Source organism: Gastrolobium bilobum, unplaced genomic scaffold (assembly GCF_033153095.1).
Source record: "Gastrolobium bilobum isolate Gb01-03AN ecotype WA unplaced genomic scaffold, APGP_CSIRO_Gbil_v1 utg8685, whole genome shotgun sequence".
NCBI classification, from domain to species: Eukaryota; Viridiplantae; Streptophyta; class Magnoliopsida; order Fabales; family Fabaceae; genus Gastrolobium; species Gastrolobium bilobum.
This window is the reverse complement of record NW_026898457.1, coordinates 1,845-73,933: the sequence shown is the minus strand read 5'-3', so window position 1 is coordinate 73,933 and position 72,089 is coordinate 1,845. Positions and strand designations below refer to the sequence as shown.

The following is a 72,089-nucleotide window of genomic DNA, read 5'->3' as shown; positions in this document are numbered from 1 at the left end:
CCCCTACTATTCCTAAGAGGCTCAGAATTCCATTACTGCTAGGTAACTCATCTATAAATAAAAGGGTTAAGTCATTAAGATACACATATTTCTAACTCTTTCTCTTAGCTGTCACTATATACACATCTCGTGCCTTGGTTATGTCGTCTACTATAGTGCACAATAATTCATTGATCTTTAAGGTGTCTCTTTCATAAATACCTGAAAGAAGACATACAAATCCTATAGAAATATACGACATAGAGATGTCACCAAGACAAAACAAAACTAATAATATATATATTGTTTTATAGATATTAGACCTATGAAGTAATACTAATTTTAACCAATAATTGGCACATGTCAACGCAACGCAATCATATAAAATCACTCACAAATCGACGAGCATACACCGCAACTGAATAATTATGGCTCTATGAGGTAAAAACGATTTTTTTTTTCCGGAGACAATGGAAAGAATAAAAAAGGAATTATGATAACATATAATTACAGACAAGTTTAGACTATAAAGACGAGGTTTAATTGTGTAACTAATATTGATTTTATGGCTCCACTAGTGTGTGTGACACGGTTGAGTTAATTTGACAACTACAAGACAACAAACAAGGGGGAGGTAGTGCGTGGACAGAGAGATGCTACGTTTCATGTTGAACACCCTTTTCTTCTTTCTTTTCATTATTGCTTTCCGCTGTGTTTTTGTGTTTGTGTTTTTATTGTTGGATGGGATATGAATTAAGAGTGAAACCAAACCGAGTGACAAAACAATATTCGACGCGTTAGAATGTTGTGTCCCATTGACGGCAATACTAATACTCTCCATCATTCATTCCTTTCAAATTATCAATCCGAGAATGCGACTTCCACTTTGAAATTTGAGGCATGCCCGCCAACTCCTCCTCGTATAATGAAATATTTATACAAAAATATAATGAAATTAATAATTTTTTCTTGTATTTAAGGAATATATATATATATATATATAATTTGATTTAAAAGTATACTATGTTTTTAATTCATTTTAATTTATTAATTATAAATTGTATCTTTATTTATTAAACTTAACATAATATAATTTAAATGTATTTTTTTCTAAAAATTATTTGTGTCGTTTATATGTAATAATAGTCTCTTATTATTTAATAACTGTTGTGAAAAAATAGCGGCGAATAAATAGAATCAATTAAAAAAATTACAAGACAAAAAAGAAATAATTATAAAACAAAAAGAGCAAAGGAGAAGAAACCACAAATTATATTATATTATTCAGTGTGTGTCAAAATACAAGCCATACTACTTTTATATATAAATGGAGGTGAAAGAAGAATACAAACTCTTAATTTTCTATTCTCTTTATATTCTACTATTACAATACACTTAATCTTCCATAAAATATAATAATATCTATTTATAACAATAACAAGAGAGAAACAAAATTGAATTAGATCAAATATGAATTTATATTCGGATAGGTAAAATTATTTTTTCAACCGCTCGACATTTAGCAATGATAAATGTATGATTATGATTCCATACATTTAATATTTTTACCTTTTGTATATTTATAATTTTTCATATTTAATATTATCATATATATATATATATATATATAATAAATAATTAACTGTTAAACGTTAAGTGGCTGAAAAAATGTAAAGCACGATTAAAGTTATTAATAATTCATTTATATTTACCCTATTTCGTTAGATGTTGATGAATGCAATTGGGAGTATGTGAGGTACAATTAACGAGATGGCAATGTAGGCACCGCAAAGGGAGATGAAGTCTAAAGGTATGGACCAATCTATATAGGTAGAGGGCATGCGCACGGTGAGCACAGTAGGTTCCACTGTCTCTCTGGCAGTGCCCGAATCACAAGCAAACCCTTGACGTTTGTGGATGGCAGTAGACTAGTACATCTCGTGTTATAATATCCCACTGACTTCTTCACGGAATAAATTTTAAATTGCGTGTCTCCTAATGAATGGTCATCGATAGTAAAAAGGAAATTAAGGAAATTACACTGTTATATTACATGAGATTATTCTCTCATTATATTCTCATATAAAAAAATATCTTTTTTAAAAAAATCTACGACGTTATTTTATTTTTCTCTCAACATAAGAAAATTTGTCTTCTACTATATGAGAAAAATAATCTTCTGTGATTAATGTTTCTTATATTATAAAAAAAAAAAAAAATTATTTCCTACACATATATAAAAGTTATGAGATTTATATTTTTTTTATTATCTCTTCTTCTTATATTGATCCATAAGAGCTCCGTCATTTTTATGTATGTATAAAAAATAAATTTATTAACTAATTTTATTATTGAAATATGTAAAGTTTTTTCAATCACCAAGCACTTTAATTGGTGGGGGTTATTATGTTAATCTAAGTCCCGAATTTGAACCACATATATACAGTTGTGTCAAAAATTTAGTAAATATTTTTTTTTTATCTTTGTAAATTAATAAATATTGAATATTTGATGGATATCGAACTCTGACTTTTTTTCCTTGTATTTCCCACTAAATTACCCTCGGATAAATATGAAATTACTTTACCTAGCTACACAAAAAATAAAAGTTTGCCGGTACATGCATAATGCGCAGGAAAGTCATTGAAAAGCAATAAAAGGAATCCACTGGACTCTAACTGGGTTCAGACAAGGTCTACCTCAGGCCCAATAAATAATGGATGACGTTGTATTTATTCTTAAAAAAGTAAATTATTGATTTTAAAAATAAACTCGTTTTATAAGTTACTAATTAATATAATAGTCATGGCCCATGGGACAGACCCAATAAATTATGGGATTTGCATTTGTCGTTTAATATGACACAACAAACTTTCTTAGACATACAATATTTTATGGGACTTACACTTTTTGAAGAAAAAAGAAAAAAAAAAAAGAAATTACGGCACGCAAAATGAATCTGTATAACATTACACAATCACTTTTCCTACAACATAACTGTTATAAAACCCATAAATTATTGACAACATATGGCAGAAGAAACATGTCATTGAGGGCATGTTTGGTGCATAGTATAGGATAAGGTCTGATTGTATAAGGCCTGATTGTATAAGACCTGATTAAATTTTAATACTATCCAGCGTTTGGCACGACATTGTATAAGATAATGTATTGTATAAAATAATATTATTCAGTGTTTGGTAATACATTGTATAATACTGTACAGGATAAAAATAAGTATTTTTGACAAAAATACCATTTCATGAAGAATTTATATAATTTTTACAAATATGTCATATGATATAATTTTTATAAAAACCTATTGATGAGTATGTCCAAAAAAAATTGTAAAAATAAAAACTTAATGAGAAAAAAAAGATAAAAAAATATATGTATATAATAACTTTCAACAAATTAAAACATAAAAATGCATAACTTTAAGGTACGATTTAAATTTAAATGCAAAAGATAAAAAAAAGACCACATATAGACTTAATGAGCAACCCAATCATTGTACATTTCATTAGTCAATGCATCTCTCCAAGCACTCCATGCTTCACTTGTATCAATGGTGTGAATGGTGTCTATGCTATCATGTAGCTCTTCGTCCACCTCCTCATCAATAGACATGTTACCTAGCTCTATCTCTAAAGGATCTATATCCATTTCCCTCCTGATCAAATTGTGTAGTAAGCAACAAGCAATAATAATTCGGTTATGAGTTTTAACGGGGTAAAAACTTGGACTTCGAAGAATTGCCCAACGCATCTTCAGTAACCCAAATGTCCTTTCTATGACATTTCTAGCTTGAGCATGTCGCTTATTGAAAACTTCTTGAGGAGTTGTCGGAACATGTCCATGTCTCCACTCGCTTAAATGGTACCTTGTCCCCCTATAAGGGACAAGAAACCCATCCCCATTAGTGTATCCAGCATCAACCAAATAGTAGTATCCTATTTAATAAAACAAGTAAGGTCCATTATATATTTTCTTATTTAATAGAATAAGTAAGGTTCAATATACCATATATTGTGATAAAATGACTAACACGTTCTTACCCGTTGGAACCTTAAGGCCGTTTCTCCTATTAATTGCATCGCGCAATACCCTAGCATCTGAAGCTGAACCCTCCCAACCCGGCAACACATACACAAATTTCATGTCTCGTGAGCACACTCCTAACACATTTGTGGCAATTTCACCTTTTCGACTTCTATATCTTGGCTTGCCAGCCTCAGGAACATTAACAGTAATATAAGTTCCATCTAAAGCTCCAAGACAACCCGTAATAGATAAGTAAACAACCTTTAACAATTTAATTCATGTGAAATAAGTACAAACAATGCAAAATTGAAAAATAATATAATTCATACCTTAAACCATTTCCACCTATCGTCAGTGCAATTCTCAGAAACTGGATCTGGTAGCTTCAATAAAATTTCTTGCAACCTCATCACAGACTTTAAAACTAAATTGAAGTATCTGCTAACAGTTTCTCCCGACCGTTGGAATTTAAACTTGATGACACGATTTTTAGCATGGTGAGCTAATATGTGTAAAAACATAGCTACTTGTTCTTCTATTGATACTAACCCATCTTCCTTTAGCTTACCCTCAACACGTACAAGAAAACATAATACTCGAAATGTGTAAGTATTCATTCAGAGTTGTTCTACACAAGCAACATCATCATTTATTAGCCTCCTTATGAATGCTACCCTTGATTATTCCCTTATCCTTGATATAGCTCGTTGCCTTAGTGATAATCTCTCACGTCGTCTTTGAATTGCGCAACACATACGTAGATAAGACACAATATATACAATCACTAACTCCAAAAAAGCTTGTTCCATCATCAACCATATTGACATGATATTTAGGAGCTCAGTCGTATCATTAAGCCATCCATTTGGGTCATTTAGCCATCCATTTGGATCAAACCTTTCATTAGGATCCATATAATTCAAATCACAAAAAAGACAAGTTTATCTTTTTCTAAGCTACTTCCCCTGCACAAAAAGAAAGAACAGTAAATAAACAAGATACCATTGTGAGGCAAGTAGTGATAAAAATGGAAGTTTTTCTGAAAAACATAAATCTTAATCACAAAAAACTTGTATAAAAATGAAAGATATATTTAATGCAAGTAGTGATATATGAGGAAATTGAATGTGGTTTAGGAGACTAATTTGCAATTGTTGGGGTTTACACTAGTCGGCTTTCATGATTTGGGATTCACATGACCTTCACGCTTTATTTAGTTTGCTTAAAGGAACATGCCTAATTGCTTACAAATATGTTTTGTGGCATCTCATCAATCATCTCATGAGTAAAAATCAGTAAATGGAACTACTCATGTTCTTTGCTCTGCTTCAATATGATGGATGACCTCAATTGACAAGCATATAATTACTAGTCAATATTATTAAATAGATATAACACACACCACTTACAAAATCTAACAATGATTGCCTTTTTTTTCTCTGAACAAGCATATGACCTGATCTTGGTATCCATTAGTACTATAAACTAAACTCACACTATGAAGACCCATGAGATTAAAAAAAATAAAAAAATGCTAGGCTCAAAAGAAACAGGATTCATGGAGCATCTACTTGTTCAGCACCATAAAATAGAGTAGTTCATATAGCATAATAGAACCAACCCTGCCATATATCTTAAGAAAGTGTTAGGTCTGATATGCTTTCTCTTTGATAAAAAAAAAAAAGCATGAACTTGGAAGCTTTTGGGAAATACATCATAGTGCAGACCTATTATTGTTAATATAAGAAGAACATGTTTGATTGAACCATTGATTTACTCAATGTCAATAGATATATAAAACGCTGCTAAGGAGCATTTTTTGGTATCTACCAACTTCCCAATTATTTTTATTTGCAAGATAAGATCAAAATAAAAATGGAAAAGCAAGGAACTATCAAAAGAATAAATATTAACCAGTACCCAGTCAGAGTATACTATCTATTTGGAAAAATTAAGATATTTCCTAACCTTGTAATTGTCCCATCCACATCTAATATCACAATACAAGTGTTCCATTTCCCACAAATATTTTCGAACAGCAACCTGAATTTACATGCTTTTATATTCTTTCATTCTTTGAGCAAAAAAACGAGAGGCAAACGCACATACAATTGAAAAATAATTTAAATTAATCCCAAATAGCGCAAATGAAGCATTTACGTTATGTAACACCCCGTATATATCTGGTAGTGTTATCATTACATCATATTAAGCGGTGCTAAATTAAAAATGAAGAATATTCTTTTTCTTTTCAATTATGACATCATTATCAATTACCATCTTGATTACTTAATCAATTTCATAAAATAACGCCTGTATGTAAATTGCAATAAGATATCTACTAAAATACCTCAATATATAAATAAAGTGTGTATCTAAATCACGGCATTACATCTCGTAATCCGGACAATATCCTGATACATTATCACAACTCCCAAAAGACTCAAGACGAAACAATACTATGTGTCATGGACAATCCCCATGCTCACCAAATAAACAGCATAAACAACAATTCTTAACATAAAACTCCATAAACATGAACTGAAGCTATAAGCATATAAGCAGCATGCAAATCCAGCATCCAACATGTCAACATAAATAACAGCAAATCTAACTTAGCTCCGGCCTCCTGCCGCCTGAGGTCTCAACATTACCTGATCCTGAAATAAGCATTCCCCAAACGTGGGGTGAGATCTCTAAACAAGAAATCTCAGTAAGACATGGGGTCTTCAAGGATCTTCCACCCCAAGCTCACTTACATGTGCAATATAAGTTCTAAAAGCATTTATATCATTATCAGTTCCAAAACTATGTAGTGCAACATATATCTATAGCATGTGTGTAATCACTATTCTACTGGTCAGAGAAATGTAAGAATACGTCTATCTCCTACATGTAGTACAAGGAACACCGCTTGCACCTCACCCACAGCCTCACCGTATTGTATGTTCTACATACTCAGGCTTACCGTATAGGTGGAACACCTCCATGCATATCAACAAGGCACTAACATACAAAAGCTCAACAGCATTTCCAAAACATCAAAAGCATGTGACACAGCATGCATATACCATACCCCCATGGGACATGGTGGAACCACAACATAGCTAAACCGAGAACACGAAATCTTAACTTGCAAGCTCACTATCCAATGCCAAGAGTCCTCACAGCTCAAGTCCAACACACAGCAGATCGCAATCTGATTAGGACCAGTAAGTGTATCAACATACAATACAAAAACATTAACATAAAGACTATGTTCTCCTTAACGATTTACGTCTTAAGGCTTCCAACAAAGCCACAAGCCCTTAATCACATGATTCTGACTTAGTTCATTAATTACAGAAGTTCAACTTCATCAATCTAGGGTCCACAAACCCCCAATAGCCTACTGTACACACAACACAACTACTGTTCTTCGAATTCCCCGAATATCCGGATATTCCTTGGGTATATATCCGGATATGCAATATCCGGATATCTCACTGACCATATCCGAATATACAATATCCGGATATCCAGATTCCCATATCCGGATATCCAATATCCGGATGTCCAAGTCCCATATCCGGATATCACATATCCGGATATTTCTCGGGCAGATATCCGGATATTTCACGACAAAATGCAAAAACTGCATTTCATGAAGATATCCTTCCAAGGTTGGGTTTTTACTGATTCTAGACACTTAAACATGCATTTCTATGTGTGTTTGACATTACCCAACGTAAAGTTATCATCTTTTAACCTTTACATGCATCAAAGTTCTATTTTTTAAGCAAAAGAACTCAAGTTCAAGGTTCAACCACTTACCCTTAGCACCAAAATAGAAAGGGTTATGCTCTAGGAGCTCTCAAGGCCACTCCAAGGTTCTGACTAGGACATAAAACGAAAATGGAGCAACAAGGTGGGATCTTTTCTTCACAAGGTAGCTTCTTGGAGCATCAAACACCAAGAAAATGAACCCCTTCACCCCCAACTCAGAACACAGCCCTTAAACACAACCAACACAGAAGCAAAACTCAGAACTATGACCTCCACTCAACCCCAAAGATGACTCTCACACACACCCAAGTGTTTCCCCAAGAGAAAGTGTGAAGAAATCAAAGAAAATGTATGAACTTGGCCTCACAAGGAGAAGAGAACCTCCAAGAACAGAGTATCAGCTGACCAGCCCCTTAGCAACCACGTAGGAGTTCTGTTTTCTAGGGCATTGTGCCCTTAAAGATAGTATATATAGTCATTACTCACTTAAACACACAGTATAAGCTTCAATTGCTATGCTTAGCATTTTAATCCCAAACTTTGGATTCTTAACCTACTCAATTTTACAAGAATTTTCCTATTTTTATTATATTTTTCTGAGCACCTTTCCGGTACGCGCTTTTCATAGCCAGTATCAGATTCTGGCACCAGTTCTCAATATTTGGACTTGAAACTCGTTTTACAAGTCCTATATATTATTCTAGTAATTATCATGCCCTTACATTAATTTTCCGGGATACTTTCTCGGTACACATTTATATCGACTAGCAGAACCGGTATCTGCACTTTTCTTCCGAAAAGCAACTTTCAGCATTCTTAACCACTTACTACATTTATTAAGCCTCATAAATAATTATTAGGGTCAATTATGGAACCATTTCCTATTTTTGCCTAATTAATTAATTAAATACCTTATTTAACGATGCTGGTTCTTACATTATGCAATCCCAATCACGAAAATTAGGATTATTACATGTTTCAGGTACATCAACAAACACAAACATCAAATTGTTCCATTCCGAATTCAAAGAAAAATAATGAGAAATTACCTCCTCTATTTGCAGAACTATAACTACTGCAAGTGAGGGCTTAACTTGGCGTTGCTTCTCTCTATTTCCAGATTCTCTCTCTTGTCCGCCTCGTCCCCGCCGAGCTTCTTAAATACGTCAATCGCAAGGTCGTCGAGTTCGTCACTGAGTTGGACTACTACGTCCCCACCAAAGTAAAAAAGGTCTCCTCCCAGGCCTGGACCAGTTGCTTCTGTTCCCTCAGGTGGCCAACGTCATCTTGCCGAGAAAGGATAGAGAAGAAAAGGGATGAAGCAGAAATGGGGTAGAAAGGGAAGAATGGGATTTACTTAATACATCATTTTTTTTATCAGGGCTAATCCCACACCCCTAGCCCTGATTAAATTATACATCATTTTGATGTATTAAAAAACTCTGATGTATAAGCTTATACTATACTATGTCACACCAAACAATTGAAAGTGTTATAATGTATAGTATAAGCTTATACTATCAGATCTTATACAGTGTACCAAACATGCCCTGATTGTTGGTGGAGTGAGGGGTGCTAACTTCTAAGAACTAATTGGAGACAGTGCAATGGTTTTCTTTTCCTGTCCATTTTCTTTCTCAGTGCAATGATTTTCGTCTCTGAATTTGTAGTCGTGGAAAACGGGTCATGTTAAAATTTATATGATCAGATTACGGAAAAGTTTTATATTTATTTCTTTTTTATTAATAATAACTAGACCTCATCTATTTAATATAGGGAAAACTTCAAAAAAAACCTCTTATAAGTTCCTTTAGAATCACTTACCCCCCTCCTCAAAAATTTTAATCATTTACACCCCTACTTAAAACTTTTTTATCACTTACCCCCTAACTTGATTTTCCATCCAAATTAAAGTTAACAGTGTTAATTTAAAAAAAAAGAAGGCAAAACTACCCTTAAAGAAAATTAACACACAACATTGTACCTTACTGCTGCAATAGATAGTCATTAAGGAGTAGATCCCTAATCTTTTGACGCTCCACCGCCCCTGCTTCTGATTAGCCGCTTATATAATTCGGGTTCTGAGAGAAACACACAGCAATCAAAGATTTGGACTGGTAAATCTCCATTCTATCTGAGTATTTGGAGTATTTGGACTGATATATATACCATTTGCGAGTTTTTGATTCTGCGAATTATGTGAAATTTTGAATCTGCGAGTTCTGCGAAATATATATATATATATATATATATATATAGACGTTGTTACGAGTTCTTGAATCAGCGTGTGTGTGTATATATATATTGAATCAGCGTATATATATATATATATATATATATATATATATATATATACCATTTACCAACGAGTTCTTGAATTTGAATCAGCGATATAACGAGTTCTTGAATTTGAATCAGCGAATAGACAATTGTTGTCCAGTTTTTTTTTTTTAGATTAATATGCTTGAAAGGAGATTTTGTTGAAGCTTGTTGTTATTTTTCCAGATTTTTTGGAAACCCATTTTTTTTGCTGTCCAGACATGTTATCTTATGGATAATATTTAATGAAATTGGTCCTTTAATTGATTTTTTTGCTGTCTATTTTTTTTACTTGCTGAAAATATTTACACCTTTGGTCCTTTAATTAATATATGGAAGCATTGAAAATTGGTTCATCTTTGACAAACGAAACGTGAAACATATAGTGGGGCTGAAAAAAAAATTACAAGATAACAAAAAAATCCACGTTACTTGAATGGTAGTTTTCAGTAGATCATTAACGATAGTTTGTTATCTCTTGCTAGCAATAAGGTGTCGAGGGGTTAATTCTTTTTTTTTAAGGGTAGTGTTGGTATTTTTTTAAAAGACTAACACCGTTAACTTTAATTTGGATGGAAAATCAAGTTAGGGGGGTAAGTGATAAAAAAGTTTTAAGTAGGAGTGTAAATGATTAAAATTTTTGGGGAGGAGGGTAAGTGATTCTGAAGAAATTTATAGGGAGTTTTTTTGAAGTTTTTCCTTTAATATATGTGAAGAAAAAAATAAATATAAAAATTTTACATATAAAATTTATATAAGAGGATTCACTCCTCTAATTTGTATCATTGCTTCCAAATTCTCGCATACTATTGTCATTTGTCAAAGTCATTGTTTCATTCATTCAAAACCATATATTGCATCCAAAATTTCGTAAGTACTCTTTAGCGAGGTCGACATTGATCAATGTGTAACCTTTTTAAAAAAATTGCCGGAATAACATAGGGGTCAAAAAGCCACAGTTCCTAATGTGCTTACAGTTATAGTTTTAACGTCATGCAACAGAATAAGACAAACTCATTATTAGTGGTAGCAAGAATAGACTGCCATATAGCAGAATAAGTCAATTTATTTTCGAAAAGTGATAGGCCCAAGCTGAGGAAAACGGTTGGAGCTCTTTCCTGGGCCAAAGACTTTATTACTAATATGTAGCTGGGCCAATGTATAGTAAACCCAATGTAATTATATTTGATTGTGTAGATTGTTGTAGAGATTGCTAATAGGTGATGTGGCCTGGGTTAGTCACTGATATAGGTAGTTCCCTATACTCAGAAAGGGTATCAGATAAATATGAAATCAATTGTTCTCTTTGTTCTCTCTCTGTTTCCTTTCTTTCCTGTTCTTCTTGATTGAAAATTTCAAAATTATGATTCGCGTCCCTTTCATAAAGTCATAATTTTAAACTCAGCTATTCGAATAAGATATTTTTTTTTTAATTTTATATAACTTTTTAATATTTACGCACTAAAAGAGTTATTTTTTAGTATTGAAAAATGAAAATAAGAATAGGAAATAAATAATGTCATTCATAGAAATAAAATATATCAAATAGGGCACAGAGAAGCACACAAAAATAAAATATGTTAAATGGGACATAGAGAAGCATTTTTTGGGAAAAAAAATATTTTGATCAAATCCCGTTGAAAATTTGTCAGCACGTTGATTTCAAAAAGTTATATGGCATAAAAAAATATGTAATTCAAACACATGAGTCAAAAGTTATGGCATTCTGAAGTTTTACGTTAAAATTTTTAAAATTTTGTGTCACTTGTCACTAAACAATAAGCCACTAAACTCATAGCCACTTATGGCGACCTTGATGGTTTCAAAAAACGTGTCACATGACAAATCATATTAGTTACAACTGTCACCGAATATAAAGTCGTGGCATTTTGATAAGTTGTGGGTTAGTCGCTGATATAGGTAGTTCCCTACACTCAGAAAGGGTATCAGATAAATATGAAATCAATTGTTTTCTTTGTTCTCTCTCTGTTTCCTTTCTTTCCTGTTCTTCTTGATTGAAAATTTCAAAATTATGATTCGCGTCCCTTTCATAAAGTCATAATTTTAAACTCAGCTATTCGAATAAGATATTTATTTTTTAATTTTATATAACTTTTTAATATTTACGCACTAAAAGAGTTATTTTTTAGTATTGAAAAATGAAAATAAGAATAGGAAATAAATAATGTCATTCATAGAAATAAAATATATTAAATAGGGCATAGAGAAGCACACAAAAATAAAATATGTTAAATAGGACATAGAGAAGCATTTTTTGGAAAAAAAAATATTTTGATCAAATCCCGTTCAAAATTTGTCAGCACGTTGATTTCAAAAAGTTATATGGCATAAAAAAATATGTAATTCTGTTATCAAAAAAAAAAAAAAATATGTAATTCAAACACATGAGTCAAAAGTTATGGCATTCTAAAGTTTTATGTTAAAATTTTTTAACGTTAATTGTCACTAAACGATAAGCCACTAAACTCATTATCACTTATGGCGACATTGATGGTTTCAAAAAATCGTGTCACATAACAAATCATATTAGTGTGGCATTTTGATAAAATTTCTAACCCTGTAATATTTAGTCAAAAAAATTTGCCAAAAAAATGGCACATTCAATGGCCCCTACTGGGGTCAGATAACTGTTGAAAACGTTGAATTTCATTTGCCGTAAGGAGAAGGAACGCTGGTGTAAATTATTTGCTTCCTCCATTAAATTTATTATCGTCAAATTTATGTTAAGTCTTACAAATTATATGGGTATTATTGATAATTAAATAGTGTAAATCTTCTATAGAAAGAAAAAAATCTTCTATAATTTTTTTCCTTTTTGTAATTTTTACCTTAAGTTATATAATTAAATACACTATACCGTAACTAAATTTATTTTATTGCAGTCTTCATTTTTATTACAATTTTTTATTCAAGAATAATTATTTTACATAGTCAAAACTACCCCTTATCTTTTTCCTCCTCTTCTATTGTCATCTGCTCCAGTGCAACCCTCCATGATTTATTGAAAAAAATCTTACTACTACCATCAAATCATCACAGATACATGCACATATTGCGGGAGGTTTGAAATAGATGCAAATAACTTAACCGGATATGGATATGGATATGGATCTGGATTGGAAAGTAAAGAGCTACTTAAAAACACTATATTTATTTGATATACAAAAAAAAAAAAAAAAAAAAAAACACTATATTTATTTTAAGATTTTCAAATTATGAAGGAATAGGAGTTTCTTGATTCACCATTTTGTTCCTATTAATAAAAATATTATTTTGTTCATCTTCTCAAATTATATACTAATTTGTCACTCTTCTTAAGTTATATACTAATTTGTCCTTCTTTGATCAAAATTTGATTGATACTTATTTGGGTTCGCTAGATAAGTTATCTGCAGTAAGTTCAAAATGACATCGTTTTAAGGTGGAAATCATGGAAATTTTGTAATTTTAATTTATTTCAGGGTTATTATAGTTTTTATAATTATAATAATTTTTTAATCTTTCAATCCCAAAACGACGTCGTTTTGAGAGTAAATGTAGATAATTTATCTGTACTAACTGCAGAAATATTTTTCTGTACTTATTTATGCAAATGTATCATTTACTCGAGTGAATCTAAGGTTTCGTCAACTAAGAATAAATTAATATATAATTTAAAAAAATAAACAAATTAATATATAATTTTGGAAGAGAGAAAAAATAATAATAAAGAATAAAATAAGGGGAAAACAATCAATTAACCTATTTCATAATCATGACAAAAATGTATTCGCTGGTTTATTTAATTTTGGGCAGAGTCTAGTTTTCTTTTTTATGGGGTTCAGGAAGTGAACTACATATATCAAGGTCTCTATTCCCTACATTGCCAACCAAATCCACTATTTTTGTTTTTTTCCATTGTAGTACTTGTGCTCCTCTTCCCCATTTTCTTAAGGTAGTAGGCTTTTGAACTATAACAAAAAATATAAATAAATAAATAACAAAAAATACTCCCCATTTTTTTTTATAATAAAATACTCCCCATTTAACCTCAACTAGACAATTCTTTATACACCCTTATATATTTATAAAGAAGCCAAATTTGAACCCGTGAATTTTACCTCTCCTCCAAACTCAAGTACGCTTTTGAACTCCATTGAAAGATAAATGATTTTAACTTTCATGCCTTGAGAGCCATATTAAGAAGTTTTGCCGCCATTCTATTTTAATTTCATTTCTCATAAAGATTTTGTGGACACTTTTATAGTTTGTTAGAGAGACATGTAAAGTTATTGATGGAACTTCACTTTCAAGCAATATTATTAAATCTAAACCTGTCATCGACTCAATTAGGATATCAGGTCATTGATTCAACCAATGGATTATTGGTTGAACTGCTTAAATTGAATTTATGTAAAAATATATAATAAATATATAAATAGAAATAATACGATAACTAAAGTAATTTGACTTATTGGTTATCATATCACTCTCCTTTCCTTATGTGCCAAGGCCAAATCCCAAGAGTGCTATTGTAGTGGAATATTTTGCCACAATTTTAAAAAAATTTCAAAAATTTGACCAAATTGCATGCATGACTGATTAATTGATTGAACCAGATCAGTTAGGAGTCCGATTTTCGGTTCAACCAATCCAACTGGCCTAGTGGGGCCAGTTTTAATAACACTATTTTCAAGCTTAAGCTTTTAGGTGGAATGATTGCTTTACATGGTATCAGTCTATCAGAGGCAAGGTGATCACGAGTTACAAATTTGATCCTCACTACTCCCACTTTTTAAGTGGAATTACATTAGCATAATGTAGAACCAAAAAATGAATTTATACAATATCCACGCTTTAAACTTAACAGAACTCTTGTGCGAAGGGACATATTAAAAAGATTTATAAAACTATCGGTGGACCTTCACTTTATAACTTAAGCTTTTTAGTTAAAATGTTTCTACTTAGTCCTCTTCTTATTTAGCAGGCAGTATATATAGTGTGTTATCCCACTTAGTTTCGAATTCAATCTCAATTCTTGAAATGACATACACTAATCTTTATGAAATAATAGACAATGACTATCCTACAATTGGTTAGCACTTTCTCTTATTGAGAGTGGATGAGATATGCTAGGGAGCAGCATATGGCATTGCAAAGAACTGTAGCAAATGTCAAGAGTTGAGGAGGAAGAAACTAGAACATGGGTGTTATTTTCTTTTGGACCATTTTTTTTTATTTTTAAATAATTATGATTTAAATGAAAAAAGAATATAATATATGATAATAAATTAATATGTAGTGTGTTCAAATGCATTAATTGGGGAAGACTGCAAAAAGAATAGTAAATCAAGGAGGCAAAACGCATGTTTTCCAAGAAAAAAGTACATTTCTATATTTTAAGTTTTGAGAGAAAATTTCAACATTTTTACATATTAATAAAAGGGAAAAACTACTCTTATGCTACATGTGATAACTTTTTCTCCTACACACCCTTTGATAACTGTGCCACATTTTTTTTTTTCAGATGGTGGAGCCCATAAATTTATCTCTATGACATGAGATAACTTATCTCCTTTAACATGAGATTAATAAAATCCTTAATAAAATCATATCCTTGTAGCTGTCGTTTGTTTGATATGTTGTGCTAATTACAAGCAAAACAACAAAACAATGAATGAAAACTACTACTTTTTATTTTTTACTGGTGAAGTGAAAAGTATTCATCAAACTCGGTTAAATCAAGGATGGGACAAAAATTAAAAATAATAAAGGATGAATTGCAGGGCATATATCTGTCACACGTGTCTGACAGATTGATCACGAAGGCATGGTGTAGCTAGGCAGCTAGCTAGCTAGCTGGTAGTAGCCACACTGGTGCATCCTCTTAATTTAAAATTTAAAATTACAAAAATATTCATGTAAAAGTATAAGAAATCATAATTATATTTAAATTCACTCCACTGAATTTCTTATTTGCCAACTCATAACATCTTAGTGTGGCAAAGTTTATACTCTTGTTTAGTTACTGGCAACGGCCCACAAAGGTAAGTGACATGACCAACAAAGGTTTAACTGTTTGCACATTTCAAAGCACGGAAGTAGACCCAAAAGGAAGAAAATTGTCAATGTATTCATTCACTAATGATAGAGTCAAGGACAATGACAATAATGATTTGTTATTTGACTATCCGGGAAACATAAGGGTTTTTTTTGTTCTTTTAAACAGCAATTTTTCTTTTTGTTGTAGAGGTAAACATATTGGTTGAACAAAAACTGATTGATAATTGTTAATACTAATAATCCTGCACAGAATACTGCAAACCTACGAGTCATGTATTCAGCTGACATTCGAAGAGGACTTTCTAGTGTATGATAACTAATATAATTTTACATTCAGGTGAATATACATGGACTGTAAACAGTGGACAAGTGCACTTATCTGTAAAATAGTACATGTGAAAAGTAGCACCAAGAGATGTAAGGCTTTTATGATGCTACAACATCTGAGATTTTTCAGCAAAATCTGAAAAATGAGCTCCATGGATCTAAATAGATTTCATTATGAAGAAATAAGTCCAAAACATAGCAACATTGAAAGACTGTCAAACAAAAACCATCATACATATTGCTCCAACTTTAAAGTGGCAGTTTAAAGCACTATTGCATTTACTGAGAGCAGAAACTAAAAACTGAAAGGAGGATATTACATGAAGCGTTAAATACACAGATCAATTCACCAAACATGAATCTTGACCTCCATCACAATTTAATTTTTGGTTTAGATGGTCAATCTTTTTAACCTGCTTTCCCATAAATATTGTCCAAGATTAAACCAGAATAGAAGAAACAGATCCAGACAATGTCAATGTATTCTCGAACATCCTTTTCCACCAAAAAATTAGGTCTCTGCTCAAAGGCCCTCAAAGAACCGCACGTGGTCTTCAAATGTCTCCCCATGTCTGATTTTGCTCACTGATCCATCATCTTCAACCTAAAATGTTTTACAAGATAATATATTATTATTTATTGATAAATCATTGATGAATTAAAATTGTGTTTCATGCAAAGTTTCCCATTGGATCGTGTTATAAGTGGCACAAAACTTAAAAAGTTAAAACTTATCTGGAATTTCACAACAGGTATAAAGCTAATAACAACAATGCAAACAAGACGTAGTTATTCAATGTTATAGGAAGTATTAATCATAGTAAGTAATATTCTTATCCTTTTATTTATTTGTCCTTTAATGTACATAAACTTAAAGGAAGGGATAAGGATCAAAAAGTGGGAAGATAACCCAGTTGCAGTTCATCTAAAGTGAAGGGTACAATTTAAAGAGTAGATTGCATTCCAACCACCATGGATAAAATAGTTAGTGAGAATCTTTATTAACCAATGAGTCAAGCACTGATGAGATTAGCAAATTCCTCTCCATACTACCCTCAACTTTAGAGAAGCTACACCAATGAGAATAGCGAAAAAAAAATTTTAAAAGAAAAAAAGTTCCATACCCAATACTCAGGAGGCCTCATCTTTAGATTGTAAGTTGATGCCATACTCATACAATAAGCACCAGCATCATGAACAACCAGACCAGTACCCTGCAAATTGAAACTCAGTTTAGGTAGTGCAATCAAGTGGGCATTGTCATCATCATACTTCTGTACAAATTAAGCAAGTATTTTATTGATGCAACTAATTAAATATTAGATCAATACATAATATTACCTTGGCTGGTGTTGGAAGTTGTCTATCTTTTCCAAGGAAATCTGCAGACTCGCAGACAGGACCGACCACATCAAAGTTTGCAATCTCGGCATTTGCTGGAGCAGGGGAAACTAGCTCTATATGCTGCAACCAAACAATGACACGTCATCCAATATTCAAGGGAAAGAAATTTCCTAAAAATAAAAAGGCACAACCAAGTGACATTTGGGTAGCATCAGACAACCATAATGATCTTGAAATATGCTGTCTTTTAGAGGTCTATCAACTCCCAAGCAGAAGGGAAAGGTACAATATTTAATTATATCGCATTTTAATTATTTAGAATACCAAACTTGACAAAATGCAGAAGCTTTCTCTCTAGATTTGGCACAGGAATGAGAAAGCGGGGCATAGATGATAGGAAGCCAATGTTGACATGACACCGCAAACATATTATGTTGGCCATATTTTCATAGTAAAATATGTTATAATAGTACATCTTATTTTAGATAAAAGCACATGCACCAAAAGGGTCTAGAATCTTTATTAATCTCCAGCATAATTCTTAGAGAAGAAGGAGGGAGCATCAACCCCAAAATTTCAATAAGAAAATACTATATGTAATACATCTGCATCAATATTGATGTATTTTATGATAAACCAAAGGAGGCCAAGAGCATTTGGATAATTACCTGGTAAGCATCATAAAGACTAGGACGTATAAGTTCAGCCATACTTCCATCAATCACAACAAAGCTTTTAGATCCATTAGTTTTGACACCCGTCACTCGGTTAACTAAGCAACAAGTGTTTGCAATGAGTGATCTCCCTGGTTCAATGATGAGATTAAGATTACGGGAAAGGACAAGCTCCCGTACCTATTCCAGCCATGAATATACAAAATATTAAGTTAGCAAGAATGCTATGAAGTATACAATAAAAGAAAAATATACCGCCTTACCAATATATATATATATACATCTTGCTTATTAGAAAGAAGGGGAGCTTGGCACAATGGCTAGTGTGATCGCCTTGTGACCTGGAGGTCGTCATGGGTTTGATTCACAATCAGTCTCGTAAATTTAAGGTAAGACTACCTACTATTGACACTTCCCTGGACCCTAGGCAGAGTGGGAGCTTTATAGTACCAGGTTGACCTTTTTATCTTGCTTATGAGAAAGCATTTTGATAAAGAGGCAGTAAAACATGTCTAATTCTGTGAAAATAACTGGCAATGCTAAGAAGCAGCAGCAGATGTTCCTCTAATTAAAATATACACAAACAAACATACACACACCTCTTCCAGTATATGTGAAAAGACAAATAAATACAAAATTGGGAACCAATATAAATAAATACCATGTGAAATCTGTGAGTAAATACGTGTATTACGAGTCACTTCGATACTGAATATGAACTACTTACTAATCACAAATAACAAGTGTTCACCCAGGACCGTATCAACCGCTAGTGACTAGTGAAAGGTCCCTTGATTGTATGGAAATTCACCAGGGACGGAAACTTCCATCCTCATTAAAAGCAGATATTTGATAAGATTGCAATTGACAACCAAAAATTCGTGCATCTCAAAAGATGACAGACATAGTCCCTCAAACACCAAATAGTATACATTCATGTAATTTGTGCAAATGTAATAGTTCTCAGACAGCTTAATTTACACGTCACAGCTTAGAAATGCTACATTTAATTATAAATATTGCAGTATTAAGAATGCCCATTTATCAGTAACTAGTGATTTCTTATTCTTGTAAGGAATTGCAAACTTAATACGTAACCATATAAAATGTGGGAAGATAAAGTGAGTTATCTGGGGTAGAGTCCTCACAGTATCAATGAGATCTCTGGGTGTAGGAAGGATGGCACCAGAATGATAATAATCTATTCCAAGTCCACCACCAATATTTAAATAATCAACTTCAAAACCCTGAGCTCGGATTTCGTCAATGTAGTTGACCATAATAATGGCAGCATCCCTGAAAATGTCCACCTGAACAAAAAAAATGATCAAGCGAGTTTTCAACATATTTAGGAAGATATTAAGAATCAACGTATAATAATGCAAATTAACAAAGGAAATTTATCCAACAAAAAAAAAGGGCCAGGTAACCATAAAAAAAACATAAGCAGGAGACAGTGGACAGGAGAAAAGAACATACCAAAGTAACAAACCAAAAAATAAAAAGTAAAAAAATCAACTTGATTAACAATAATAAAGCAATTATTGCCATGCTCAGTCCACATTTATCAGATACAAGTTGAAACAGGATAAGATGAAAGAAGAAGAAACATATAAAGATTTTATGAATATACCTTGGTAATTGTTGATCCAAGATGGCAGTGGGCCCCTACAAGCTTTAACTCATTAGGATGCTCCTTCACAGCATCTAGAAACCACTGCAGCTTCTCATTTCTTATGCCGAATTTGGAGTTCTTATTCCCAGTTGCAACATACGGATGGACCTAAGAATAATGAAGATCAAACTTTGTTAGAAATTTTCATCATAATAACTATTATATGAAAATGAAGATGAGAGCTGGAAATTTGGTGGTATTGAGTCGGGCAAACAGTGATGTTGTGTAGATAGCAGTCAGTCACAACTAGTTATAAAGTTTTGGTTACAATGAAGGTCAAGTTCTAGTCATGGTTAAAAAGGAATCTCTGCAGTAAGGGCCTAAGAGGGACTCCAATGTAAATAATGAAATAGAGGATTTTGCAATGTTAGTGGAAGAGAGATCATAAGATAATAATAGAACCTGTTTCAATCATGTTAAGACCCTTGCATGACAAGTTTAAAATTCAAAAATCCTATTAGCTAAAATGTAATTTTATTAGAAAGAGAGCATTTAATAAGTTTTTCAGGACCCTTATTTTTTTCTGTCATCACTTCAGTTGTGTATCAATTAATCATAATTGAAAAGACATTAATTATTAAACCACTCCCCGTTAAACCCGACTAGCGAGTGTGAGGTGAAGGTAATCCTTGTATGCAGCCTTACCCTTGCATAATTGCAAATAGACTGTTTCCTGGATTCGAATCCATGACCTTTCAGTCATGAAGGAGCAGCTTTACCACTGCTCCGGTTCGCCCCCTTTAATTGAAAAGACATTAATACCTCTAAAAAAATTTATTAAAGGCCGCCGCTCGTAACAAACTTTTTAACTCATGAAGAAAACTCATAAAAATATTAATATACCTGTGGATCCACATCAGGATTAATCCGAAGTAAAACATTCACCCTCTTTCCAGCAATTCTTGCAGCCGCTACAATGTTTTCTAAGTCAAATTCACTATCAATGTTGATAAAAACACCTTCTTTGGCAGCCAAGACCAAATCCTCCAAAATTTTCCCATTTCCATTAAAGATACACCTATTTTTTTTAAAAAAAGAAAAATATTACTAAGAACCAGTTACAGAGAATTGCAAAAAAATATAATTTTGAAACAAAGCTAAGCAAGTTCCAAATGATGTGTGTGTGTGTGTGTGTGTATATATATATATAGGTGCATAAAGGATCCTAAAATAACAAATAGATAGACACAGTGTAATTCAACCTTGTGGGATCAAACCCAGCACGAAGAGCCAGTCTAAGCTCATTCCCACTTACAAGCACAGCACCACAACCCAACTGCCTCAAATGCTCCAAAATCTTTAAATTATTGTTGGCCTTGATGGCATAACCAATAATAGACCTCAAACCCTCCAAGGCATCCCTATAGGCTTCAACATTTCTAGTAATCTGAGGCTTACTGTACAAATAGAAAGGCCTTTTCTCAACAGATCCCATAATTTCATGCACTTTAATGCCCTCACAGTACAGAAACCCATCTTCAGACTTGGTGAAACAGTGCTGAAAATGAGTCTTATTCTTGGAGTCATGAAGTGGGAGTTTAGCAGTGATCTTCTGGGAGAGAACGGCTCTGAGAATCCGCGGTTTAACGGTAGCTTTGAGGGGTAGAATTAGGTTTTGGGTGAAAGGGTTTTGGTTCAAAGGGTGATTAAAGGTTTTGGAAAGGGAAGGAGAATGGTAAAGGAGGTGTGAGGAAGCCATTGAAGTGGTTATGGTGTTCCTGTGAAACAAGTGAACTTATTAATCTCAATTATCTTCCATTACTGCTATAGAAAAATAAAATAAAAAATTCAAAGCATCAATATTTTCTTTTGCAGATATGTTCCTTCAGTGTGATGGAGCAAAGGAATAACATGATCAAAATAAAAGTAACAACAGACATTGTCAAAACTGAAGGTGTGCAATGAAATGTGAGAGTTTACAAACATGTGGAAATGACTAATAAAGTAAAATTGATTTGGTGCACAATAACAGATACAAATATCATCACATAATGAAACAGCAAAGGTATATGTAGTGGAAGAGACAGAGCTTACCAGGAACCACAAAACAGGAACAACTGCAAGTGTGCGCAATGGAAAGTTGCAGCTCAAAACTCTTAAAACCCTTCTGAGTTAGGTTTGTCAATTCGATTTAATTTTGTTTTTGCTTTTAATGCTTTAAATTTTGAAACATCTCTCAATGGAACATCTTCATTTGATTTTTTAGGGCAAAGGATCTATCTTATTAACCGAGATAAATTATCTCGCACGGTCTAAAATGAAGTTGTCTTGGGACAGAAATTAAGGTTAGTCTTTCTTATTATAATTTTTTAATCTTATAACCAAAAACGATATCGTTTTGAGCTCACTACAAATAACTTTATCTCCCGTAACTCTTTTTCCTTGAATTTATTCGGTGAAACATGTCTGCTGATTTGGACTAGTTATTTTTTTTATAATCAATTTATAATTAAAAAAAAATATTTGTCAACATAATTTTGTGTCATTTTTTATGAAATTATTGTTTTGGTGTATTTTTGTATTCTTTTTTTCCTTCATTTTCTTTTTTTATTAATTTTATAAAAAAATTTGTAAAATAAAAAAAATCAAAAACACACTTAAATGACATAATTTTATCAAAAATAATACAAAATTATATCATTTAAAATAATAAATACTTCATCCTTAAAATAAAATATATGGTATGATATTTTATAAAGACTCGAGCTAAACGTGGCCCATCAAATTGGACTGGACTAATTTTATAACACACCCGCATGCTAAAGCTGTATTTAACAGTGATATTTAAAAAGAAACAAACAAAAACTGAAGTAACGTTCACTGTTCAGTGTGCATTACATGCACATACCCGATTAAAAAAAAAAGAAGAAGCTAATCTATATATAATATCTCTGTCTATAATTATCATATTATTTTTACTTTTTTTGTTTGCTTTTAAGAATTTTTAAAGAAAATAATAAAAAAAACAAAAATTTAGAGTGACTTTTAGTTTGTGAAAATATTTTTTATTAATAAATACACAAAGTATCACCTTTTTATTATACTTTTGTTTTTAAGATTTTTACAAAAGGATTCGTAAGGTTTGGGTTGACCGTATAATGTTGGATCTGCTTCTTGTGGGTTGGTTGCTTAAATCCATTTATATGTGGGTGATAATATTCCCTAATTTAGGCTCTCCCTTGTTCGTCTAATAGTACTATGTCTATTAGAGCCTGGTTTGACTTGAACTAACCTTTTTGGTTAGAGGTGGGTTGTGCCACTGTTGAGGGAAACTCTTAGAGGGAAATTGTTTGAATATTAAAGTTAAATGAAGTCTCACATCAGATGCTAATAAATTAAGTAAAGACCAAAATGCGAAGATCGATAAACCTAATTAATGTCTTAAGATTTTAAATTGAGATATGATATTTGATCCCGTTAATGTAGGTTTCTCACGCCCATTTGTTGATTGGAAGATAATCTCCTCTAACAATAATAATAGTGCATATAGCTATACGAAAATATTTTCCTATCTCTATAATTTTGTCTTACAAATTTTTTAAATAAGTCTCTTAGTTTTAGGAAAAATGTTAAATGAAATATATATTTGATATCCTGAGAATATAAAAAAAAAATTAAAAAGTGAAGTTATATCATTTTGAAATTGAGTGAAAAATATTTTTATAATTTTAATTTATTCCGAGTTATATGTTATTTTGGATATTAGATAATTTTATACCGAGAGAAACATTAATATATATATATATATATATATATATATATATATATATATATATAATAAATAAGTGTTTGTCCTTTAAAATGACACCACTTGTATCATTTCACTCTCATAAAGATGTGAGACTCATACCTTTACTTTTTTTTGTCTACTCTCTCTTTTTCATGATTTATCTTACACAATTTTACCTCCTTTAAACTGACACACATTTTTCCATATATATATAGGGTTCATTTCTTTCTGCAGTCAATGTAGATAAGTTATCTACATTGAGCCCAAAACGATGTCGTTTTGGGGCAGAAATCAAAGTATTTTTAAATTATATTTTATTCTAGGATTATAATAGTCTTTCTCATTATAACTCTTTAATCTTTCAACCCAAAATGACGTCATTTTGGGAGTGAATGTAGATAACTTATCTACATTGAATGTAGAAACATTAAATCCATATATATGGCTTTATTAGTCTCCTTTCACATAGATAGTTATCTTATGTTGTAGAGAGAAAATGGGTGGGTCCCACAATTACAAGAAAAAGGGGGAAAAAAAGTAGGGTGCGAAAATCGAAGAGAGAGAGCATGAGAGAATTTATCTCATGTAAAAGGAGAGTAATATTTCTCATATATATATAAGATTTAATGTTTCTAGTATTAAAGGAGATAAATTTTATCTCTTACATATATATATATATATATATATATATATATATATATATATGAGGTAGGATCCGTTGACACTGGTGTCAAATTTGAAGTTTGACACCTCATCTGAGAGCCGTTAGATCAAAAAAGATCAATGGTGTCACATGCTTAAAAATCAGAGTCGTTGATCTTTTTTGATCTAACGGCTCTTACAAGAGGTGTCAAACTTTAAATTTAACACCGGTGTCAAAGGATCATGCCTCTCTCTCTCTCTATATATATATATATATATATATATATATATATATATATATATATATATAGTGTGTGAGACCCATATGAACTCATATAAAAATAAGAGAGAAACAAAAAACATTAGCTCCACACATTTTTATGTATATATAAAAGATAAATTAGAGAAACAATAAACCCATATATATAATAGGAAAGGTTATACTTAACAAAGTTTACCACTTCTTGTCACCAAATCTTACCATTTGATTTCTGTCAATTTAACAATTATAATTTATTAAGAATTAATAATTAATTAATAAGTGTCATTCAATAAAGGAAAAAGTTCACCAATGCCCCTATGATTTACTTCAGAATCACCTATGCCCCTATGATTTTTTTTTTATCATATATGCCCCTGTGGTTTGTAAAAGGTAAAACCATCATATCCTTTTGCTTAACACTGTTAAATATAACTTTACTCTACCAATTTTGCCCCTGAAAACATTATTTAATAAAATAAATCTTAGAATCAAAATATGTTACGTTATGTTGTCTTCCAATTTTGCATTACGGGATGGTTAGTTGTCTTCTTCTCTAAGGTATGCATAAGATGAATAAGAAAAGTTGTGCCAAAATAAAAAACAGCTAGACTTTGTTTACATTATGTTGGTTCACTTATGTTATTCTATCTAATAAAAATCAGCAAAATGGAACAGGTTCCAGTATATATTTTTTGCTGATTGAAAACCTTCAAAAATTTCCAAGATCTGAGGTGACTTATTTTTTGCTATAGGATTATATTGACACTCTTCAAAGCCTTCCTAAGATTAAACTGTTGGATTTGTTCTAAAGAAAACATGTGCGCTCTGTAGTTGTAATACCATACTTTTCATGCAGAAGTCCAATAACAGTGTCTAATAACAGTGTATGTAATTACTCAAAGGATCTTAACTATTTGTAACAATTTCAGATTGGTGTTGGGTTAATGGTATGTCAACAATCTGTTGGAATTAATGGTATACAGCCGACACTTTTGTAGCAGCCGGTAAGTAAGAAAAAATACATGCTGATTTTGAAAAAATCAGAAGAAATCTGTTTCTACTGTTATATTAATTCCTCTATAACTTGATTTGCAGGATTTTCTTCAGCAAGTACACCAAAGGAAGCCACCAAGTAAGAAGTAAGCCACCACAGGAAGTACAACTTGGTCTTTTGCCTTTTCTGTCACCAGCCACTGTTACGAGAAATAGGACAGAATTTGACATAGAATAACAACTTCCAAAGACTTGAGCAAGCAAAGAGTAAAGTTATATTTCAAACAGAACCAAAATAAAGCAAAAATTCTCACAAATGGCCAAATATAACCTGCTCAATTTAGCAAATCAATTTATATTAACTCAAAATAAGCAAGTGTACAGCATAACATGCTTCATCTATTATATTAACATTATATCAAATCCAAATAGTTGCAATCCACAAAATGTACATGAGTGCATTGTACTTTATCATATCAAAATTTATTTTCTTCTTGCTGCTCAATTTGTCAATCTATCATTTCTTGTGGACATTCATTAGGTGTTGAAGAAGTACCACTATGTTTTCCTCCTCTTGTAGCCATCTGTCAATGAAAAATACCATAAAATTAAGAACATATAAATAACAATATGAAGTAAAATAGCATACAAATAAGTGCATTACCTTCTGTCTCCTTAAAGGAGGTATGGCTATATGTTGTGCTTGTTCTCCTTTAAGTCTTGCCTTCCTTTGAGATGGTGTTTCTCCAATAACAGATGCCTTGCAATTTCGAACATTATGCCCCTCAACACCACAGTTTCCACACTTTACAGGTTTGTTTATCCTTGTTACCTTCTTATAAGGGTTTGAAGCCTCACCAGGCTGCTTTTGCCTCATCTTCTTAGGCCTACCGGGTGGTTTTTTTATGATAGGAGCAGCAATGGTTGAACGGCTAGTAGCTAAATAGTCATGTAGATCAGGAATGGGGTTGATAGAGGATGAATACACCTTTAGGTAGGTTTCCTTCGAGAAACACTTATCAACAAAGTCTTCTGGTGTCATCCTCCAATATCTAATTGCTGCAATCCCATGGACACAAGGTAATCCAGTTAATCCCCAAACCCTACAACTGCAACATTTCTCCCTAATGTCAGTAGAAAATGATTTTTCATGCCACATTACTTCAACCTTACTGTCAGAGGCAGGTATAACAATACATTCTCTTGATATATTTTTAAGACTTTCGAGTCTTTTTGGATATTGGGTGTTATTGGTCCAGAATATTGCTCCATACCAGTTTTCTTCACATGCAACCGTGACATTAGCTTCTTCCGAATCCATTCAAGCATTGAAATTATCGGCATTTCTCTAGCTTGCAAGATGTAAGCATTAAATGATTCAGATATATTATTAACCACAACATCAGTTTTGGCCTTGAAACTGAAATGGGATCGTGTCCAACATCTTGGGTCTAAACGCTTCAAATATGTATATGCTTTCCCATCATCAATTTTTTGCAGCTTCTTCATAGCAATATCAAATCCGTTCTCAGTTGTCGCAGTGGCTGCCTGCCATAGTAAGTCTTTATATTGTTTCCCCTTGAATTGCTTCTTGTAATTTTCAAACAAGTGTTTTACACAAAACCTGTGCTCAGTATTTGGCAAAAGATCTTCAAAAGTTTGAACTAAACCCTGTAAAAAAAATGACATAAATAAATCTCAAATTTATTAATATAGAAATTTAACATTAATAACAATGACAAAAAAATATTAATATTAAATATGCAAATTTCTGCAACAAAAAAATACTAGAATTACTCATTAAATATTGATTACCTTTTGCATATCTGACATGAATACCAAATTGGTAGGGTCAATGCCTTGCAATCCATCAAGAAGAGCAGTCATGAACCAAGTCCAACTATCTTTATTTTCTGCCTCTACAACTGCTATAGCAATCGGGAACATATTGTCATTTCCATCTCGTGCTATAGCACTTAATAGCTGACCTCCAAAATGCGTTTTTAGAAAACAGCCATCAAGACCAATTATTGGTCTGCAACCAGCAATGAATCCAGAAATCATTGCATGGAAACTAACATACATTCTCTGAAATCTGGGAGGCAATTCTTTAAATATCCCATCAACCATCACTTGAGGTTGTGGCTCTCTACTTAACCTAACTAAACTTCCAGGATTGGTCTTTATAATAGCCTCACCATATGCCTGTGACACTTCAAATTGATGAGCATGATCTCCATAAATTATCTTCATTGCCTTCCTTCTTGCTCTATACAACCTTTGCAACCCAATGTCATAACCCAAAATCCTATTTACTCGATTCCGCATTCCTAGTATTGACTCCTTTGGATTTTCTCTAAAATCCTCTAACAATTTTTTCCCTAAGTAATCAGAAGTAATAAGGTTATTTTTTGCTTCTCTAGGACATGTGTGGTCAGGGTTCCATGATTTAATTTGAAATGTATTTTCTCCTCCCACTGATGATGCATGCACTAGGAACTTACAATCTTTGGATACCTTACAAATAGCTCTTACCCTTGTCCTGTCAGATTTTTTGCATTTGTATTCAACCCCACGAGATATTGACCATTCTTTCAAAGCTTCTCTAAATTCATCAACATTAGCAAATTTCATGCCAACTGATAATTCAATGTTACCCTCCAATGCATTTTCTGACGTGAAATCAGCATAATTATCATAACATTCATGATCTTCATTGTCACTTGGGCCTATTGACTCTAGTTTATCACATGCAATAGGCTCCATAAATTCCTCCATATCTTCCTCATCTAATGACTCTATTGTTAGTGCATTGCAAACTGCATCAGTTGCCTCATCATCCAATATATCATTTTCAAAGTCACTTCCATCATCTTCCATGGCTTCAAAGAACTTAGTATCAACCACATATGGAAGTTAGATTCTAAATATCAAACGCTAAAAATTCAATAGGGAAAAAAGGAAAAAGGGCAGTTGAGCACCTGTGACAGTTCCACTGGATCACTTTGAGTTGTAAAGTCAAATGCTTCATCCAAAGGAGGCGATAAAAGACCTTCTTCATCCCCTATTTCTTTTCGGTCACTACAATCCAAAAGACCAATAATATGTAAGATTAATTAAAATAGTATAAACATTTGTATACTAGAATTATGGTTCCTAATAATACTTAAAAGCAAAGAAAGTTAGGTGGACCGCTTTATATACTGCATTAGTTTTATAAACATTGGAAGCTTCATGCCTTCTTATAATGTTATAACCTGCTCCTATAGATGTTCATGTTCCCACGTTACTACACCCCATTAACCCAACTATATATTGATACACAGCAGAGAAAACAGAGCAAAAAAAGATCAAAGAGAAGTCTTCCTTTCTTTCCATTTAAAAACACATTTCCAGACATGATAACATTTCTGGATAGTCTACCTGCAACAAGTCCCAATTATCTGATGTTAAAGCTCATAAAATAGGATTATTCATAATTAAGATTCTGAACAATATATGGTCTATCTTCTGAGACTCTTGATTACTTAGTCTTCACCTACCTTTTTTTTCTTCTTCTTCTTCTTTTTAAATAATGCATAGTCAAGCATATAAAAGCATTTTGTTAAGGCTTCTGTTTGGAGAATACAATGATTTTACATTTATTTTCATTTTTCAGCAGAAGCACTAAGGTTCTTTTATAACCAAAGTCCGTGACAAATAGTCAGACATTCATAAAGTCCTCCTTGCTAAAGGGTAGATGCTATTCAATTGTCAATAAATGAAATGTGTTTTTCCAGAGAGGAAAGGAATGGGCCATAGTGAGGAGAACTCATTTATTTTTCCATGTGTGGGTAAACCTAATGGCTAATTTTAGCTATCTTAAATTAATCTTTAAAATTCTAAGGTTTTGCTTCACTGTTTGAAATGATATAAAAAAAATGGTACTGTATTTAATGGCTTCATGTTCATTTTTACCCTCATGTGTCAATCTATAATACCTTCAATCGTACACTGTGACAATGTTTCCTTGAATAAATGGCCCACTGCATTAGTTTTATAATGATGCAATGTTGAATATTTGACACATGTGATTGATGAATCTATCAAACAAATTAAAATATGAAACCCGATGGTGACCCTTTTAACCATTCAAGTCAAACATTGGAAGCTTCATGCCTTCTTATAATGCTATGACCTGCTCCTATAGATGTTCATGTTCCCACGTTACTAAACCCCATTGACCCAACTATATATTGATACACATAGCAGAGAAAAAAAAAGATCAAAGAGAAGTAGTAATATCAAGAGCTGCAACTTTCTAAAATGGCAGAGATATATAAGAGAAAAAATGACAATATTTACCCAGCAAGAGCACGCCTTTTTCGTTCAAGATGGTCATCTTCTTCTGCATCCAGAGCTCTTTTGTTTGCTGGTCTCTGTATTTGCATGTCACAAATGTAAAACAGTGACAAAATCAAACGGAACAAAAGGAGACAAAAATATGGAAAACCCTATTATAATCAACAAGAAAAAGTAATATTTTTACCATAATTTCAACCTTTAACCCAATCGAATATTTGATTTGAGGAAATCCTAGAAGAAGAGGCACAGGAACTTGAACGAAATAGGAAAAGGTAGTGCAAGGGTTTCTTTTTGCACGTAGATGGGCATAAATGGAATGAAAAAATAAACTTTTAACGGTGTTAAGCAAAAGGATATGATGGTTTTATCTTTAGCAAACCACAGGGGTATATGTGATAAAAAAAAAACCATAGGGGCATAGGTGATTCTGAAGTAAACCACAGGGGCATTGGTGAACTTTTCCCTTCAATAAACTATAACAATCAGATTAACACGTTAGCCATCACTGTTCCCCCGCACTCCGGATTAGTCCATAGTCGGCTCAAAGAGTCGAAGCTCGTGGGGATACCGAAGGGAGCCAACAATCAGATTAACACGTTAGCCATCACTGTTCCCCGCACTCCGGATTAGTCCCATAGTCGGCTCAAAGAGTCGAAGCTCGTGGGGATACCGAAGAGAGCCAACTCGTCTCAAAGAGATAATTAGAGTTGGGTAACTCTGAAAAAAAAATTAACACGTTAAAATTTGGTGATAAGAAAGGATAAACTTTCGTAAATATAATCTTCGTCACGTATAATTGCTCATCCATTACTTTCGCTTGTTTCAGTTATTACTAGCTATAGACTCGCTACTTGTTTGTGTTGTGGACCATAATCACAATGAAACAACTGCATCTGTTCTCATCTCTTTTCCACTTGGGCTCTCCATTATTCATGCAAGGTGCAGTAAATGGCGTTGATGAAACTTGGATCAAAATCTGATGCATTTCGATGTGAAGGCCAAACGTGGTAAGCATTTTTTTTTTTTTTTATCAAAATCAAATCAATATATTGCTCCAATCGGTTGTGTAACTTGTGTTAGTGAATCAAAATGGATCTTATAATTCTATGATTTTTCTGGTTTGTATGCTTTTGGGGTGGCGCTAGCTCGAGTAATTAGTCATAAAGCTTTTTACTTTTTATTATATACATGTTTTTTTTTTTTTTAATCTTTTTGTTTTGATCTTTTGGGATGGTAAAGGTTTTTAATTTCATCTGCATTGTCCTATAATTTAAGTCATCTTGACTTTGGAATAAAAAATTTAGAGAATGTCCCTCCACAAAATATACAAGTTGTTACCTTAATTAATGCTGCTAAATATTTAGCATAATCAACATCTTATTTGTAATTAAAAGTGGTGAATGTCATGCTAAAAGCATATCACTACCATATTTACTTGGATAAAAAGGAAAAACACAATTGGGCCATATCAAATTTTAGGTGGAGTTGGGAAAAATGTCAATTGTTGATTGTTTTCAGGTATACAGCAGTATAACACCCCGAAAGAGAAGACTGAAAATTAATATCTAGCTGGTTGAAGGATCAAGTTGTTATGTTTCTTAAGGGCTCAATTCTAATGACATTGAAGTATGATCAAGAAGAGATATATAACATCCTAATAGTTATCTACTATGCTGTTCAGTTCTTTTGGAACTGATTTTCCTACGTAAAAACACACTTGCAAAATAAAGAACAAGCATCAAAGAACTTATATCTTTGTATAGCATACTTAACTTCTAGCTAGGAATTGTAATTTTTTATTCCTTTACTCAAGCATATACTGCTGTCCTTTTAGCTCGTTGGTCAAAATTTTTAAATATATTAATTATTTTTTATTTCAGGCTTTGTACAACCGGACTTCCAAGTGATCTTACCATTGAAGTAGGCGAAATTTCTTTTTTTCTCCACAAGGTACATGTTTGAATTGAAATTTTGTTGAAAATGAATTTTGATGCATGCACTATCCTTTTTTTTTAATAACACTCTTTGCCTTCCATGCCTTTGTGGGCCTCTATCAAATGCTGACCTCAACTATGCATTCATGCTCATGATGGACCTTAGTTTGTTTCTACATCTGTGATTTTTATGTTGCAGTTTCCATTGCTTTCTAGAAGTGGATTACTGAAGAAACTCATTGCTGACTTCTCAAACGAGGATGGATCAAGTTTTGTTTTGCAACTTCATGATGTGCCTGGTGGGGATAAAACATTTGAGCTTGTAACCAAGTTTTGCTACGGTATAAAAATAGAAGTCACAGCATTAAATGTGGTAGGTCTAAGATGTGCTGCAGAATACCTACAAATGAATGAAAATTATGGTGAAGGGAACCTAGTTACACAGACAGAGGCATTTCTCAATGAAGTTTTAAGTAATTGGTCAGATTCCATAAAAGCTCTTCAAACATGTGAGGAAGTTAAATCTCATGCAGAAGAACTCCATATTGTTTCAAGGTGCATTGATTCCTTGGCCATGAAGGCATGTTTTGACCAAAAAGTGTTCAATAGAACTGTGGCTGGAAGTGATTGCTCACAGAACCAAGCTATAGACCCTGCCTCATGGAATGGAATTTCTTCTGAGACTAAATCACCAACTCCTGGTGATGATTGGTGGTATGAGGATTTGTCTATGTTAAGCCTAGCCCTATATAAACGAGTTATTTTATCCATTGAAGCAAAAGGTATGAAACCTGAGAATGTTGCTAAGTCCCTCATATATTATATTAGAAGGTTTGTCCCCTTGATGAACAGGCAATCTAGCTTCAATGATAAAAATAATGTAAACCAAGGGACACCAGCTAATACAACTCCTGAAGCAAATCAAAGGGCATTGCTGGAAGAAATTGTAGGTTTGCTTCCTAATAAGAAGGGGGTCACACCCTCCAAGTATCTCCTTAGGTTGCTACGCACAGCCATGATATTACATGCAAGTCCATCATGCATAGAAAATTTGGAGAAAAGTATTGGATATCAACTTGACCAAGTTGAACTTGTGGATCTTCTCCTTCCAAATATGGGGTACTCGGTTGAGACCCTCTATGATGTAGACTGCATTCAGAGGATCATTGATCATTTTATGTCTATATACCTGCCTGCAACTGCATCAACTTCTCCATGTATAACTGAAGAGGGGCCATTGATAGCTGGAGCTGATGCACTGACACCTATGACTTTGGTGGCAAATTTGGTGGACACATATCTTGCTGAGGTGGCTCTTGATGTTAATTTGAAGTTGCCTAAGTTCCAGGCCCTTGCTTCTGCAATTCCTGATTATGCTAGACCACTGGATGATGGTTTATATCATGCAATAGATGTGTACCTTAAGGTAAGGTCATGTTGGAAACCTAGCTTGCCCAAGAATCTGTTTCTGTGCATTTTAGTGTGACTTTTCCAGTTAACCAGATGATGTGACAAATAGTTGTTTTAATTTTTAAAAATAGACCCAAGTTCTGAAGATTTTCATGCTTCAAGTAAAGAATTTATAATTATTTATTTCAAAGCTGTCATTGCCTTATGCACAGACAAATAGAGCAAGAAGATAATATTCTCAGCTACTTAAATGCATCTTTCAATGAACATAGAAAGAGAAAGATATAATAAGTGCTTAACAAAGTCTATTAGTGGTTGACTACCAAATAAAAAGTCTGTTAGTAGTTGAAATGAAAGAATAAATCATGAAAAGAATACTACCAACTTTTATAATTTAGTGACAAAACCTCAACGATCTCAATTTTATAATTCTAATTTAATATACATTTATGACAACTACAGGCACATCCTTGGCTCATAGATTCAGAAAGGGAGCAATTTTGTAGACTCATGAACTGCCAAAAACTCTCACTGGAAGCAAGCACACATGCAGCACAAAATGAAAGATTACCACTCAGACTAATTGTGCAGGTCCTCTTTTTTGAACAGCTTCGACTCCGCACATCAATGTCTAGCTGGTTGTTTGCCTCTGACAATCTTGAGAACTCACAAAACCGTAATGGAAATCTTGGCCTTCCAAGGAGTAATGGCAATGGTCAACTAGATCATGCACAGCAGGGTGGTGAAAACTTGAGGGAACGTGTCTCAGAGCTAGAGAAGGAATGTTCATGCATCAGGAGTGAGCTTCAGAAGTTGGCTAAGACAAAGAAAAGTTGGAGCATTTTCCCAAGATTCTTTAGGAAGAATTCCTAGTGTTGCAATCTAATAGAATCATATGCCTGCAATATAAGCACACCATCGTCCATAATGAAAGGAAAACCAAATCATTAAAATTGTTAAGGTTCACTAAAAATCATAGCTCAGGTGTGGAGATCATGTTCACTGTTCAACTACATCTTCTATTTTTCTATCAATTGAATGGAGTAGAGACTTTCGAGTTGACAATCAAATTATTGGTAGGAATAATATATTACTTGTACTGTTGGTGTATATAAATGTCTCCCGTCAGGGTGAAGTATGTTGATATAGGAGGTGTCCATAGTGGCAATGTAAAGACCAAGCACTAGTGGAGCTTCCCATGGTGCATAAAGGGGAGTGTGTGTGGAAGTGGCTAAGGTGGCTCTCCATGGTCACAGCCGTAGAGGCTGAGTGGAGAAGAAGCGGTCCTCTCCCTCAATGTGAGAGGGGGTATTTAGAGCAAGAGCCCTAGTCAACCTAGCCAGCCTAGCCTTTTCAGGCTAGGCATGCTGAACCCCTGCCCTTGTGCAGGGGCAGCTCGTGTGCATGGGGAAGAGGGGGCATCCTATGATGCCTTCTAGAAGTTGGCCTTTTAGATTGGGCCCAGTAGTGGGCCTATGCATGTGGGCTATCCAGAACAGAAGCCCCCCAGCTTGGTAGCTTTGCGAAGCAAGGGTGCCAAGATGTATGGCAGCTTAGGCCGGTTATTCGTAGTGTGTAGTGTTATAAGCAGGATATAATGTAACCGAACGATAATACGTCGGCCTTCATGAGTTGCTTATTTGTTGTCGTCGAGTATGAATTGTCTGATTGGCGATGCTTAAATACTTCAAGAAAATCTTCTATTATGGCTTGCAATTATGCTGAACTTTGTTGTCTTCGAAGATGCGTCTTGTTATTGAGGAAGGTCTTCAAATATTGTTGAAGTAGTAATAAGCTGGCGAGCCCATGTTGAATCAAGTACCCTGTAGATGATGACAACTGGAACAAGAAAGTCTTGACCGTCTGATAATAATAAAATAATGTTGACAGGATTGCAGATCCGAGCTTCGTGAGATAAATAAAGTAGTAGATGAGATTTTCCGGAGAGGATGATGTGTTCCAAAATAGAGAATCTCCATCACTTTCTATTTTGGAACACATCATCCTCTCCGGAAGATCTCATCTACTACTTTATTTATCTCACGAAGCTCGGATCTGCAATCCTGTCAACATTATTTTATTATTATCAGACGGTCAAGACTTTCTTGTTCCAGTTGTCATCATCTACAGGGTACTTGATTCAACATGGGCTCGCCAGCTTATTACTACTTCAACAATATTTGAAGACCTTCCTCAATAACAAGACGCATCTTCGATGACAACAAAGTTCAGCATAATTGCAAGCCATAATAGAAGATTCTCTTGAAGTATTTAAGCATCGCCAATCAGACAATTCATACTCGACGACAACAAATAAGCAACTCATGAAGGCCGACGTATTATCGATCGGTTACATTATATCCTGCTTCCTAAGCTGCCATACATCTTGGCACCCTTGCTTCGCAAAGCTGCCAAGCTGGGGGGCTTCTGTTCTGGATAGCCCACATGCATAGGCCCACTACTGGGCCCAATCTAAAAGGCCCACTTCTAGAAGGCATCATAGGATGCCCCCTCTTCCCCATGCACACGAGCTGCCCCTACACAAGGGCAGGGGTTCAGCATGCCTAGCCTGAAAAGGCTAAGCTGGCTAGGTTGACTAGGGCTCTTTCTCTAAATACCCCCTCTCACATTGAGGGAAAGGACCGCTTCTTCTCCACCCAGCCTCTACGGCTGTGACCATGGAGAGCCACCTTAGCCACTTCCACACACACCCCCCTTTATGCACCATGGGAAGCTCCACTAGTGCTTGGTCTTTACCATTGCCACTGTGGACACCCCCTATATCAACATACTTCACCCTCACGGGAGACATTTATGTACACCAACAGTACATTACTCAAAAAAGAAAAAGAAATCCCCCAAGAGTGATGTATTTTATTGTCATAGAGATGTTATTTGTACATCATAGTTTTGATATAATATTTGGGTTGAGATAAATTTATTTCTTACACATTGCATAAAAGTGTGTGGAGCCCATGTGGATCTATGTGAAGAGAAGAGAAAAAAAATGGATCCCACATATTTTTATATGTGTGTAAGAAATAAATTCATCTCTTATAACATGAGAAACATTAAACCAGTAATATTTATGCCACTTTAGTCTTCCTATAAAATGTCTTAAAAATAAAACTTACTTACACTCTTGTTTTTTATGTTTAATGTTTATTATGCATGTGTTCTATCTATTTTAATAAAAAATAGTCGAAATTCACTTACATTTGTATATAAAACAAAAAAAAAAACAGAAAATAACAAATTCATTAGGTAACTTGTTATCTCATAAATGTTTCGGGAATAAATGTTTTTTTTATCCTTATTTACCTTACATAATAAAAAGAACAAATTCATCTTGTTGCAACTAAATTCAGTGTTCATCTTAGTTCACAATCATTGGAATTAACGGTTGAGCTCTATCAAATGGATATATTTGGTTTTTACACTTTCAAGACATATAAGAGTCAGCAAGAAACATAACGGCGACATATGAAATAATTAGTAGGGGTGATAATTTTCAACATGATCTTTTAATACGATATGAGAAATTTATGATGAGTAAACTGATATTTAAATTCACATTGTATTCGTGTTGACAAATTCTGACATAAAATATTTATATCGTATTACGTGACATCTCGCAAGCACACATAGACCCGTATTAATATTTATTTAGGAAAAGTGTTTGTCATTTTAAAGGATGTAAAGTTGTGTTATTTTAATAAAGAGAAAGAGATAGATAAATGAGGAGAGAGAGTTGACAAAAAAAAGTAAAGGTGTGGGTCCCACCTCTTTGTAAGAGTGAAAGGATATAAGTTGTGTCATTTAAAATGATAAACATTTTTTCCTATTCATTTAGGTTGTTAGTTATGTGTTGTATCATGTGAACACGATAAATTATTCATGTTTTATCGTGTTAACTAGTATAATAAATGAGATACTTTAAGATTGATGAAGTATTTATATCGTGTCCATCCATGAAATAAGTATGTTCGTATGAAAGATTTTTGACAATAGTTTTTAGTGTTATTAAACCTGACCCGAGCGTCGACCCGGTAGGAGTACTGGGTTATTGGGTCACTACTCGGACCGATTAACCCGAATATATAAAGATATATAAAAATATATATAAATATGAATATATAAATTCAATTATATTCTCGATATCTAAAATGAATTAAATAAGGTTCATTAAATAAGTTCAAAAACATGAAGCATAAATAAATAAAAATGCATGCTATTATTATGTCAATTTAAATTGCAACTAAGAATTCCCATAAACATACTTCTCAATGACATTGAACTCATATTTTTCAAATTCAACTACATTAAAAATGACATATGTCACATTCTCTCAATCTATTATTCCGCAAATTGTTTCAGTATTGGAAGCTAAAATCTGAGGTCATTGCAGAAGATCAGTATACTAGCAAATAAAATTACAAAAAGTTTTTAAAATGGGTTCTACATTTTTTTGATAAGATGAAACAATTTTAGTTTTTTAGTTTTTTTTTTAAATGCATAACCCGACCAGGTTACTGCGTCATCGGGTCACCGATTTAGAACGGATTTGGCCGAATTTTGACCAGGTCGATGCATGACCGATCCAATGTTTGACTCGAATCGATCCAATGATTAGTTCGCCGGGTTCCGAATCGTCCCGGCCGGCTCAGGTCGGGTTTTACAAATATAGTTTTTATCTATGAGTGATTTTTTGTTCATATTAGACCTTGACTCGAAACAAATATGGTGTGTTGACGTATTTCCATTCCTAATAATTATGAGCTTATAAAAGTGAATAATTTAACCATGGGTTTTATAAAAGTTTTGTTATAAGAAAAGTGATTGTGTAATGTTATAGAGATTTGTTTTGCGTACCGTAATTTTTTTTTTTTTTTTTCAAAAAGTGTGAGCCACACAAAATGTTGTGTGTGTAAGAAAATTTATTGTGTCATGTTAAATGACAAATACAAGTCCCTTTAACCATATACGAACAAGTGATGTATTAGTCAACAAATAATCATAAAGTCAAGATGAATTATTTGAACTCGGCAAGTTAATCATCATAACACCTAACTACAATACAATATATATATCACTAGCTAAAAACTTGGTAAATAAATTTCTTAGGGTTGACAATGCTTTAGGTTATGTTATAACTTTTTTATATAAATTTAATTTTTATGTAAACATTTATAATAAGAATGCATATAGCAAATACAAAATATATATAAAAAAAGAGGAACATTATTCTCATGACCTCTTTTTGCTTACAACCTATTTGTTCACTGTTGATTTTTGTCAATTCAACAGTTATGATTTATTAGGTCATATTTATTAATTAATTATTAATTCAAATAAATTATAATTGTTGGATTAACAGAAACAAACAATGAAATAGATAGATTGTAAGAGTAACGTTCCTCGTGAAAAAAATTTACTTAATAACTTCCTATCCTAAAGAATTCGAAGGTGTTGGACTAATTCAACACAGCAGTTTACTTCACATGTGCAAAAACTATTGTCCCTTAAGGATCAACTTTATAACATCCATTACAAATCTATAATTCCTTAAGGCTGATAATCAGTCATTCAGAATTAATACGATTTTGGTTCCCACCAACCCTAAGCCTTAGTTCAAGCGATTCAGTATCAAGTTTGTGGAGGATGAAATAAGGGGCATAAATATATTGAAGGGTTATGTTTATCTCATTTTACATTAGATAAATAATTTTCCTACCCACATAAAAAAAGATTGGGTTCCACCACTCTTTTTTTTTTTCTCTCCTCTTACCTGTGAGTCTCACTTGTAATTTTATTTCTACAACATAAGATAACTACTTACTTGCAACATAAAAAAAATATTTCCCTTATTTAATAATCCAACAAATATGTCCTTGTTTCAGCATATGACACAACATCACCATTCTATTTGTCTCGTAACATACCTCATGAACGATATCTCCAGGTATGACTATTTGGCACCTTAGCCATGTCGAAAACCTATCCCCATAAAATGAAAAAAAAAAGAATTATTAAGAATATACAAAATTATTAAGTAACACAACAAATTATTAAGAATAAAAAAAAAAAAGGAAAACACTAGCACACTACCATGCCGCCAAAGTCAGCGCTTGCCCCTCCTTAAAATTTGATTACTTTATTATTATTATTATTATTATTATTATATATATATAATGATATTTATCTAATAATAATAAACTTTTAGTGCTAATAGTTAGCCCCTCCTTATAAAATATTTATAATAATTAGTTTATTTTATTATTCTTAATGTTTTTATAGTTGTATTCAACATATTATATATGTTGTCTAAGTTAGGTGAGACATGTGTATTGTGTGAGGAGAAGAAAGTCTTGACATGCATTGAATATGAGTATAATATAGTTTGAAAAGAGGGTCAAAGTGATAATTGTTTTAAAAATAAGACCAAAAGGGTCAATCAGCCTAATTTTTATTATTATATGATTTTTATATTTATCCTACTAAATAATAGATGTTCATTTTTTATTCATTGAAACCCACATAAAATTTAAATAATAATAAAAAATGTGTTATGAAAAGTATGCTAAAGAAAATAATGTTAATATTCATTTTTCTATTACATAAGAAGAACTTAGAAGAAAAAAAATGAGAAAAAAGGAAAATTAATTCTTGTTTAAGAGTTTAAAAATAAATAGGAAGGAAACAAGGGATCAGTTCCTACCGTTTCTCCTATAAGGCATAAATTTTGCTCTCCCATAATTAAGTTGAAATGAGAGAAAATTGTAGGTTTAGAAATCTGTTTTGTTTCTTTATTAATATTCTAGACAAGCAAAATTTATTTCCTTTCCTTTCCAGCTCATCCTTTCTTTTCACATCTTATTTTATTAATTAAATAAATCAAAACACTGTGAGGAAAAACATAAATAAGGAAATCGTATTAGAAATTAATTAGTATCACGTGTATCGTTCTATTGGTTGTATAAGGATAACAATGATAAACAAGTACTCGTATCAAGTATATCAAGGTACAAATATGATAAAATCAAAAAAAAAACTCTACCAACGAACACATTTATAAAAATTGAAAAACTAAATTAAAAAAATCAAAAAAATATTAAAAACAAGAATAAAAAGTTGAGATTTGGTAGTTGAATACCTTAGTAGATATCACAAATGTAAAATTGAGGAGGAAAAGACAAATTTGAATACAAAGTGAAATAATGAAGATTTGAAAGCATGATGGTTAGCTAAGACGATTGAATGAGAATGGGCATGTGCATGTGCAAATCTTACCAAGAGCAAGTCACGATGATGTTTATCTGCTTGGTTCTTCATCTGATTCTGAGCTCTCAGCAAGTTGTTTTTAAGGCTAGATAAAACTTTATTTTGTTGACAGAGGAAAGTATAAGGGTGGCATGAATTGATGAGTGGACCGAAGAGTTATAGTGTAAAATGACCATATTAATGATGTTTAGAAAACAAATTTAAGAACTATTGCACTTTTGAAATATATCACCAAATTAATGTTGTTAGTTCCACACTAAGTATATAGGGGGATTAATCCTACATGCTTCTAATATGGATTTGTCATGTTGGTAACAAGTCATTCATCATAAATGTTCCAGATTAGTTTCACATGATGGTCACGATCGTGCCATGTGGTTTAGACTAATAAATCTTGCACACTGACCATACAGGATTAGTCTCGCACGTCAACCATACAAGACTTGCTAAGGAACGACCACTGCAAGTTCCACTTGGCTGACATTCGATATTAGTCTCTTCTGATTAATGTATGAGACTTATTGCAATTTAGATATATATTTAAAAAAATAAATTACTCCATCAATTAATTTTATAAAATTACATTAGTATGGTCGTTTTTAGTTGTCTTTCTTATTATAATATTAAATAAACAAGATTAATTCATGATTAAAAAAAATAGAAATGTGATTTTCACTTTATCATGTATATATTCAACTTGACTATAGGTCAATAAGAGAAACATGTTTGGATAGAATTTCAAAGGTGATGCATGATTTAATGAATTCACATGCATGTTTGGTTTGGTTGCTAAAGATATTCATTTTATTTTTTAATTAATTGATTGATTAATTCTATGAGGAGAGAACTCTCCCATCAAAACTGATGTTTTCATGTTGTTATGGATATGCATATCATATCCCAACTACCTACTAGAATATCTGGTGAGATATGGAATCAGCAACATCTCAAAAACTCCAAACAGACAAAGGGTATAAGATAAGGATCACATCCCAACAGAAGGAGGTGGAATCCTACTACAATTGGGGGATCTTAAAAGGCACAATCCTACGAAGGTAATCCTATAAATAAGAGCCTAAGGACCCCAGGTAAACACTCAGAACACATTTACTACTTTCACCCACGCTGTGCACACACCCACGCTTTGGCTATAAGCCTATTGCTTGTGCGCAGTGATTGGACATCGGCTATAAGCCTAGTATACAGTTGATATATACTATCTCTGAGCGCATACCTTACGGTATAGCAATACGATCTATCCAGGACTTAACACATGTCATCTAGTACTTTACAATGACTTGTGTTACTCAGTGTTATCAAACTCGAATCGATAATCGACTCAGTTCGGGTATCGTTTGATAAGTGAGTCACTAGTTTAACCACGTGAATAAAATATATATAGTAAAATATAATAAATGTAAAATTAGAAGTATTTTAGCTAATAATTAGAGTTAGTTTAGTGGTAAGTGCTATAAGTTATAATCTGTATAGTCTAGGTTCAAATTTTATTAGTGGTATTATTCAAGTATTTTGTCCAAAATTTTATAAAATCAATTTTGTTTTTTAAAAAAGGGTACCAGTTTAATACTGGCTGAACCCACTTCAAGACTGATTCATCGGTTTTGTACTAGATTAAATACATAACTGATTCAATACCTAAACCAGACCAATTGGGGGTCCGATTTACAGATCAACTAGTGGAACCCGCGTCAGTTTTTGTAACACATGCTAACAGTCAAAGAGTTAATTCGGTAAATGTAAATAAAATAAAAATAAAGCGTGTTTATTTAATATTTTTGTTAGGTACCAAGAAATATTAATTTATACATTTCGAGGAATCTCATCCCACCACAATCATTAATATTTGAAAATAAAATTCAAAATAGTATTTTGTTTGGTCGTGTTAAAAATAGTACCACCGTGCAAAAAATAAGCATAAGCCTTAGGCTTTGGGCCAGTGCAATTTCAACCCTCAAGGGTCAGTTGGCAGCTAAGCTCTCAAGGGATTGTTTGGTGCAGGGATCAAACTTGCCTCAAGCAGTTTCTTGGAAAATCTTTGGAGACCAGCGGATAAGCCAGAAAATCTTCGGTTGGGGGATTAGTCTCGTCCTTTCTTCAGTTGCGAAGCTTAGTGCACCCACTGTTACAATGAGGTGCTAGCCCAAACGGGTCGTACCCCGAGGGCATGGTGCTCGGAGAAGGTTGAATGAAGATACCTCCTGACAATGTACCAAAAAAAAAAATAGCACTAGTATAATAAACGATTTTCCTAAGGTATCCACAGAATAAGTCTGACTCTTCTCTAGATCTACACATAATAGTTTTATAGCATGAGGCTGAACTGTTTTTTTTTTTTTTTTTAGTCATGAAAAAAATGGATTTTAAATAAAAGCGATTGAGTAGTTTATAATTAAATTTTAGTTTCTAAAGATTAGTATTTTCATTTCAAAATTAAATTTTAACTAAGCTCCCATAGCAACATGGAAAGATATGAAGCATAACAAAATAATTCATGTAACAGTTTTATAAAATTACTGAATATGTTGGGCCACAAGCTGACATGAGCACAAGAGTAGTAAAGCCCACAAGAAGCCCAGCTGCCTAAAGGATTATAGCTTCAAAATAAGTGTTTTAAAATTGGGATTGGTAATTGTTGAGGTACTGGATCACTGGGTTAGTGGTTCAACTAGGTTCAATCGAATTTTAAAATAATATATAATAAATATTAATAAATATATTACTCATATTAACAACTTGTGGTGATTTTGGCATTTCCTCAAACAAGTCATGTACAAAAAATTTGAATACTTTGGATGACTAATTTTAAATTAAGCAAATCATCAAATTCAGTATATCAATTGAAGATGGATAAATATTAATTTCTATTCCATGAAACAGTTACTTGTTCTTCATTATCTTCCCAGGATGGAGTAAAACATCATGGATTGATCATCCAAAAGTAAACGTGTCTGACGTGATTTGCATCCACATCTTAGGTGAGTCGGTCAGCATTGTTGCTCCAATGAACGCCACTTTCTTTGTCTACTATGTTACCGCTTAACGCGATGCCGATAAGACCCGAATAAAAACTATCTCATTGTTTTTCTTTTTCTGCTGCACTCTCCAAAAACATGTTTGCCGCTTTTGCTTCCCTGCGAGTCCTTTATCCACTTCTTCTCCTCCTCTCATTCTTCTCACTACTAGTTAGTGTCAAATTTGACCAGCGTCAAATTCTACTGAACCTGAAATCCTCACTTAAGAATTCAAATTCAAGAGTGTTTCACTCATGGAATGCAATTAATTTCATGGAATGAGACTTCATATGCAGCTGTGTCTCGAAGCTCCCTAACCAGATTCTGGTTTTGGTGGGTGGCTGTTAAAGGGGAAATACAGAAGGATAAAATAACAGAGAAAATGAAGAGGCCTTGCTTCGAGGGAAGGCTCCTCCAACAACTAGAAGTTGCTTCTGAAATTCTCAATACCATTCTCAAACAAATTACTTAGTCTTATAGACTGACAAACACCCTAACAGAAATTGGATACTACGCACTAGCCAACGCATGACACACACACCACTCTCAACAGAATCACGAGCACTCTCTTTCTACTAACTGTTTTATTGATAAACTTCTCTCAGCTACACGTAGTCCCTCATCCATTTTGGCTGAATCTTGCTCCTTTTGGGCCTCCTCATCTTTGGGCTTGGATAAGTGTCCAGAGCATCCTCTTCCAAGCTCTTGGGCTTCATTCACTGTTTCTCCTTGGGCTTCCTCCTCTTTATGCTGATCCAACACGTCAGATTGTTTATCAGTGGCTCACCAATTTCCCACACTCATTTTTTCTTTATTGAAGATTTAACACTGCCACCTTATCTGTTATTAGCTGATGGGTGTAAACGACCCGGCGGGGTTTTAAAATACTGTTCAAAACTCAACTGATTTTATTCCAGGAGCTTCTTTAATTTACTCTTATTTTTATTTCCTAAATATGCTGTAACGTGGGAATATGAGTTGTTACAAGTTAAATAGGTGTAAAGAAGTAGTAAGAAATATACAGAAAATTCTAAAATCCTTTCTTTGTCTCTCTAATCTCACTTTTATCTATATCCCTTTTCCAATCTCTTCCCCTATAGAATAACGTAATAATTAATATGATATCTATGTCAAAAATTTATATAGCCACAATGGTAGATACAGAGTTTTAATTTGAATTTCAATTTAAAAATTGATAAAAAAAAAAAAAAATAGTAACAACATCACCCTCAATCACGAGATATTAACAATGTAGCCAATGAACTAAAGTTTTTTTTATACAACAATGAAGAAAGTTTTATTTATGAACAGATTGAGTACATGCAACACTTAAATTTACTGTCATTATAATAAGATGTCTACTACAATGGCACAAACCATATTTATTATGATTTTCTTCCATATTTAAGTTCCTAATGATATTAAGAAATTGACCAAAGTTTAGAAGAACAAAAATGCCAAGGGCTTATAAATGTCGTTTATTTTGGTCTGCAAATAGGGTACCAATTTTCGGTACAAGTAGCATTAATATTCTAAAAATATTAGTAAGAGCACAATATTCATATTTTAGACACACAAAGCGACCAAATAGCATGTGGCTCAAGTGGTTAACAAGTGTAAAGAAAGGAGAGGCAATTGTTTTAATATCCTATACAGATTTAGTTTCACACTTGAAATGTGTAGGATAATAGGATCAACACCGTAAAGAATCAATTCAACCCAAAAGTTTAAGTTAGTGAATGAGGACTTTTTAATGGTTTATATTATATTCTAACAAAGAAAAATAGGATAACACACACATACACCAAGCAACAAGTGGTTTTTTACTAATAAAAAAAAAGGGGGGGTCCATTGGTCTGTTAACAGAAAAAGATCAGATGACAGAAGAAAAGAAGGAATAGTTCTGACATAATTGACTATTACATTTGCAGATACAAAAGCTTTATTTCTGTGTATGGTGAAGCATGTAGATAAGATAGACATTTCGTGTCCATAACTTCCTTATTCAACATTGATCAGGAACTGTTGTTAATCGATGTAGAATGCAAGTTTGACAATGTAATGCCAATCCTTTTAACTTAAGAAAACGAATGTGAGTCACAATATACAAAGTTACAAACCATGTTACCTAACATGAAAATAGTCCTTGAGAGGTGCTCAACAGGTTAGTGGTCCAAGATGTGGATATTTGCCAAAACTAGCACCGCATAACGCACAGTAAACATTTTATAATTTAGTCATTTTCCAATACTATATTTTATGGGAATTGATTTTCTCATTTTACATGAGAAAATTTTCTCATGTTACACACACAATACATGAGTGGGGTCCACAAAAAGATGATAAAACAAAAAAGTCAAGATAGGATCTACTCATGTATTGTGAGTGTAGCATAAGAAAATTTTCTCATGTAAAATGAGAAAACTATTTCCCATATTTTATATGGAGAAATGAACTTCCCACTGACCCTATCTTCTTCCCATTTTTTGCTCTTTGATTAAAGATGAATAGTTGTGTTTCCTTCAATATGGCCTCTTTAAGTCATCAAGTCTATCACTAAATCAATTTCTTTTTCTAATAGTACATTGTTTTATTCCTTCCTTGAATCAATTCAAACATTTTAGAGAATAATGTTTAAAAGTAAGAGAAAAAAGAATACTTCAGGGGACTTCATTGTGCATAATCTTGTCGAAGCCAATTCTCTTTTGTTCTTCATAAATAGCAATGAAAGTATCTTCTCTATAAAGCTATTACTAAATACTAAGAACTTCTGAAGGATTTATCAAAAGCTTTATACCTGGCCTTGATGGTAGCTGTTTCCTTTAGTTCTTTTATCTCCTAACCCGCAGCCCCAATTGTACCAAGCAGTTCTTTCAACCACAGGCAATTGATGTATGATACCGGGACCAAGGACAGCTATCATATTGTCCTGATATGCAGATGGCCATTGATCCCTTAACTTTTAGTTTGAACCCCATGAAGCCCTTAGTTGTAACATGGCAATGTCGCATTTGCTAGGCAGCAGAGGGGCCTGTAAACTGAAAGTATCTTTTTTTCCTCTCCATTTAGGTGTATTTTGGGACAGTTTTTTAGATGGGTAAGATTATTTGGCACCGGTAACAAATGAAAAATTTGACTATTTTGGGACAGTTTTTTAGATGGGTAAGATTATTTGGCACCGGTGTCAAATAAAAAATTTAACGCTTCATTTGAAGGCTAAAACAGATCAACAGTATCACGTACTTACAAATCAGAGTTGTTAGATCAAGGCAAGATCAACGACTCTCATATGAGGTTTCAAATTTTTTATTTGACACGGATATCAAAATATCCTATCCCTTTTTAAATAAGCATATGTTATCATTGATACTTCATTTAAATACTAAACATGTGTAAGGTTGTAAGGCCACGTTAAATATTCACTTGTTTCTAAAAATGTCGTAACACATCAATTGCTCAACAGAATGTGAATGATATTGTAACCAATATCTACTTAAGAATTTCACATATTTTGGAATTCAAGTTAAGAATGCGTAGTTTACAAACTGTAGCCTCTTTGTCCAATTGAGCTGAGAGAATGCAATCTCTCTGCCATTGCACTTTCACTCATACATTGGCCTAATGTTTGTTGGTTGGGCCTGTCCTTGTATGTTGTCTTCAGCTCTCGCAAGACATTTTGAACTCAAAAACCAGCTCCTTCAAGACAGGCCATGAACGTGTCTGTCGCATAATCAGTCCTGTTCTTAATTATTAACACTACACCATATTTAAGTTGGACCATAGTCTGTTCATTACTTCCCATCAAATCATGTGCTCTCTGTTCATCTTTTAAGCAAGTTGTTTTGTGACTTTGCTACTTTGCTCAGCCAAATAACACTAAAAGTATGGGTAAAGGCATATAAAATATAGTGCCAAAAGTACATTGAAGACCATTTAAACGTAAAATTAGTTGACATTGAGTTACAAGTTCAGAAGCCCCTAGTACTTACAACTTTTTAAAGGAAATTAGATTCACAAGGGAACAAAGTAATTTCACATATTCAGGTCAATCCCAGTACTTTACAAAAGAAATTTCTCTTTTTTTTTTAAACAAAAAAAAGGTAAAAGGAAAACAGAATACTGATACTCCACAATAGCTTCTTCCACCTCCAAAATTCTATCTAATTTCATCTTCCGTGCACATGAAGTAAACTCAGCTACCTTGAGATGTTATACTCTTCAGGATAAGCAAGCTGTTGTTCCATCTGCCAGTTCAACTTGGAAGCAACACTTTCGTGACATGGAACATAGTCCTGTGAATTAAACATAAAAATGTATCATTGGGTGCTTAATTCTGCAGAAGAAAAAGTGATTACACATACAATTACTTTTGATGATAGAAAAGTGCTTCCTGTTAAGCATTATATAAATATTGATTTATCTCATCCTATGAAAATTACCTCCAATTTCTTCACTAACTCTTTTGCTGTTGGTGCTGATACAATTATGTGGCGGGCATTAGGACTAATAAATCCCTCTTCCACAGCTTTGTCAATAAAAGACAGCAACGAATTAAAGTATCCATCAACATTTACTAATCCCACCTGCAAGTTGTGGAATGTCAAATCTAGCAAGGCTAATAGCTCAACTAAACTTCACAAGGATCCCAGCAAAATGGTACAAGTCATTTACCGGTTTATCATGAATCCCAAGTTGAGCCCAAGTTATGACTTCAAGAAGCTCCTCTAGAGTCCCATAACCGCCTGCATTTAACTTGCATAAGTTTTTCAAGAATTCAAAGCAAAAATATAAGCTAGGCTACCCATGATTGAGATGATATTGATAAAAGGAACACAAAGATAAATTGATTTTTCTTTTCACTTATGTTTAAAAACAAGTTTCACTCTTCATTTCCACCGTGGTGTCTTTTTCTCCACAAGTTTAGGATTAACTAATCTATGTTGGATGCAAATGGTATTTACTATTTACTACTCTCAGCTTTGTGGAAGCGTTCAAATGCCATTATGGATATCTTAACATGTAGAGAGAGGTCATTAAGGGAATCTATTGATTATGTCTTCCCACCCTCCCTCTTATTTATTCTCTGAGCTTGGGAATCCAATTTCATAGGAGGGATCCCAAGATAAAGTGATTGACAACTTTGTCTTTGCTTGCCTACTCTATCTGTGACTAATTTTCAGCACTCAATTACTCTCAGAATGATAACTGCTAGAAAGAAAAGTCTTTGGAAAGGGTAAAGCATTATTCCATGTCAGCTACAGGTGCTAGTTGGAAACGTTAACTTGTGAAAGTTCTTCTTTTGCCTTATTTCCCTTCTATATCAAAGGCAGAAATTTTTTTGTACAAACACGTCATGCTTCTATGGAAAGTAGAAGCAAAAATGGCATTCAACCAGAACCACAGTTGCTCAGAGCCGCAGAAGTTCAAAATTTTAGCCAAACATGTCAAGGGCTCAGTCGAGGCCAGGATCAGCTAGTTTTGAAGGGTCCCTTTCTAATCATCATAGCATTGGGATATATTAATTATGAAAGAAAGTCACAAATTGATTTTGCAGCAGTGTCAGATTTAATTCAATAAAACTCTTACACACGTTGATTTTATACTCAAAATTGAAATCCCTGTCCACTAGTGTAGCTTCAAAGTGGAGGACTAGTCCACATTATCTGTTACATATGACTTCCAAATCATACACAAGTACATAATAATAATTAATACCTTGTCAACAACATTCATGATTAGGCGTGGTAAACTTTTACTAATGTTTGGCCAAAAAGGTTTAACAAAGAAACAAAAACAGATTTAGTTTAATTATTCTCAAAAGAATTAAACACTGAGATATGGTCAATGCTAGATGACAAAACTAGAAAGTTATAAGCACCTTGATGTTCCTACTTTTTCTAATGCAACCAAGCATTCTAAGTTCAGGCTAACCTGGTAAGGCAATAAAGGCATCTGAATGCTTAGCCATCTCTGCCTTCCTTTGGTGCATATCTGCTACAGCCTTAACTTCTCCCACTGTTTCACCAGTTAGCTGCAAAAGGTACCAAAGGCCAGTGGAGGGAACAGAAAATAAGAAGAAGAAAAAGATCAAAATGTAAAGAGAGAAAAAAGACATCCATAATTTGTAACCGAAGAGATTGAAACTAAAAAAAACAAAAATAGAAACAAAAAAAAGAAAAGAAAAATTCTAGCCCAGTAAAAGCCAATGAAGTAAAACAAAAGAAACTGGAGCTGGTCAGCTGAACGTATAAAGATAAAATCATTTTCATAAAGAAAAACAGATAGAAATCATAGTACCCAAATATTGGGCCAAAGAAACAAACTTTAACAAAAAGAAACTGCGAAACACCAGGCTTTGAAGTTCACAAGGCTTAACTGAAAATGAACAAGATACAGATCAAGGAAGGTATAACAAGTGGGAATACATGAATACAATATATAATCAAACGGGAAAAGGGGAAAAGAAAAGAAAAGGAAAAGAAAAAAAAAAATCAAAGTTCGACCCTTGATGAAGAGAAACAAATAAAATAAAAAAGAAACAACTTGCAATACTTTTATTACAGAGAAGAAAAAGACTATAGGCTTTTCTCCTGGCTGAAGCAGACATACCTCTCGAGGCATGAGCGTCTTGGGAATAACTCTGCAAGAGACAATAACATGACAAATATAGTGTCAATGGAGAAAGAGACCAACAAAAGCACAATTGATTCAGATTATTTGATCCTCCTTTAACCCAACATCTTTGGGGGGGAAAAAGAGAGAAAAGAGAAAGAGAAATTAAAAAAATAGAAACAATGAGGAAAAGAGAGAAAGAGTCATACCCAATAACATGCCGACCGCCATCATGAACAGCTTGTGAGACCAAACCCATCAGACCAATGCTTCCACCTCCATAGACCAAATCAATGTTCCTCGAGACCTTCAGATACCATTAACAATAACATAAACAGCCTAGAAAGACTTCAAGTAACAATCAAATCAGAGTGGCTATCATAATATGATGTCAAAACCAAAAAACAAAATAAAATAAAATGGATTAATGATAACCCATTTGGAGAACAATAGCATGAGTACATTTTTAACTGTTTGAAATCTTAACACTGAAAGTAAAAGGAAAAAAGCACTGAAAATTCAGCAAGGGGCACTTGTATGTTCAGGGCCACTGCGCTTCACAGGTAATGGCAAACAAAATTCAAGAAACAAAAAATGGATACTTTTTTTAAGTTCAGAGAGGTTAAAGGCCATAGATATCGATACACATGCGAGAAAAACTGGACACAGTTTAGAGTGACCCTTTTCCAGAATGGTTTTGTGAAAAAAAAAAACTGCATATTTTGCATTAAATAGATGCTAGATACGAACTCAACCAAGAGAAAAGGCTTAGTCTCAAGGGAAATAATGTGAGTTTCGATATGCAGAACAAGTTACAAACATGTTATGAACACAGCAAACTTACCCAACTGAAACTCACAATGGAAGTAGAATATTCAAGACGTCATATTATAAAGTTTGACCCTTTCCCCTTGATCCATTCATCCAACTCATGTATAAAACAAGAAAAGCATGGCAGGAAAAAAAAAATTCACAAAAACCCTTTTAGAATTTTCAGAGAAAAACAACAGAAAAATAAAAACAAAAGGGTTCTCTTTATTAAACAAAACAGTGCCAAAACAAGGGAAAGAAAAGCATCAACATAGTATATAGTATATACCAATTCATTGCCAAGCTCAATGGCAGCATCTTGATAGCTACTCTTTTTGCCAGGGCTACTACCACAAAACACACAAACCCTCTTGAACTTTGACACCCTTATCTCACTATTATGTGTCTCCATTTGTTTTGTTGTAACGTGTGCAAGAAAGCAAGCTAGCTAGCTAGTTAGTTTATATTCACACAAGAGCACACTGTCTCACTCTGCTATTTTCCTAAACTCACCTTCCCATGTCTCCATTGTTGAAGAAATGATCCATGTGTCATCAACTACACTCTTTTACTCGTCACACTCACTCGTTGCTTGCTTCACCACTACTCCTACAACCTCTCTTGACGCCTTTATATATACAACATTGCAACAACATCAACGCTATCGCCCCCATTGTTCATGGCACGTGAGTGTCTTAGTAGCACGCGCGGACTACTGTTGTTGCGGTCCCTACCTACACTCCTTGTGTTTTGTTCTCCCTAATCAATATACTCACTCCTTTCTTCTCATAACATTACATGTAATATAATCATCACCTTGTTTCTAAACATCAAGAAAAATAACTCATTTGGTTCTCTCTTAATTAGAGAAGATGATTTTATTTTTTTTATTTTTATTTAAAAAAAAAGTTAATTCACTAAATGCCTATTTGTAATGTCTTATTTTTAACTTCTTCTCCTTACAAGCAAAACTTAATCAAATATAATTTTATAAAAGCTATTATTGTGAAAAGAACTTTTTTTTTTATAATGTATAAAAAATATAAAAGTTAAAAGCTATCGCGAGGAGTTTTTTTTAATATATGTAAGTTTTTTTGGAGTCGTCATATTTTGCATATCAACTCTAATTACTTTTTTATGGTCAGCAGACTCCTTTGGTTATCTTCATAAGTTTCGAATTTTTGAGCTTGCTATTATCCTTTGGTCAATATATTTATTTTATAGTTGTACCCTTACATTAAAACACGTATTCATAGATTTTATCCTTATCTTAATTATTCATCATAATAACAAATTATTTTATCGTCCCTCCTTTAAAACTATCAGAAAATTTTATATAATTATCAAATAGCTTTTAGCTTTGTTTTTTAAGAGAAGTGTTATACTTATAATCTCTTACAACATATTTTTTCACTGTTGATTTCCGTCAATTCAATGGTTATGATTTATCAGGTCACATTTATTATTAATTATTAATTTTCAATAAATTATAACCATTGGATTGACCGAAATCAACGGCGAAAAAATAAATTGTAAAAGATTGTAAAATTTTTAGATTATAAGTATAACGCTCCTCATTTTTTTTTTTAACTTCTTTTTTTCAACTTTAGCTTGAAAGTGGCTTTTAGATTAAAATATAAATATGTATCAAACAAGCTCTAATCTCTCTTAAAATATATATTACACACTCAGAACTCTTTTTTATATAAAATAAATAAATAAATTTATCTATACATCTCATATCTAAAATTTTTCTTTATTGCAGAAGTATTACATATCTTTCTTATTTTATATACAAATCCTGAATAAGGGGTGATGAATAAGGCTTTGAATAAAACATTCTCCAATCAAATTAAAGTTATTGAAGTTTAAAAAGTAGAATAAAATAAAATATTTATGCTCACGTAGTTCAATTTAATTTTTTTAAAACAATACGATTATTAAGGAATACAAATCACCTATCCGTTGATAATACTAATAGAGATATAGAATTCCTCAGAGGTGGTCTAATAAATAATGAGTTGCTAAACTCGACTCGAGCATCGATTCGATTGGAGTACTGGGTCACTGATCGAATCGGTTGGGTTACTGGTTAGACCGATTGACCCGGATATATATATATATATATATATATATATATATATATATATATATATATATATATATATATATGAATGTATAAATTCAATTATATTCTCCATAACTAAAATGAATTAAATAAGGTTCACTAAATAAGCTAAGAAACATGAAGCATAAATAAATAAAAAAGCATGCTATTACTATGTCAATTTAAATTGCAACTCAGAATTCTCATAAACATACCTTTCAATGACATTGAACTCATATTTTTCAAATTCAACTACATTAAAATGACATATGTCACGTTCTCTAATTTATTATTTCACAAATTGCTTCAGTATTGGAAACTAAGAGGTCATTGTAGAAGAGTATACTAGCAAATAAAATTACAAAAAGTTTTTAAAATGAGTTTTACATTTTTTTTTATAAGATGAAACAATTTTTTTTTTTTAAATGCATGACCCGATCGCGTCACCGGATTTGGCCGGTTTTGTCTGGATTTTGACCGGGTCGATGCATGACCAGTCCAATGCTTGATCCAGACCGGTTCGTCGGGTTCTCGGTCGACCCGACCGGGTCGGACTGGGTTTTACAACAGTGATGAGTTGTTAAGTATTTTCTTTAATTATTAATTTTACAATATTCTTAAAAATTTATCAAATGTAAGTAGCAACTAATTAAATGCCCCACAAAATAAAAAAATAGAAAACAGTTGATAACTCAGTCTCAGTACCAATACTGAAAAAATTGGAATTGTGCCAATAATTCCACCATCTCATAGTTTTGATAATTGGTGCTCTGAGTCTTGAGATTATTAATGTGAAAGAGGAGAATTGAAGCTTATCCAAGAAAATAAGTTGTCACAGCCAGTCACTAGTCATAATAGTGCCAATTATGTGTGCAAGTGCAACACCGCCATTTTGGTTCCCCTCCCTTCCTTCCCACTAGTTCTCTTTTGTATTGGTCCTTTTCCCAAAGTATTGAACAAATCATAGAAAAAAGGTTTCTATCTAGAAGAGGGATCAGTGGCGAACTCAGGAGAATTTTTCTATGTTCGCATAATTAGCTCCCAAATTTTTTTTTGTAAATTTTTTTTAAATTAATGCTTGAACTCGCTCATAATCTAGTTGCTTCCATAACAAATGATGAAGAAATTATGAGAATGGGAAATCATGAGAATGGGTATGTGACAGGGGAGGAAGAATAAGTTTTCTCTCTAATCAATTTATGTTGCTACGTTGTTTTAATCATCTCTGTACGTTGCTACATTGTTAACTAATATAAGAATAAATATTATTTTTGGTCCCTAACAAAAAATTCGGTCCCCACTTTAGTTCATTATAAAAAAAAAGAGTCACCTGGTCCCTATGAAATTTAAAGTGAACCTATTTTAGTCTTTTTGAGATTAATGTAGGTCTTTTTTGAATTTGTGAGGGATCACGATTATAATTAAATTGATCCACTTTAAATTTTTTAGGGACCTCCTCAACACTAATTTTTGGTAAAGGACTAAAATGGGGACCACATTTTTTGTTAAGAACTTAAAATAATATTTACTCCTACTATAAATATTGAATCAAGAGACAAATAATAATCTACATGACTAAAAAAAAAATAAAAATTAAAAGTCAAAATCTCATGTCCATGTCCGTACTTGCAGACACGTGACCCAACCTGGGTCCGCCGGTGAGAGAAATGCATCACTAACCAAATGATTCATACATTACTTTCCAATTAACCAAAGTTTAGATGCTTAAGGAAAGTGACCCCCAAAAAAACCCACCATAAATGGAAAAAAGAAAGAAAAACTATGAATTTTATTATTTTAAAAAGTGAGGATGGAACAATTAATTAATCGTTGTTTATGGGCATCCCTGACAATTTTTTATTTATTTATTTTGTGTCACAATAATTTTTTTTTATGCTGAACAAGTTATGGGTAATAGCAGAAGCTACTTAAGATGGTGCTCTAGTGCTGTTGTGCAATTTGTTTTGATGATTGAATAAGAAAACATAAAGTGGGTACGGTCCTATGTCACCTGTGCCCTCATCTATCCCTTATTCGACCCACTTGTTATACGCATAGGAAACACATGATTTTTATTTCACACGCCCCTTTCCATTACCCATATCCTCTCTTCGACAATTCTTTAAACATCTTGTCCCATCCTCACTCTCACTCATTGCATGCCCTCTTTCTCTACCTATCAAATTTCATTCTCCAAAAACTTATGACTTAAAAATATATTTTTATGAAAACCCATTTGACAATTTCTGAACATTTTGATGGGTTTGGCTTATTCATGCATTACTTAATTGATGACACATTGTTTATATATAGCTGTTTTGTCAGGGTTGTTACAACTCAACCCATGCCTTTTTAAGTTATTTGTTATAATATGTTAGTTTTATAGCTCCAATCCCAAGGTTGCCTTTCTGGCTTTCTTGTTTATTTTTTATTAACACCTATGTTTGTCTAGTTCTTACCCTCTCTAGTGTTTAGAGATTATAAACTCATAATCACAATTCCTTAATGGGGATTGAACTTGTGTATAAAAAAATTCATTTGAACCTCCCGCATGCGCGTTTTAAAGCATGTTTTTGTGTGTTTGTGATTTTTGATATACATAACATGATTAACCTTAAGGCAATAAAATGAATGCAAAGTTCGAAACTGTCAAAATGGGCCTAATTTAATGATGGTAGTACACACCAAGGACAGTATTTCCAGGCATATACTTTGGATTTTCTCAAATTCTTCTTCAGTCTTCTCGAATTTTAAGGTTTTGGTCTTTATATAGTTAAAAATGTATCAACTATTATGTCTCCAACGGATGGAAGATATAAGTATACTTAAAGTAACATTGGAAGTAAAGATGAGTTATGCACTAATTAATGAAACTTACAAGAGGAGCACTTATGGCCATATACTGTTTTGATAATCGTTGAGGTGCAAGTATGTGTACTTCTCTTAAGTGATTCCATGAAGTTTTTGAAATTTTTAGGAAGGCCGCGGCTCCTCCCAATCATAATGATGATCCGCTACTACACTTAACGTGGATATGAAAAATTCTTAGGGTGCAAAAAATCAAAAATAACCGAACCAATTTGAAATCCAAACCAAACCGTTCCATAAAAACCGATTTATTAAAACAGTTCTTAAAACTAAACCGGAATTTATATTTTGGATTGATTCAGCTTTGATTTTATTAAAACAGTTTGGATATCCTAATTAACTGATCCGAAATTGATCATAATTTGTCCTCCCAAAGGTTTTGACAAAGAGTGAGTGGTAAGTGTCAAATATACTATTCTTTTAATATTAAATATAGTTCAAATAGTAATTAAAATAATTAAAAATATAGTATTAATTAAATAAAATATTAAAAGATAATAAGTTGCCAACAATTAGATAAGATCATAATCCTTTTTATTGTTTCAGTTATTTCATACTAAGAATAACAAATTACTAACATGATAGGGATGAGAAAGAAGTTGGCACAGCGAAAAGATAAAAGAAAAATCAGAAATTAAAGATTTGAAAAAGATTTGGTCACGTTCGCTCTACTGCTCGCTTCAGCGAGCAAGTAAGCGAGAAGCATAATTAAGCTCGCTCTATGCTCGCTCCAGCGAGCAAGTGAGCGAGGCGAAGGAAATTTCTCGCCGAGCAGCTCACTTCAGCGAACCCCTCAGCGAGCTGGTCCACAAACAGAAGCCCAAATTAACTCTTTAAATACAACGCGAGTAAAGTCGTAAAAATAATTCGAAAGACGGAGGACAGCGGACCTGATGATGGCTGCGACTTAGGAAAGGAAAAAGCTCCGTTCCGGACCTGAGGAGCGGAGAAACGGTCAAAGCTTCACCGTGGAGACCGGGTTTTTTGTTTCTTTTATGAATCTTTATAGTTTCTGAGTACCTTTTAATTATGTTTTTATAATTATGCATAGCTAAATTCCTTTTAGTAGTTAGGATGAGACGGAACTAATGGGTTCTTAATTGGTGTATGCCTTTCTTATGAATTACATTCTTGATTTTAAATTATGCAATCAATTTGTTATTTATTATTAGTTTTATTTATGACCTGATCACTCGTAGATAAACATAAGAGTTGTGCATGACAATAGGGATGTTGGTGTATCAATTCCGATTGGTTGATTGCTATAATCTATTTGATCTAGGGATAGAGTTGTGAATTCTATAACCGTAAGTTCTTGCGTTAATGCTTATTTTATGAAAAAGTACTAAGGGATTAGGCTTTTGATTAGAGTAAATGATTAGATTACCAAGGGATTGAGATTTAATCAATCATAGAAAGAACTGTTAGTAATTTGATCTTGAATGTAATCGTAAGAATAGACAAACTCAGTAAGAAACCATTGGGGAAGTTGAATCCTACTCGTTATTAAAACTTAAAACCAATTTCTATTATTAATTCTGAATTTATTTTCTAAAATATTAAAAACCAAAAATAATTTTATAAATTCTGATTTTAATTTAATTACATTATTCTCAAAAATCCCTTTTACGATCGATCCAACTTTAGTTAAATAGATAAATTATTGCTTGGTCATCAGTCCTAGTGGGATCAACAACTTTTCTTATCACTTTATTACTTGTACGACCGATACACTTGCCAAATTCGCAACAATGAAACTAATACCAAATGAAAATGGTAAAGCCTTTGCTCTCTACAGTACAATGTGTTGGGAAAACTCGGTTCCCTCAAGCTCGGCTCAGGGGCCTTTGTGCGGAAGTCAATCAACAAGATCCTGATCTCGGATCTCGGCAATACCTCAGCCGGAACTTCACCAGGTCAGGCAATGCAGCGGAAAAATCAAACGTAAACACAGGAGAGAGAGAAGAAGAACACAACCAGATTTAACGTGGAAAAACCTTCTTCAATGAAGAAGTAAAACCCCACGGGACCTAGTCCAGATAAAAAATCCACTATGAAAATAATGGTTACAAATAATCAGAATACACCAATGTGGTGGTTAACTCAACCTCTCCAACAATGGTGATAATCAAACTACCCTAGAGATGTTTCACTCAAACTCTCTCTAGAGATCTCTCAAATGCAAAGCATAAAGCTTTTGCTCAAACAATCAAATAATTCTCTCAAATTTGTTCTCTCAAATCTGACCTAACCTCCACCCACAACTAATGAGTATATATAGAGGAGGTGGAAATTAGGGTTAGGGTTTTTAGGAAACCCCTCAAATGGGCTTGGGCTTAGCATTGAAGGAGGAAGCCCAACAAATCTCCCCCTCCGACTTCAATGCGTTGGCTTCAGCATCAACCCAGCTCCTTCACAGCAGTCTTCAAATTTCCTTGCTGGAACCGGCTTTGTCATCATGTCGGACCAATTTTGGTCAGTGTGCACCTTGACGAGTTCGAGCTCACCACCTTCCACCACATCCCGGATCCAGTGATACCTCACATCAATATGCTTAGTGCGGGAGTGATAGGTTGAATTCTTCGCAAGATGGATTGCGCTTTGATTGTCACAACCCAGCTCGTACTTGTCTTGATCATGGCCGAGTTCCATGAGGAACTTCTTCATCCACATCATCTCTTTGCTTGCCTCAGTAGCGGCAATGTACTCAGCCTCAGTTGTCGATAGTGCAACACATTTCTGAAGTCTTGATTGCCAAGAGACAGCTCCTCCGGCAAATCTCATCATGTATCCCGTCGTCGACTTCCTCTAGTCGAAATCTCCCCCTAAATCAGAATCCGAGTAGCCTTGCAACTTGCCTTTGCCTTCTCCAAATCGGAGACATAAATCGGTCGTACCTCGGAGGTACTTGAAGATCCACTTCACTGCTTCCCAGTGCTCTTTGCCAGGGTTCGACAAATACCGGCTTACCATTCCAACAGCATACGCCAAGTCGGGTCTAGTGCAAACCATTGCATACATCAAGCTTCCGACGGCGGATTGGTACGGGACGTTCATCATCTCATCTTTGTCTTCATCAGATCTCGGACATTGCTTCTGGTTCAGCTTTATGTGTCCGGCTAGGCGGGTGCTCACTGTTTTGGCTTTGTCCATGCTGAATCTCTTCAAAACTTCTCAATATATTTCTCTTGACTTAGCCACAGTAGCTTCTTCTGTCTATCTCGGATAATCTTTATTCCGAGAATCTGCTTTGCATGGCCGAGGTCCTTCATTGCGAAGGACGAGCTCAACGCCTTCTTCAGGGCGGCTATCCTCGATTTATCTTTCCCTACAATAAGCATGTCGTCAACATATAACAACAAAATCAGAAAATCTCCGGCCTCATACCTCTTCACAAATACGCAGTGGTCGGCATCTGTCTTTTCAAACTTATGATCAGTCATGAATGATTCAAACTTCTTGTACCACTGCCAAGGTGCTTGCTTCAACCCATAGAGGCTCTTTTTCAAACGACATACCAAGTCTTCTTGGTCTGGAGCTTGGAATCCTTCAGGTTGCTCCATATATATTTCTTCTTCTAAATCACCGTGAAGAAATGCTGTCTTCACGTCCATTTGTTCTACCTCGAGGTCCATTGAAGCCGCCATGGCTAACACGGTTCGGACCGAGGTCATTTTCACCACAGGAGAAAAAATCTCCTCAAAGTCTACACCCTTCTTCTGATTGCAGCCTTTCACTACAATCCAGGCTTTGTATCTCGGCTTTTGCCCGTTGTCTTCATTCTTAATCTTGTAGACCCATTTGTTTTTCAAAGCTCGTCTTCCTTTAGGCAACTCGGTCAACTCATAAGTCTAATTCTCGTGCAAAGACTTCATCTCGTCTCGCATTGCCTTTTCCTATTCTTCTTTCTCTGAGCTCGTCACAGCCTCATCATAACTCTAAGGCTCACCGTCTTCAGCAACAACGGTGTATTCATCGGATGGGTATCTTGTAGAGGGTCTTCTTTCTCGAGTTGGATATCTCGGCTGTTCTTCAGCTTGAGAACCCGGTTCATCAATTTCATCCCGGATCTCATCATCAACTCGGACCTCAGTGTCTTAGTCATCTTCAGCTTGTTGCTGATCATCATTTTCTTCATTTTCTTGATTTTCTCCCCCTGCTTCAGCTCGGACAGGAGGGATGGGTTCTTCACGTCTGATAGTAACCCGGACTTTGGGCTTTGAGATGTCATGAATTTTCTTATGCTCATGAAAGATCACATCTCGACTTCTCACGATCTTCTTATTGATTGGATCCCAAAGTCGGAACCCGGACTCACATCTCGGCGAACCAAGATAGATGCATTCTTTTGTCTTCGCATCGAGTTTGGCCCTTTCATCTTTAGGGATATGCACGAAAGCTCGGCATCCAAACACCTTCAATTGATTGTAGGCCGCTTTCCGACCTGTCCAGACTTCTTCTGGAATTTCTCCTTCAAGTGGCCGTGATGGTGAGAGGTTGATCAAGTCAACAACTGTTTTGACGGCTTCTCCCTAGAATGATTTTGGCAATCCGGCATTGGATAACATGCTTCGGACCTTCTCTTCAATAGTTCTGTTCATCCGCTCAGCCAGTCCATTCAGCTGAGGTGTCTTGGGGGGCGTCTTCTCAAGTCGGATCCCGGCTGCTCTGCAGTATGCATCAAATGGGCCGCAATACTCACCACCATTATCAGATCAGACCACCTTCAATTTCCTGCCAGTCTCCCTTTCAACCATAGCATGGAATTCTTTAAAGGATTAGAGTACCTGGTCTTTAGACTTCAACAAATACACCCACACTTTGCGGGAATGGTCATCAATGAATGAAACAAAGTACTGAGCTCCTCCAAGAGATTTCTCTGACATGGAGCAAACATCAGTATGGACGAGGTCAAGAATATTCCTTCGTCTTCTTGGTTGATCTGGTCTCACAAAAGAAACCCGGTGCTGCTTTCCAGCTAGGCAATGCGTGCAACTCTCCAACGCTTGGCCTTTCAACCCGGTCAATAATCCTTTCTTGTTCAGGATCTGTAGCCCTTTCTCGCTCATGTGGCCGATGCGCTTGTGCCATAGCTCCAAGCTAGATTCATCTCGAACAGAATTGGCTTCTCCGCCATTGATCTTTCCTTGCATCACATACAAGGAGCCTTCCTTCTTACCTCGGACCACGACCAAGTTTCCCTTGGCCAGCTTCCATCTCACACTACCGAAGTAGTTCACTAACCCGGCATCGTCAAGCTTGCCTACCGAGATTAGGTTCAAACACATGTCAGGAACATGCCTTACATCTTTCAACACAAGTCGGCATCCGACATCTGTGGTCAGAGTTACATCACCGACACCAACAATCTTGCTGGTCACTTGATTTCCCATCTTCATAACTCCAAAGTCACCACCTCGATAAGAGGAGAAAAAACCTTTGTGTGGAGTAACGTGGAAGGAGGCACCAGAGTCAACAATCCAGGTGCAGTCATCATATGCAACATTCAAATAATTATCCTCACCTAGGAGGAATATATCGGCATCAGGATTTGCAGCCACCGCAGTGGTGCTCTTGTCTTCCCTCTTCTTGGGAATAATCTGATCCGGCTTCACAGAGCCGTTCTTCTCATCATTCTGTAGGGTCCAGCAGTCTGGCTTCTTATGACCTGTCTTTCCACAGTAAAAGCACTTCAACTCATATTTCGGCTTTGACCGACCTCTGGACTTATCTCGTCTGTCACGACCTCTACCTCGGCTTTTGCTTCTACCGCGGGAGTCGGATTTCCCTTTGTTCTCAGCAACGTTGGTCTCAGACGTACTCGAAGTACCTCGTTCTCTTCTTCTGGATTCTTCGCCCAGGAGGCTGTCTGTCACGACATCCATCTTCAATTTTCCATCTGGAGTCGAGTTATTCAGGGTCACCACCAGAGTATCCCAACTTTCTGGCAGCGAGCTCAACAGCAGCAACGCCTGCAGTTCTTCATCAATTTTCATATCAGCCTTTGACAGCTGATTCACAATACCTTTGTAGGTGTTCAGGTGTTCAATCATGCTCATGCCGTCCTTGTATTCAAGCTTAACAAGTCGGCGAACCAGGTGTGCTTTGTTCCTGGGAGTCTTCTTATGAATCATGGACTCTAATTTCGTCCACAACACTTGAAATAAAAGGGTATTTGAAATATTATTGAATCGTATTTGAATCTGTACATAAGGGTCTCTATTTATAGAGACTTCTTGACCTAATTTTGACCTAATGGGCTTGGCCCAATATACAAGTAACGGACTAAATAAATACAAATAAATGACTACATAATTACTAATAAATGACTACATAATTACTATTTAATACAAATAAATGACTACATAATTACTAATAAATGACTACATAATTACTATTTACAACACTCCCCTTCAAGCTGAGGAATAGATATTTATCATTCCCAGCTTGCTAGCAAGTTCTTGAAATCTATCTGAAGGAAGCCCCTTTGTCAATAGATCAGCTAATTGACGCCCAGTGGGAATGTATGGAGTGGTAATCAACCCGCTATCAAGTTTCTCTTTGATGAAATAGCGGTCGACCTCAATATGTTTAGTCCGATCATGTTGAACTGGATTATGAGCTATACAAATAGCGGACTTATTATCACATAGCAGCTTCAAAGGTCCCTCACATTTTATTTTTAGATCATAAAGTACAATTTTCAGCCACAGTAACTCACAAATGCCTTGAGCCATAGCTCGAAATTCAGCTTCTGCACTTGATCTGGCGACCACATCTTGTTTCTTACTTCTCCATGTCACCAAGTTACCACAAAGAAACATGCAATAACCAGTGGTAGAACGACGGTCAGTCACAGATCCAGCATAATCAGCATCTGTGTAGACTTCTAAAGATAAATTGCCATCACGTCGGAATAACAACCCTTTACCAGGAGTACCTTTCAGATACTGAAGAATTCTCTCTACTGCCTGCATATGTTTCTCCTTTGGATCGTGCATAAACTGACTGACAACACTAACAACATAAGCTAAGTCTGGTCTAGTATGGGCCAAATATATCAATTTCTCAACTAGCCGTTGATATTGTTCTTTATCAACTGGAGGACTCTCCTCTTCATAACCCATCTTGTGATTCTGCTCAATAGGAGTATTAGAGGGTTTACACCCGAGCTTTCCTGCTTCTTTGAGAAGATCAAGAACATATCTCCTCTGGCTGATAAAGATTCCTTTGCTCGAATGAGCTACTTCTATCACTAGGAAATATCTCAGTTTCCCAAGGTCTTTGACTTCAAACTCAGAGGCAAGCCGTGTTTGCAGAATCTGTCTCTCCACAAAATCATCACCTGTGATAATAATATCATTAACATATACAAGGAGCACAGTAAGCTTCCCATTTTGGGAGTGCTTGAAAAAAAGAGTGTGATCTCCTTGACTTTGTTTATATCCTAAGGTCATCATAACCTTAGTAAACTTTCCAAACCAGGCACGAGGTGACTGCTTCAATCCATACAAGGCCTTTTTTAATTTACAAACTTTATTTTCTCCCTTCACAGAATCAAAACCAGGCGGAATTTCCATGTAGACTTCTTCTTCTAACTCACCATTGAGGAAAGCATTCTTCACATCAAATTGGTTTATATCCCAATTGTAATGGGCAGCAAGGGATAACAAAACTCTCACCGTATTCATCTTTGCAACTGGAGCAAATGTTTCTTCATAATCAATGCCATAGGTTTGAGAGTAACCTTTGGCAACTAATCGAGCTTTGTATCTCTCAAGAGTTCCATCAGAATTATATTTCAGGGCATAAACCCATCTGCACCCTACTGCTTTCTTTCCAGTAGGTCTATCAATAACCTCCCATGTTTTATTTTTCTCCAATGCATTCATCTCCTCTTGTATGGCTTGAGCTCAATTCCTATCTTTCAAGGCTTCATGTACTGATTTTGGGATTGCAATAGAGTCTAGTGCTGAAACAAAGCTTTTGTGCTGCATAGAAAGATTAGCAGATGAAACAAACTGGGAGAAAGGGTATTGAGTACAAGAGGGACAGGAGGGACAAGATTTCTTGGGACAAGCTCTTTTTCCTTTTCTAAGAGCAATGAGTAAATCATCAGAATCAGTAGTAATGGGTAAGTCATCAGAAGTATTAACATCATGATCGGAAATATGAGATTCAGGACTTACCAGTGGTTCAGACGATTGAGGTTGCTGCTGAGACAATGTGGGTTGTTTCCTTCTTTCAGGTGTCATAATCTTTCGTATCTTTGGTGTACTTGATGTATCAATCACAGGAGAATCAGTCACAGGAGGATTACTCACAAGAGGATCAGACACAGGAGGAACAACAAAGGAGAAACAGACACAGGAGGAACAGGACCAGGTGGAGGATACACTGACATAGGTAAAGGAGTAGACACTGATGATTCAAACTCAAAGAAGGGAGGTGATGAGATTTCTGGTGAAGGATTCTCCCCCTGAAGATGAGGATCTTGGAAAAAGGACTCAGATTCCTGAAATGTAACATCCATAGAAACAAAAAATTTCCTACTACTAGGGTGATAGCATTTGTAGCCCTTCTTATCAGGAACATAACCAAGAAAAACACATTTAATAGCCCTAGGGTCCAACTTACTGCGATGATGTTTATGAACATGAACAAAAGCAACACACCCAAACACTCGTGGAGGAAGACTCATCATAGTTAGAATAGAAGGGAAAAAAGAAGTCATAGAGCGAATAGGACTTACATGGTCAAGTACCCGAGTGGGTAAACGGTTGATCAAGAATGCTGCAGTAAGAATAGAATCTCCCCAATAGTATTTGGGTACATGTGTTTGAAACATTAATGCACGAGCCACTTCAAGAAGGTGACGATTTTTTCTTTCAGCAACCCCATTCTGTTGGGGGGTGTCAACACAAGTAAGTTCATGAATCATACCGTTATTTCTTATAAATTGGGAAAAGCTATGATTAACATATTCAGTACCATTATCTGTTCTTAGTCTCTTGAGTTTTTTACCAAACTGGGTCTTAATCATTTTATAAAATTGAAAGAACAGTTGTGGTACCTCAGACTTTTCACGCATTAAGTACACACAAGTTACACGAGTGCAATCATCAATAAAAGAAACAAACCATCTATTTCCAGAACCATGAGGGACTTTAGAGGGACCCCAAACATCAGAATGAATAAGATCAAAAGGTTCAACACTCTTAGTAATACTAGAAGGAAAAGACACACGATGATGCTTAGCAAATTCACAAACATCACAATGAAAAGACTCAACAGATTTAGACAAAAACAATGACGGAAATAAAGATTTGAGTAAACTAAATGGAGGATGACCTAAGCGCTTATGATGAAGCCAAATCAAAGAATCAGCAGTTGATTAACCATGAGACATCAAGATGTGATTTGTTACTTTATTTGCAGGAGATTGTGACACCAGATAGTACAGCCCACCTTGCTCTTTAGCACTACCAATCGTCTTCCCCGTGGCGAGATCCTGAAAAACACAATGGGTAGGATAGAAGGTTACAGTACAATTCAAATCTTTTGTAATTTTATGAATAGAAACAAGATTCGTGGAGAGTTTAGGAACATGAATAACATCCTTAAGATGTAAGGACTGCCGTAAGTTTATGTCACCAGATCCCGCAACTGATGTATGAGAGCCATCAGCTACGGCTATTGTATGAGTTCCCATGGTAGGATGATAAGAGGTAAAGGAGTCAGCACAACAAGCCATATGATCAGTAGCACCAGAATCAACAACCCAAGAATGTTTAAAATCATTACATGAAGAAAGGAAAGAATAAACTTTGGAGCTCATACCAGTCATAGTCAAAGCACTAGTATCAGATGGCTTACTCATAGAATCAAGAATGGTTCGGAGCCGTTCCAACTCATCTGGACGAAATGCAGGTTGGGTCTTATTAGGTGTAGGAGTTATTTCAGAGGAAGTAAAATGCGCTTGACCACGCAACTTTGCCATCTTTTCTAAGACATATTGCTTTCCATAAAGGCGAAAGCATAAATCCTTGATATGACCTGTTCTTTTACAATAAGAACACCATCGATCATCTCTCTTAGGTTTAGAAGAGGTACCATCATAAAATTTTGAAAAAGAACTCCTTTGAGAAGAGGCCATACTGCACAGAAAATGGTCAAAGAAAAGCTCCAAGAAGCCAAAAAATCACAAATAAATACCAAACGATGAACAGTAACAGCGATCCAGTATAACAGAGATCTTCTCGGTCCAAGAGGTCCCCGGAAAAAAATCCGGTGGCGGCTGATGGCAGCGAGAGACAAAAAGAATAAAAGGTTCTTGTTTCAAAGACAATAGGCGCGGAAGCAGAGCCCTCAGGATCGAGAGCTTTGATACCAACTTGAAATAAAAAGGTATTTGAAATATTATTGAATCGTATTTGAATCTGTACATAGGGGTCTCTATTTATAGAGACTTCTTGACCTAATTTTGACCTAATGTGCTTGGCCCAATATACAAGTAACGGACTAAATAAATACAAATAAATGACTACATAATTACTAATAAATGACTACATAATTACTATTTAATACAAATAAATGACTACATAATTACTAATAAATGACTACATAATTACTATTTACAACAACAACTCATACGCGTTCGTGAATTCGGACACGTGCTCAAAGAGGCTTTTATCAATATATTTCCTGATCGTGGCTACCGCCTTCCGACTCAGGATCTCCCACTCCTTATCAGTTTTGCCTGCCGGTCTCTCATCAAGGATAATGGGCTCATGCAGATCTTTGCAGTAGAGATGATCTTCCATCATCGGTCTCCAATAAGTGAAGTTGTCTGCGGTCAACTTGAACATATCTCCATTATGAGTTATGCCACTGGTCTCCATCTCGTCTCCCTCAGAACCCGTCGAACTCGGGCTCTGATACCACTGTTGGGAAACTCGGTTCCCTCAAGCTCGGCTCAGGGGCCTTTGTGCGGAAGTCAATCCACAAGATCCTGATCTCGGATCTCGGCAATACCTCAACCTGAACTTCACCAGGTCAGGCAGCGCAGCGGAAAAATCAAACGTAAACACAGGAGAGAGAGAAGAAGAACACAACCAGATTTAACGTGGGAAAACCTTCTTCAATGAAGAAGTAAAAACCCACGGGACCTAGTCCAGATAAGAAATCCACTATGAAAATAATGGTTACAAATAATCAGAATACACCAACGTGGTGGTTAACTCAACCTCTCCAACAATGGTGATAATCAAACTACCCTAGAGATGTTTCACTCAAACTCTCTCTAGAGATCTCTCAAATGCAAAGCATAAAGCTTTTGCTCAAACAATCAAATAATTCTCTCAAATTTGTTCTCTCAAATCTGACCTAACCTCCACCCACAACTAATGAGTATATATAGAGGAGGTGGAAATTAGGGTTAGGGTTTTTAGGAAACCCCTCAAATGGGCTTGGGCTTAGCATTGAAGGAGGAAGCCCAACACAATGCGCGCACACCGACATCTCTCTCTTTGATGTGGATGACTGACTAATGGAATAGAATGCCTCATTAGACTACACCTTATTCTCTTGGAATGACCTCTGTAATTATGGATGCTTCTTCATTGTTATTGCTTTTTCTTAGCCATGGTTATGGTTATTATTATTATTATTATTATTATTATTATTATCAACTCATATTTCATAACTTAAAAAATCCATAAATCAAATATGAATTCTTCGTATTTACCTTAAAAATAGGCAGTAATGGTAACTAATCATAAGCCGTAATAAGCTAAAAATTATCCATATGTGATTTTGATTTAAATTTGGTTTAAACAAGTTTTCGTTTGAAACTGGTTTTGAGTTGGTTTTCGTTTAAAACTGGTTTTGAACCATATATTGATTTTAGAACCGGTTTTAAACCGGATCAAAAAAAATAAAACCAATTTTTAAAATAAAAAATTGGTTCGGTTTTTTCATGCACACCCCTATTAAATTGAACTAGGGTGCTTGATTTTAAGTTTTGCTATAAAACTAGATGGCGATGTAGACTGACATTGCATGATAGTTAATTTATTTATTTATTTTTCACAAAAAAGAGGATCTTATTTATTTTGAGGTGATGGAGTACTATTACTCCGTCCATGCGTGTCTCATTAGGTTAATTATTCGTTTGGACCATTTACTAAAAGAAAAACCCTATAATTATAGGTATTCGATCTAAATGGTTCGTGAATGTAAGATATGAGAACTGACGGTTTGTATGGAGAAGACAGTTACAAGGAATGGTAGATCACAGTATAAAGAAAAGAGACTTGAAGTCAATCGGAAGGTGTGTGCATAGTAATAATAAAAAGTTAAAGGCGTATTTGGTATGATATATAAGATAGATACTATAAATTTTGGGTTTTATAAGAGATATGTTGTAGGAAGAGTGATTGTGTAATGTTATAGAGATTCGTTTTGTGTGCTTAGATTTTTTTTTTTTTTTGCTTCAAAAAGTGCGAGCCCCATAAAAATGTTATGTGTGTAGGAAACTTTTTTGTGTCATGTTAAATGATGAATGCAAACTCCATAAATTTATATTATATTATGATATTTTTAGTTCTTGGTGTAAATATTGTATAATATAAGTGTATATAGTAAAATTCTTTTATACATCAAAATGATGTATAACATAATCAGGTCTAAGAGGGTGGGATTAAGGGTCTGTTTGGTGTGATATATAAGGCTTGATAGTATAAGTTTATACTTATGACATTTTTAGTTGTTTTGTGTGACCATCGTATAGTATAAACTTATACAACAAAATCCTGTAATACATCAAAATGATGTATAACTTAATTCTGCCCAAGCGAAGGGATTAGGCGTGATAAGGGGTTGGTGTATTAACATCGTTTACTAGTGCGATTCTCAAGAATAATATTTTTTTTAATATTAATATATTAAAATAAAAATTAATTTTTCAATATATTAATTTTTAAAACATTGGATATTTTTATTTTTTTAAAGATTAATTTATTTTTTGGACACACCGATCAATAGATTTTTATAAAAATTACTGTCATATGATATTTTTGGAAGAATTATATAAATTCTTTATTAAAGGATATTTTTATTAAAACTATTTATTTTTATCCTATCTAGTATTATACAATGCATTACCAAATACTAGATGATATTATCTTATACAATATATTATTTTATACAATATCATGCCAAATGTTGGATAATATTAAAATTCAATCAAGTCTTATATAATCAGGTCTTATACTATCAGGCCTTATCCTATACTATGCACCAAACATGCTCTAAGCCTGATAAGGAATTGATGTATTAACACCGCTAACAAATACAGTTCTCAAGAATTAATATATTATTTTAATATTAATATATTAAAATAAAAAATAATTTCTCAATGTACTAATTTTTAAAATACTGGAGACTTTTATTTTTATAAAAATTAATATATTTTTTGGACACACTAATTAATAAATTTCTATAAAAATTAATATCATATGACATATTTGGAAAAATTATATAAATTATTTATTAAAAGGTATTTTTGCCAAAAATATTTATTTTTATCCTATATAGTAATATGCAATGCATTACCAAATATTAGATGATATTATCTTATACAATATATTATCTTATACAATATCATGTCAAACAATGAATAATATTAAAATTTAATCAAATCTTATACAATCAGGTCATATACTATCAGATCTTATATTATTAGGCCTTATGGTATATTCTACACCCAATATGCCCTTAGGTTTTATATGTGTATACATGTGGAGTTCAACTTTTTTTATAAAGAGAATTTATATTTAGTGAATAAAGCTCAATATTTCCTAAAATCTATGGGACACGTTAAGAGGGTCCGGAACAATATGAAAATTCCTGAGTTTATGAAGTCACCTCTTATAAATAAAGGATCTTTACCTCATTCATAATATTCTAGACTATGCATCTTATCATTATTCTCCACCTTTGTTCTGTAATAATAATTCGTAAAGTATATGAAATTTAGAACACCAATTACTAAAGGTACATACATGTATTAGCCATGAGTGAATGAACAAAGAAACACTAATTCTTAGATTAAAATAGGCAATTATCAATGTGACAAGTAGGGGTGAAAGAGGGTTGAGCCGAGTTTGTCCCGAAAAGTCCAAGTCTATGCCAAAAAATTAATTTGGTCTGGTTTGAGCCTAGTACGAGTCTAACTGTTAGCCGGACTTGAATCGTTTATAAAAAACAAATGGCTTGACTTGGCCCGTTAGCCTGTTAATTTTTAATTTCCAAGCAAAACCATGAATCAGCTTCACAAAATACTCAAATTATGTTGCTAAAATAAAAATCACAATTTCAACATCCAAACAGAACCATGAATCATAACAAAACTCATCACAATCTGCATTTAATTCACTTTCAAAAGCAAAATGCTCAAACTAAATAAAATATATTTTATCATATCCAACAAATAAATCTATACTATGTAAATTAAAATAACTACATGAATCCAACAAACACATCATGATGCTTGTAGTAGCCAAAAACTTATCTTCATCTTTTATCCCCTACAAATACAATTCCAAGATCACATAAGTTGACAAACAATTTATAAATGCAGAAAACAAAAAATAAGGATAAAGAATAAAAACAAAAAAATAAGATTAAGAAACAAAAAATATTTTAATAGATTCATATAGGCAATCTCACATGCTGAGATGTTGGTTTCTCCTACATAAAAAATAAAGTCAAATTTCTATAAAAATTTAATCAAATATAATTAAATTATAAAATAATTCCAATTGATTAAATTTATATCTTTTGTTTTTTCTTTAAGTCATACGTATTACGTAGCCAATCTCCGCCGCATATTAAAACTTAGATGGTTTCTTCTGTCAAACTAGAACGATAGGCATCAATAACTCTTCCTCCAGCACTAAATGTTGATTTTGATGGTAATGTAGAGATTGGTACATATCTTATGTCACTCTCAAAGATAGTATTGGTAAGGGAACAAACCTAAGTCCTTCCACTACCTACTTAGCTCACATGCACCAACTGAACTATCACCATTTGGTACTATACGAATAATATTATTTTATTTTATTTAACATAAATAATATGATATAGGTCGACCTGTAGGCTTATAAGCCCGATATGTAAAAAAAAAGCCTATCATCTACATTCTAAATAGGCTTCTTTAAAAGCTCGGGCATGTTCTATTTGACTATATATATAATAGGCCAAACCCGACCTGATATAGGTTAGGCCGTAGGCCCTGCAGGCTGGCTCGGCTCACTTTCATCCCTAGTGACTGTTGGAATTTATATATATAAATTGTGTAGACAATCTATTGGTTATGAATAAGAAGTTTGGTAGTGAAAATGTGTGTCTTTTCGTCGACAAACAGATGTATCTTTTCATCCTAACGGATGTGTTGTTTCATCCTAACGGACATGTTGCTTCATCTTAACGGGCATGTTGTTTCATCCTTGAATGAGTGTCTTTTTGTGTTGAACAAATGTGTATTTTTGTGTCCAACGGATGTGTTGTTTCGCGGTCGAATAAGTGCCTTTTGAAACGTGACCATACGTTGTCTATAAATAGACACTGACACCTTCAGAAAATGGATCCAATTTTTCCTGCACTAAAACTCTGCTGGAATTTTTCTCCTTCCGGTTTGCATATTCCTGTTCATACTCCGGTGTGATTTCCTCTGGCATTTTGTTGTGTTCGTTTGGGCTGTTGACTGATAGTGCCGCCAATCTTCATACGAAATTCGTTCTATCCTGGGAGACAAGTGTTTATCAACCTTTGGCATCAGTGAAGGGGAAAATTTTCTTAAAGAGCCACG

The 72,089-nt window shown here is 33.9% G+C and overlaps 4 protein-coding genes across 4 annotated transcripts; 1 reads left to right on the top strand and 3 right to left on the bottom strand.

The window, feature by feature from the left end:
- Window positions 1-3,471: 3,471 nt before the first annotated feature.
- LOC133316483 (protein ALP1-like) lies at window positions 3,472-4,544 on the bottom strand. The gene is made up of 3 exons (XM_061518238.1): window positions 4,353-4,544; window positions 4,038-4,284; window positions 3,472-3,932 (listed from the first exon to the last, which is right to left on the bottom strand). Exons 1-3 carry the CDS (start codon window positions 4,542-4,544, stop codon window positions 3,472-3,474), a joined length of 900 nt encoding a protein of 299 aa, XP_061374222.1.
- A 12,116-nt stretch (window positions 4,545-16,660) lies between these two features.
- On the bottom strand, window positions 16,661-22,370 carry LOC133316497 (diaminopimelate decarboxylase 1, chloroplastic-like). The gene is made up of 9 exons (XM_061518254.1): window positions 22,225-22,370; window positions 21,393-21,908; window positions 21,034-21,208; window positions 20,149-20,298; window positions 19,664-19,825; window positions 18,510-18,695; window positions 17,839-17,961; window positions 17,622-17,711; window positions 16,661-17,101 (listed from the first exon to the last, which is right to left on the bottom strand). Exons 2-9 carry the CDS (start codon window positions 21,887-21,889, stop codon window positions 17,021-17,023), a joined length of 1,464 nt encoding a protein of 487 aa, XP_061374238.1. The 5' UTR covers window positions 21,890-21,908; window positions 22,225-22,370; the 3' UTR covers window positions 16,661-17,020.
- An 8,739-nt stretch (window positions 22,371-31,109) lies between these two features.
- Window positions 31,110-34,378, top strand: LOC133316506 (BTB/POZ domain-containing protein At5g03250-like). Its single transcript, XM_061518265.1, has 4 exons — window positions 31,110-31,168; window positions 32,042-32,111; window positions 32,295-33,521; window positions 33,968-34,378. The coding sequence occupies exons 1-4, from the start codon at window positions 31,110-31,112 to the stop codon at window positions 34,376-34,378; spliced, it is 1,767 nt and encodes a 588-aa protein (XP_061374249.1).
- A 13,449-nt stretch (window positions 34,379-47,827) lies between these two features.
- Window positions 47,828-51,819, bottom strand: LOC133316482 (cytokinin riboside 5'-monophosphate phosphoribohydrolase LOG3). The gene is made up of 7 exons (XM_061518237.1): window positions 51,530-51,819; window positions 50,640-50,737; window positions 50,428-50,458; window positions 49,750-49,849; window positions 48,490-48,560; window positions 48,258-48,401; window positions 47,828-48,110 (listed from the first exon to the last, which is right to left on the bottom strand). Exons 1-7 carry the CDS (start codon window positions 51,650-51,652, stop codon window positions 48,015-48,017), a joined length of 663 nt encoding a protein of 220 aa, XP_061374221.1. The 5' UTR covers window positions 51,653-51,819; the 3' UTR covers window positions 47,828-48,014.
- Between the last annotated feature and the right edge of the window lie 20,270 nt (window positions 51,820-72,089).

Excerpts from the sequence above, each read along its gene's own strand:
- LOC133316483 (XM_061518238.1), bottom strand. The coding sequence starts at position 4,544 with ATGTTTTTACACATATTAGCTCACCATGCTAAAAATCGTGTCATCAAG. Across the intron at positions 4,285-4,352 it reads ATAGGTGGAAATGGTTTAAG|GTTGTTTACTTATCTATTAC; the intron begins GTATGAATTATA and ends AAATTGTTAAAG. Across the intron at positions 3,933-4,037 it reads CGGCCTTAAGGTTCCAACGG|GATACTACTATTTGGTTGAT; the intron begins GTAAGAACGTGT and ends TTTATTAAATAG.
- LOC133316497 (XM_061518254.1), bottom strand. The coding sequence starts at position 21,889 with ATGGCTTCCTCACACCTCCTTTACCATTCTCCTTCCCTTTCCAAAACC. Across the intron at positions 21,209-21,392 it reads GCTGGGTTTGATCCCACAAG|GTGTATCTTTAATGGAAATG; the intron begins GTTGAATTACAC and ends TAAAAAAAATAG. Across the intron at positions 18,696-19,663 it reads CCAGAGATCTCATTGATACT|GTACGGGAGCTTGTCCTTTC; the intron begins GTGAGGACTCTA and ends TGGCTGGAATAG.
- LOC133316506 (XM_061518265.1), top strand. The coding sequence starts at position 31,110 with ATGGCGTTGATGAAACTTGGATCAAAATCTGATGCATTTCGATGTGAA. Across the intron at positions 31,169-32,041 it reads CGATGTGAAGGCCAAACGTG|GCTTTGTACAACCGGACTTC; the intron begins GTAAGCATTTTT and ends TTTTTATTTCAG. Across the intron at positions 32,112-32,294 it reads TTTCTTTTTTTCTCCACAAG|TTTCCATTGCTTTCTAGAAG; the intron begins GTACATGTTTGA and ends TTTATGTTGCAG.
- LOC133316482 (XM_061518237.1), bottom strand. The coding sequence starts at position 51,652 with ATGGAGACACATAATAGTGAGATAAGGGTGTCAAAGTTCAAGAGGGTT. Across the intron at positions 50,738-51,529 it reads TTGAGCTTGGCAATGAATTG|GTCTCGAGGAACATTGATTT; the intron begins GTATATACTATA and ends TGGTATCTGAAG. Across the intron at positions 48,402-48,489 it reads TTGGGATTCATGATAAACCG|GTGGGATTAGTAAATGTTGA; the intron begins GTAAATGACTTG and ends CACAACTTGCAG.